The sequence below is a fragment of the Oncorhynchus nerka genome, linkage group LG1 (genome assembly GCF_034236695.1).
Source record: "Oncorhynchus nerka isolate Pitt River linkage group LG1, Oner_Uvic_2.0, whole genome shotgun sequence".
Taxonomy (NCBI): Eukaryota; Metazoa; Chordata; class Actinopteri; order Salmoniformes; family Salmonidae; genus Oncorhynchus; species Oncorhynchus nerka.
Window position 1 is genome coordinate 15,363,561 of NC_088396.1, and position 72,089 is coordinate 15,435,649.

The window sequence follows — 72,089 nt, forward strand, 5'->3', positions numbered from 1 at the left end:
TCCTCAACACGGGGCCCCACAAGGGTGCGTTCTGAGCCCTCTCCTGTACTCCCTGTTCACCCACGACTGCGTGGCCACACACGCCTCCAACTCAATCATCAAGTTTGCGGACGACACAACAGTGGTAGGCTTGATTACCAACAACGACGAGACGGCCTACAGGGAGGAGGTGAGGGCCCTCGGAGTGTGGTGTCAGGAAAATAACCTCACACTCAACGTCAACAAAACTAAGGAGATGATTGTGGACTTCAGGAAACAGCAGAGGGAACACCCCCCTATCCACATCGATGGAACAGTAGTGGAGAGGGTAGCAAGTTTTAAGTTCCTCGGCATACACATCACAGACAAACTGAATTGGTCCACTCACACAGACAGCGTCGTGAAGAAGGCGCAGCAGCGCCTCTTCAACCTCAGGAGGCTGAAGAAATTCGGCTTGTCACCAAAAGCACTCACAAACTTCTACAGATGCACAATCGAGAGCATCCTGGCGGGCTGTATCACCGCCTGGTACGGCAAATGCTCCGCCCTCAACCGTAAGGCTCTCCAGAGGGTAGTGAGGTCTGCACAACGCATCCCCGGGGGCAAACTACCTGCCCTCCAGGACACCTACACCACCCGATGTTACAGGAAGGCCATAAAGATCATCAAGGACATCAACCACCCGAGCCACTGCCTGTTCACCCCGCTATCATCCAGAAGGCGAGGTCAGTACAGGTGCATCAAAGCTGGGACCGAGAGACTGAAAAACAGCTTCTATCTCAAGGCCATCAGACTGTTAAACAGCCACCACTAACATTGAGTGGCTGCTGCCAACACACTGACATTGACGCTGACCCAACTCCAGCCACTTTAATAATGGGAATTGATGGGAAATTATGTAAATATATCACTAGCCACTTTAAACAATGCTACCTTATATAATGTTACTTACCCTACATTATTCATCTCATATGCATACGTATATACTGTACTCTATATCATCGACTGCATCCTTATGTAATACATGTATCACTAGCCACTTTAACTATGCCACTTTGTTTACTTTGTCTACATACTCATCTCATATGTATATACTGTACTCGATACCATCTACTGTATGCTGCCCTGTACCATCACTCATTCATATATCCTTATGTACATATTCTTTATCCCCTTACACTGTGTATAAGACAGTAGTTTTGGAATTGTTAGTTAGATTACTTGTTGGTTATTACTGCATTGTCGGAACTAGAAGCACAAGCATTACGCTACACTCGCACTAACATCTGCTAACCATGTGTATGTGACAAATAAAATTTGATTTGAAAAGTCATCAACATTAAAAGGGATTCAACATAAAAGGGATTCCAGGAACGTTTATCTTGTTTTTTCACCCAACTTTTTACCTAAATCCAATGACATGGTTCAAGTTGTAAAACAACGAAGTCAACAACTCAAATGTAAATCAAATCTTGACGTTGAACTGACGTCTATGCCCAGTGGGCGGGCACATCAATGGACTGACCATCTGCCTATCGGTTCCTAGGACACATTCTCTACACTTTAAAATCATGGCTTTTACCCAGAGACACCGATGATTGTGTACATTGTTGCTCGACTGAATACGAGCCAGTTAACTGTAATCTGACAGAATTACGTAAATCGTTTTTTTTTGTGTGTGTGTCCCGAGTGACTTGAATAAAAGATGATGTAATCGAAGATCTGTTCCTGCACATTTGAAACGATGATTCATAGCACACGGCCATAGTTTACGGCAGGGTTGCAAATGCACCTTGTGCTCTTACCCTCAGTTGTTTTCATAGACTATGATTTCCCCAGCGGTCAAACTCCTAGACAGGATATCAACAAGCACTAAGGATGGTGTCCTAGCCAAAAAGGGTATAAGACTAGGTATTATGACCCATACAAGATACTACAGGAAGCATCCCGTGCTTACACCCAGAAAATACCTTCAGTCCTGGATTCATTTTGTCAAAATGTTACATTTGTATTCAGAATTCTGTTATTCTTATAACAATTAACATTGGAAAATAAATTGAAACACATCCTTACTATGTCATAATATGGGTAATCCTGAATTAATCGTGAATAATGAGTGAGAAAGTTAGATGCACAAATATCAGAACCCCAAGACATGCTAACCAAGACTTTCTCGCTCATCATTACTCAGGATTCATGCAGGACTATCCGTAATCATGTATAAGTGTTTAGAAACATATTCTTATTTACAATAATTGACTCAAATGACAATACATGATTCACCATTAATTTCTATTAGGCACAAAAATATTCTTAAACAATCCAAACAAACAGCAAATGCATCCCAAAAATGTATAGAGTCACACACTTGATGTAGTCATTGCGTGCTATGAATATGGGACCAAATACTACACTTTTTACTACTTTAATACACAAGTGAATTTGTCCCAATTACTTTTGGTTCCCTAAAATGGAGGGACAGTCAAAAAGTGCTATAATATCTAAAAGGTTCACCCAATATGGATGAATATACCCTCAAATTGAAGCTGACAGTCTGGACTTTAACCTCAAGTCATTGTATCCTTTTCACATCCAAAGTACTGGAGTAGAGCCAAAACAACAAGTGTCACCGTCCCAATAACTATGGAGCTCACTGTATATGCCAATGAGGAATGAGGGGGACGATTAGGTGGCCATGATGGAAATGGGGCCAGGTTGAGAATTTAGCCAGGACAATGGGGTTAAGACCCCTACTCTAGCAATAAGTGCCAAGTGGGTTTGACCACAGTATTATAGGTCCACTGCAGCAGTTTCTCTCAATTATTTCTGGGTAACAAATGTGATTGTTTGAAATTGGCAACCTCTGGAACAGTAGCTTTTCTAGTAGGACAATATCCATTAGGCCAGGGAACAGCATTCCACACGTTGCCTTCTCCTGTACTATACAAACACAAAGGACAGGGCAAAGTGCGGAATACTGTCCTCTAGCCTAATGGATATGGCTGTTACTTTGGCAGAGGTTAAAAAGCCATTTCTCAATCAAGAATTGTGCTAGGACTGTCTGGGAGTGGTCTGAGTGGGGAGGAGAAAACTAGCTATTATTGGCAGAGAGGTTTGGAGCGTTCTTATTGGTTTATTAACTAATGTATGTCACCAGGCCAAAACAACAAGCTGAGATTTCACTCAGTGTTTTCAAACAGCTCTTACACTAAAAGGAAATTATCACAATATTATTCCAACCTCAGTGTGAAAAAAACACACAAAAAAAACAGAAAATTCACGTTTTTGACTGCACTGGGCCTTTAACAGAGATTTTTTTTTAAAGAAAGAAAAAAAGACAAGACAAGGTTCACTTGTTGAGTGAGAGACTGCACTGAATCAGGTTGAAGCACTGTCCACCTCAGTCGTAGTGAACGCTTTTGAAGTTGAAGCGTTTCCTCTCTGTGAAACCTGTCATCTGGAGAGGAGGAGAGATGGTTTTATGTTTCAGAGCTGATAAAGTAATGGTTTCAAAATGGGAAAACCAGAGCAGTGTTTCATGTTCATTATGGATACATAGACCATCACTTACTTGACTAGGGTCTCTGGTGAAGTATCTCTTCTCTACAACCTAAAATAAAAGACAAGTTATGTTTTTTTGTACATGCTCATGCACTCTCGTATAGAAAGAACAGTATCCAGTGCCTTCGGAAAGTATTCAGACCCCTTGACTTTCCACATTATTAGGTTACAGCCTAATTCTAAAATTAAATAGTCTCCCCCCTCCCCTCAATCTACACAGAATATCCCATAATGACAAAGCAAAAACAGGTTCAGAATATTTAGCTAATTTATTAAAAATAACAGATATCACATTTACATAACTATTCATACCATTTACTCAGTACTTTGTTTTAGCACCTTTGTGGTAGATATTAATGCCTCAAGTCTTCTAGGGTATGACGCTACAAGCTTGGCACACCTGTATTTGGGGAGTTTGTCCCATTTTTCTTTGCAGATCCTCTTAAGCTCTGTCAGGCTGGATGGGGAGCGGAGCGTCGCTGCACAGCTACTTTCAGGTTTCTCCAGAGATGTTGTCCTGTCCTGTTGGAAGGTGAAACTTCACCCTAGTCCTGAGTGCTCTGGAGCAGGTTTTCATCAAGGATTCTGTGTACTTCGCACCATTCATCTTTGCCTCGATCCGGACTAGTCTCCCAGTCCCTGCATCTGAAAAACATCCCCACAGCATGATGTTGCCATCACCATGCTTGACCGTAGAGATGGTGCCAGGTTTCCTCCAGACGGGATGCTTGGCATTCAGGCCAAAGAGTTCAATTTGGGTTTCATCAGACCAGAGAATCTTGTTTCTCATGGTCTGCGAGTCCTTTGTCATGTGCCTTTTACAGAGTGGCTTCCGTCTGGCCACTACCATAAAGGCCTGATTGTCCTTCTGGAAGGTTCTCCCATCTTCACAGAGGAACTCTGGAGCTCTGTCAGAGTGACCATTGGGTCACCTCCTTGACCAAGGCCCTTCTCCCCCGGTTGCTCAGTTTGGCCAGGCAGCCAGCTCTAAGAAGAGTCTTGGTGGTTCCAAACTTCTTCCTTTTAAGAATGATGGAGGACACAGTGTTCTTAGGGACCTTCAATGCTGCAGTCATTTTTGGTACCCTTCCCCAGATCTGTGCCTCGACACAATCCTGTCTCGGAGCTCTACGGAGAATTCCTTCAACCTCATGGCTTGATTGTATTATTTAGACAGGTGTTTGCCTTCCCAAATCATGTCCAATCAATTTAATTTACCACAGGTGGACTCCAATGTTATAGAAACATCTCAAGGATGATCAATGGAAACAGGATGCACCGGAGTTCAATTTTGAGTCTCATAGCAAAGGGTCTGAATATTTACGTAAATAAGGCATCTGTTTTTTATTTGTTATAAATTTACAAAAATGTATAAAAACCTGTTTACTCTGTCATTACAGTCTATTGCGTGTAGATTGCTGAGGATTTTAATTAATTTAATCCATTTTAGAATAAGGCTGTAACGTAACAAAATGTGGAAAAAGTCAAGGGATCTGAATACTTTCTGAAGGCACTGTATTAAGGGGGTTAAAATATGTAAGAAGCATCCGCTTCTGAACATTTCACCTTGTCAAAGAATCTGCTCAACTTCACAGCGTTGGACGTGCCTGCAGCAAAGTATCTTTGGTTGGTGCAATCCTGTCATGAGAATCGAGGAAAAAACATGACCTAAACCCCAAGCCACTACCTGTAGCCTATTCAATAGCTGTTACGATATTAATGATTTGTGCCTACTGCCCATACATTGGGCTTTTATTGTTAGCAAAAGCACATTGCTGCAGCAAATAAGGTTATTTTTGACCGAGTGTTGGGTAGCTCAGAATCTATAGAGGCCTAGAAGGATAGTTGAGGTGAGGCTTCACCTACCAGGTTGATCTCCTCCGCGTTGAAGTCTTCAGACAGGAAAGCTGTCCTGGTGAGAACATCATTCCTCTTGTTCTCTGGGATCTGGTCAAACTTGGTGCCGATCAGGAGCAAAGGCACAGAGCTGTCAGCAAACTGTTCTCTGTCATAATCACTGGAAGTATTCAGGCAAGACATTCAAGATATGACTTTCAAGTAGTATATACACTTTCTCCAAGTGCCTATGCAGGATAGCAACTTCTATTTAACAAGCTTTAAAATGTATTAAATTGAGGTAAGCTATTTGATTCCAGCAGTAGAAGATACTTGCCCATTTGAGACGATTACCCCCGTTGGGGAGGAGTCTTTGTTCAAGGCTTCTAGGGACCAGCGATACAGATTCTGGGAGGATTTCTTGTTCGTTAGGTCGTGAACTAACACAATACCTGTAAGGATACAATTATGTGTCATTACAGATCTATACAGGTTATCGTTTTTCTCATGTGGTGACTGACAGAGCCAGTCAGTGCTGCAGCTTTACCATTGACAGAGTTGTAGAAAACGGCTCTGGTGCTTTTCAGACTGCTGGTACTGCCCACAGAGCCGCCAACATCCCATAATTCAATGTAGTAGGTCTTCTCCTCTGGAGTGCCCTCCTTGTAGTCGTGGACCTGTAAAACCAACTCTTAGAATAACCTTAGAATGTGACTGAGTCAATGTGACCTAGAATGTGACGGAGTCAATTAATGGACTAAAGTAACAAAGAAAAAGCAACGAGTTGAGTTTGAGTTTATTCTTTACAGGGGACAGTGCACATTAATCAACATTTCAGTAAAAGTGCCAGTTTTAGCCAGTTGGCTAATTTTCTACCGCAGTCCTTTCCTACCCGTACATCCACGGAGCAGCCTACAGTCCATGATGGATTTCCCAACACTTGGTTCTGACACAGCAGATGAACGAGTGAAGACTTCCCAACACCTGTCATGACAAAATAATTATAGCTAGTGAGACAAATCCAGTATTTTTTTCAAGCACATAGTTAAGTTCCTTCTCATATCTAGGTATATTTTTAAGTGCATCAAGGGAAGCCATCAGCAGAGATTAGAAAATAAGATTAGATTTAGAAGGTTTTCTAAATAACTACTATATGTCTAGCTTAACCAGCTAACGTTAGTTACCACGGATAGGGACAAGGGGGACATTAATGTTTTAGATAAGCATTATATTTGACCAAACCATGTCGAAAGACAACATTTACAAAAGACAATACGATTAGTGAGACATAAATTAATAGGATACCAACCTGAATCACCCAAAACTAGCACCTTCACTCTGTCAAGAGACGCCATTTAATTTTTGTCCTGGAAGTAAACAGTCAAGTTCCAGCCCAAAGAATAACACTTGTTCTCTGGTTGGTGTAGGAGAACAGTTTCCATTTCTAAATATCCACATTTATAACAACAACATTGGAAATTGTGAACGTCAATCAAAATGGTGTTGTGTTGATTGGCTGTTAAAGTACAGCATGACGTACAGCCAATCGGAGTAGAAAACATTTTTCCAGAGTTCCATGGCGAAAAAATGTAGAGAAAAGTACGAAGCAGATCATCCACAAGCTTTCAAGTTATTGCAAGAGAACACATGCAATTGAGTGAGTGTCGGATTTTCTGTATTTCATACATGTGTTGTAGTTAAGCTAGCTAGCTCGTTTATTCTCAGAGATCAATTGTATTGCGCTAACCCGTGATGTAACTAGCTGTAAACTGAGCTAGCTACTGTTAGCATAGTTGCTAGCTAGCCAGTTTGATTTCTATTCATTCCGTTTCCATTCGCGAGTATTAGCTAACAACAAAAAGTATCGTTTGCTAAATAATATTTTGGCTAACCATACAGGTTCTGCATTTACAGCCGGTTCATCTCTCATTTAGTTTTTTTTTGACTAACTGTTATGACTTACAAGCTAGCTAACCACATTGCCACCCCGTCCACGTTGGATGAACACATGTTCATGTTTTTAACAAAGAGTTCCTTAGTTATATAGTAATCCTACTGATGGATGGTGATGTCTAAGTTTCAATACCAGATTGTATAAACAGTGTTCCTTTGTTGCAGATCCCACCACAGAGAAGGACTCCCTTGACCCCTTGCTGGGGTTTCTCCCCCTCAAGATCCTCTCCTTTCTGCCTGAAGTTTACACACCCTCCTATCCAACCACCCACAGACACTTTTCAGGCTATTTATTGTAGCCTTTACTTATTCTGTAAGCCACTCTCTCTACCAGTCTGCTACCCCATAGGACAGCCATATAGAAGATGTCAGAGCCAGAATTATTAACAGAGGTCCCTGCTTCGCTGAAGCGCCTGGCCAAGCAGGTAGTGCGGGGCTTCTACGGGGTGGAGCATGCCCTGGCTCTGGATGTCCTTATCCGCAACCCCTGCGTCCGCGAGGAGGACATGCTGGAGCTGCTCAAGTTTGACCGAAAGCAGCTGCGCTCGGTGCTCAATACGCTCAAGGGCGATAAGTTCGTCAAGTGCCGCATGCGGGTGGAGACGGCTCCCGACGGCAAGACCACGCGTCACAACTACTACTTCATCAACTACCGCCTGCTGGTCAATGTGGTCAAGTACAAGCTGGATCACATGCGGCGGCGCATCGAGACGGATGAAAGGGACTCCACCAACCGGGCGTCGTTCCGCTGCCCCTGCTGCTTCAGCACCTTCACTGACCTGGAGGCCAATCAACTGTTTGACCCCATGACAGGTGAGGAGAGAGAGGTTTGGGGGGGGGGGGTAGGCGGGATAATAGGGTTGAGGGAGGAGAGGAGGAAGTGAGAGAAAGAGGGAGAATTTTGCAGAAGCATGAGACGTGTAGAGAGGCACTGGCGGACTTCCCATTAGGCAGAAGAGGCATTTGCCTCAGGCGTCACATCATCAAGGGGCTGCATGAGCTAGGCATAATATATAAACCTACAGAAAACTTTAGTGATGCACTGACATGACGTTTTTGGCTGATATCCGATGTTCTTCTTGTCCCCCCCCCAAAAAAACGATACAGATAATCGATATTTAACATTTTTGTGGCCTTTTAAGCATTCTAGTACAGTTAACACAGACATGGACGCAGCGGTCTAAGACACTACAGTCCCTTGTTCGAATCCAGACTCTATCACATCTGGCCGTGATTGGGAGTCCCATAGGGCGGCGCACAATTGGCCCAGCGTCGTCTGGGTTTGAAGGCCGTCATTGTAAATAAGAATTTGTTCTTAACTGACTTGCCTAGTTAAATAAAGGTTACATACACACACACACACCACACTGACCCCAAAAATATTTTGTTGGCATTTACGTATGTCCCCATTACCAGTAAAACATAATTAAAACCTATTTATTTCACTTACTTGCTGTTTTGTTGTTAATTTCTTCAGTTGTTTCATTCTCAACCTGGATTTCTATGGAAAGCCGTTTGGGTCTTTGCGTGTCAAATAATATACACTATTTGGCGTTCATACATTTTTTTAAAAATGTAGTTATTACACATTGATTACACTATCACTTGTATTTCATATGTCACAACGATTCATCGATACGTATGCTGTGATGCTGGTGAAGTTGTCTCGCACACCTACATTGCTGGTCATAAAAAAGGCTAGCTAGCTCATGGATGCAAACAATGTTCTTCCCCAAAAACATAGCAAAATGACAATCTGTTTCAAGAGCTGTAGTTTGCTAGCTAACCATATAGCTAGGTGTCATCCATCTAAACTAACCCTAATTTATAAGTGTAACGTCGTTCGTCTGTTGTTGAAAGAGAGTCGGACCGAAATGCAGCGTGGTGGTTACTCATGTTTCTTTAATGACGGAAAACGGAACGATACATGAAATAACTGAGAATACAAAACAACAAACGGAACGTGAAACTATACAGCCTATCTGGTGAATACACAAAGACAGGAACAATCACCCACGACATACAAAGTGAAACTAAGGCTACCTAAATACGGTTCCCAATCAGAGGCAACGAGAATCACCTGACTCTGATTGAGAATCGCCTCAGGCAGCCAAGCCTAACTAGACACACCCCTATTCAGCCGCGATCCCAAATGCTACAAACCCCAATACTAAAAACAATAACATAAACCCCTGTCACACCCTGGCCTGACCACATATATAACGAAAACACAAAATACAATGACCAAGGCGTGACAATAAGACGGTTCTTATTTCATTAATGGTGGTTGGACCCATCTATGTGAAGCTAGCCACAGTAGTGGACTTTGAAGTTGGCCTTCAAAATAAAAATATGGCATAATTCTAATGTTTGTATTCATTTGCATCATTGTAAATGACATACTTTTATTTTGAAGGCAAACCGCGAATTCCACTATTGTGCCTAATCCTTATTGTGGCTAGCTTCACAAAACATAACCCAGTTCGGTCGAGCCTCACTAGCATGATGAAGGTAGCTGGCAGCTTTTAACGTTAGCTTTGGGCAACGGGGTTAAGTATCTGGCTAGTTATTTATTTTCATGAACTGAAGTTCAATTTCAGTAGGCGAACAACAATTGTCAACCTAGCTAATACTTACTCACAAGGACTCCTGAATCATAATCAATCAATCAATAATGAAAATGACTGCAGTTTCTACTAGTCAATGTTTTCAGGCTGGTTGTAATTGCTGTTAGCTAGGTACCAAGCTAACGCTAGCTACCCCAGAAGTTGCGGTCGAACAAAATATGCTTTATTATCAGTGCGTTATTGGAAACACATTGTTCGTTGTCAGTGTTTGCTTGTTTGCACACTTTTTTGTACAACTTTGACAGTGCGACTATCTTTTTTGACACGCAAAGACCCAAACGGCGTTCCAGCGAATTTATGTCATGAAGATATTAGCAGTGACGCTATTACTGTGTAACTCCGGTAGGGCAACATCTGACAAATGGCGCACTTGGTAGTGTGTACCAGTGCTCGACCAGTCGGCGAAAGCCAACATCACCCACGACAGAGAACAGTTGATTGTCAAAGGCATTGAATTCCTTTATCTTGGCTTTAATGGATTTCTCCTTTGAGTTGTCTCGCTGAAATTTCAAATGACTGCTCGACTTATTGACTGCTTGATCCACACAGCAGACATTGTGGGGTAGTTTAGGGATGATGTGTTGCACGTGTAGCACAATTTTACCTGGCGTCATTACTTCACGTACCTACGTTATATAGATATGCACGTCTGCTTTGACATCGGTTTTTCACATCGGCGTTAAACTAGACATCGGGCCGATACCGATGTTGGCATTTTTAGCTAATATCGTCCGATTCCGTTATGTTCACCGATATTATCGTGCATCCCTAGAAAACGTTATGCTGAAGTACTGAAATTCCCACAGAAGAATGTTGTTTCTTAAAATATATAAATATATATTACACACAGTACCTGTCAAAAGTACCAGGGCTTTTCTTTATTTGTACTACTTTCTACATTGTAGAATAATAGTGAAGACATCAAAACTGTGAAATAACATGTAGTAACCAAAAAAGTGTTAAACAAATCAAAATATATTTTATATTTGAGATTCTTCAAAGTAGCCACCCTTTGCCTTGATGAAAGCTTTGCCACACTCTTGAAATTCTCTCTACTAGCTTCATGAGGTACATTTACATTTAAGTCATTTAGCAGACGCTCTTATCCAGAGCGACTTACAAATTGGTGCATTCACCTTATGACCTCCAGTGGAACAGTAGTGCATCTAAATCTTTTCAGGGGGAGGGGGGGTGAGAGGGATTACTTTATCCTATCCTAGGTATTCCTTAAAGAGGTGGGGTTTCAGGTGTCTCCGGAAGGTGGTGATTGACTCCGGTGTCCTGGCGTCGTGAGGGAGTTTGTTCCACCATTGGGGGGCCAGAGCAGCGAACAGTTTTGACTGGGCTGAGCGGGAACTGTACTTCCTCAGTGGTAGGGAGGCGAGCAGGCCAGAGGTGGATGAACGCAGTGCCCTTGTTTGGGTGTAGGGCCTGATCAGAGCCTGGAGGTACTGAGGTGCCGTTCCCCTCACAGCTCCGTAGGCAAGCACCATGGTCTTGTAGCGGATGCGAGCTTCAACTGGAAGCCAGTGGAGGGAGCGGAGGAGCGGGGTGACGTGAGAGAACTTGGGAAGGTTGAACACCAGACGGGCTGCGGCGTTCTGGATGAGTTGTAGGGGTTTAATGGCACAGGCAGGAGCCCAGCCAACAGCGAGTTGCAGTAATCCAGACGGGAGATGACAAGTGCCTGGATTAGGACCTGCGCCGCTTCCTGTGTGAGGCAGGGTCGTACTCTGCGGATGTTGTAGAGCATGAACCTACAGGAACGGGCCACCGCCTTGATGTTAGTTGAGAACGACAGGGTGTTGTCCAGGATCACGCCAAGGTTCTTAGCGCTCTGGGAGGAGGACACAATGGAGTTGTCAACCGTGACGGCGAGATCATGGAACGGGCAGTCCTTCCCGGGAGGAAGAGCAGCTCCGTCTTGCCGAGTTCAGCTTGAGGTGGTGATCCGTCATCCACACGGATATGTCTGCCAGACATGCAGAGATGCGATTCGCCACCTGGTCATCAGAAGGGGAAAGGAGAAGATTAATTGTGTGTCGTCTGCATAGCAATGATAGGAGAGACCATGTGAGGTTATGACAGAGCCAAGTGACTTGGTGTATAGCGAGAATAGGAGAGGGCCTAGAACAGAGCCCTGGGGACACCAGTGGTGAGAGCACGTGGTGTGGAGACGGATTCTCGCCACGCCACCTGGTAGGAGCGACCTGTCAGGTAGGACGCAATCCAAGCGTGGGCCGCGCCGGAGATGCCCAACTCGGAGAGGGTGGAGAGGAGGATCTGATGGTTCACAGTATCGAAGGCAGCCGATAGGTCTAGAAGGATGAGAGCAGAGGAGAGAGAGAGTTAGCTTTAGCAGTGCGGAGCGCCTCCGTGATACAGAGAAGAGCAGTCTCAGTTGAATGACTAGTCTTGAAACCTGACTGATTTGGATCAAGAAGGTCATTCTGAGAGAGATAGCGGGAGAGCTGGCCAAGGACGGCACGTTCAAGAGTTTTGGAGAGAAAAGAAAGAAGGGATACTGGTCTGTAGTTGTTGACATCGGAGGGATCGAGTGTAGGTTTTTCAGAAGGGGTGCAACTCTCGCTCTCTTGAAGACGGAAGGGACGTAGCCAGCGGTCAGGGATGAGTTGATGAGCGAGGTGAGGTAAGGGAGAAGGTCTCCGGAAATGGTCTGGAGAAGAGAGGAGGGGATAGGGTCAAGCGGGCAGGTTGTTGGGCGGCCGGCCGTCACAAGACGCGAGATTTCATCTGGAGAGAGGGGAGAAAGAGGTCAGAGCACAGGGTAGGGCAGTGTGAGCAGAACCAGCGGTGTCGTTTGACTTAGCAAACGAGGATCGGATGTCGTCAACCTTCTTTTCAAAATGGTTGACGAAGTCATCTGCAGAGAGGGAGGAGGGGGGGAGGGGGAGGAGGATTCAGGAGGGAGGAGAAGGTTGCAAAGAGCTTCCTAGGGTTAGAGGCAGATGCTTGGAATTTAGAGTGGTAGAAAGTGGCTTTAGCAGCAGAGAGAGAAGAGGAAAATGTAGAGAGGAGGGAGTGAAAGGATGTCAGGTCCGCAGGGAGGCGAGTTTTCCTCCATTTCCGCTCGGCTGCCCGGAGCCCTGTTCTGTGAGCTCGCAATGAGTCGTCGAGCCACGGAGCGGGAGGGGAGGACCGAGCCGGCCTGGGGGATAGGGGACATAGAGAGTCAAAGGATGCAGAAAGGGAGGAGAGGAGGGTTGAGGAGGCAGAATCAGGAGATAGGTTGGAGAAGGTTTGAGCAGAGGGAAGAGATGATAGGATGGAAGAGGAGAGAGTAGCGGGGGAGAGAGAGCGAAGGTTGGGACGGCGCGATACCATCCGAGTAGGGGCAGTGTGGGAAGTGTTGGATGAGAGCGAGAGGGAAAAGGATACAAGGTAGTGGTCGGAGACTTGGAGGGGAGTTGCAACGAGGTTAGTGGAAGAACAGCATCTAGTAAAGATGAGGTCGAGCGTATTTCCTGCCTTGTGAGTAGGGGGAAGGTGAGAGGGTGAGGTCAAAAGAGGAGAGGAGTGGAAAGAAGGAGGCAGAGAGGAATGAGTCAAAGGTAGGCGTGGGGAGGTTAAAGTCGCCCAGAACTGTGAGAGGTGAGCCGTCCTCAGGAAAGGAGCTTATCAAGGCATCAAGCTCATTGATGAGCTCTCCGAGGAACCTGGAGGGCGATAAATGATAAGGATGTTAAGCTTGAAAGGGCTGGTAACTGTGACAGCATGGAATTCAAAGGAGGCGATAGACAGATGGGTAAGGGGAGAAAGAGAGAATGACCACTTGGGAGAGATGAGGATCCCGGTGCCACCACCCCGCTGACCAGAAGCTCTCGGGGTGTGCGAGAACACGTGGGCAGACGAAGAGAGCAGTAGGAGTAGCAGTGTTGTCTGTGGTGATCCATGTTTCCGTCAGTGCCAAGAAGTCGAGGGACTGGAGGGAGACATAGGCGGAGATGAACTCTGCCTTGTTGGCCGCAGATCGGCAGTTCCAGAGGCTACCGGAGACCTGGAACTCCACGTGGGTCGTGCGCGCTGGGACCACCAGATTAGGGTGGCCGCGGCCACGCGGTGTGGAGCGTTTGTATGGTCTGTGCAGAGAGGAGAGAACAGGGATAGACAGACACATAGTTGACAGGCTACACAAGAGGCTACGCTAATGCAAAGGAGATTGGAATGACAAGTGGACTACACGTCACGAGTGTTCAGAAAGTTAAGCTTACGTAGCAAGAATCTTATTGACTAAAATGATTAAAATGATACAGTACTGCTGAAGTAGGCTAGTTGGCAGAGGCTGCGTTGTTGACTATGTAGGCTAGCTGGCATTGGCTGCGTTGTTGACACTACACTAATCAAGTCGTTCCGTTGAGTGTAATAGTTTCTACTGTGCTGCTATTCGGGGCTAGCTGGCTAGCTAGCAGTGTTGATTACGTTACGTTGCGTTAAAAGAACGACAATAGCTGGCTAGCTAACCTAGGAAATCGCTCTAGACTACACAATTATCTTTGATACAAAGACGGCTATGTAGCTAACTATGTAGCTAGCTACGATCAAACAAATCGAGCCGTTGTACTGTAATGAAATGAAATGAAAAATGTGATACTACCTGTGGAGCGAAGCGAAATGCGACCGGATTGTTGAGTGCAGAAGTTCTGTTCGGTAGACGTTGGCTAGCTGTTGGCTAGCTAGCAGAGTCTCCTATGTTAAGGACGACATAAAACTACACACTCTAAACTACACAATTATCTTGGGTACGAAGACAGCAAAGACAACTATGTAGCTAGCTAACACTACACTAATCAAGTCGTTCAGTTGAGTGTAATAGTTGTGCTGCTAATCGGTAGACGGTGGACTAGCTAACGGTGGACGTTAGCTAGCTGGCTAGCTGCAGGGCAGTGTAGACTGCGTTAAGACGACGAAATACGATAATTACGCAATTATCTATGATACAAAGACGGCTATGTAGCTAGCTAAGAAGAAATTGCTAAGATTAGACAAATCAAACCGTTGTACTATAATGAAATGTAATGAAATGTAATGAAATGTAATACTACCTGCGGACCGAGTGCAGATGCGACCGCTCGCTCCAACCCGGAAGTTACAGGTACTCACCTTAAATGCATTTCAATGAACAGGTGTGCCTTGTTAAAAGTTAATTTCTGGAATTTATTTCAGCCAGTCAGTTGTGTTGGGACAATGTTAGGGTGGTATACAGACGATAGCCCTATTTTTGTTAAAGACGAAGTCCATATTATGGCAAGAACAGCTCAAATAAGCAGAAAGAAACAATAATCCATCATTACTTTAAGACATGGTCAGTCGATCTGGAAAATTTCAGGAACCTTGAATGTTTCTTCAAGTGCAGTCGTAAAAACCATCAAATGCTATGCTGAAACTGGTTCTCATGAGGACCGCCACAGGAATAGAAGACCCAGAGAATAAGTTAGAGTTACCAGCCCCAGAAATTGCAGCCTAAATAAATGCTTCAGAGTTCAAGTAACAGACACATCTTAACATCAACTGTTCAGAGGGGACTGTGTGAATCAGGCCTTTGTGGTCGAATTGCTGCAAAGAAACCACTACTAAAGGACACCAATAAGAAGAAGACTTGCTTAGGCCAAGAAACACGAGCAATGGACATTAGACCGGTAGAAATCTGTCCTTCAGTCTGAGTCCAAATTTGAGATTTTTGGTTCCAACCGCCACATCGTTGTGAGATACAGAGTAGGTGAATGGATGATCTCTGCATGTGGGGTTCTCACCATGAAGCATGGAGGAGGTGGTGAGTGGGTGCTTTGCTGGTGACACTGTCTGTGATTTATTTAGAATTCAAGGCACACTTAACCAGCATGGCTACCGCAGCGATATGCCATTCCATTTTAGTGGGACGATAATCTTTTTTTTCAACAGGACAATGAGCCAACACACCTCCAGGCTGTGTAAGGGCCATTTGACCAAGAAGGGAAGTGATGGAGTGCTGCGTCAGATGACCCGACCTCAATGCAATTCAGATAGTTTGGGATACGTTGGACCACAAAGTGAAGGAAACAAGTGCTTATGTGACAATGTGCGTTTAAGTGGTAGCTGTAGGAGTCAGGCGCAGGAGAGCAGGGAATGTCTGAAGCATATTTTTTAAAATAGAAAGTCCACCAACACAGGAATGGCACAACCAAAAGGTACAACGCCCTCGACCACAGAGAACCTGTGCAAACGCACGGAGGAACAAACAATGTTCCGACACTAATTAAACTTCAGAACCCGTGAAAACAAATAACGGGAATACCGAACCAAGCACCTCACAATAGAAGACTAGTCCCGCACAAACTAAGCAGACAACAGGTTACCATATTATACACACAGAAATGAACTCGAATGAAACCAGGTGTGAAAGAAAAAAAACGACAAAACAAACAGAACAGGAAAACGGGATCGGTGGTGGCTAGTGGCCCGGCTACGCCGACCAAACAGGGAGAGGAGTTACCCTCGGTAGAAGTCGTGACTGCTTAGCATATGTGTGAATTTTTACTAGACTGTTAGAAAAGCATTCCTCATGAAGCTGGTTGAGAGAATGCCAAGTGTGTCATCAAGGCAAAGGGTGGCTACTTTGAAGAATGTAAAATATATTTAGATTTGTTTAACACTTTTTTGGTTACTACATGATTCCATAAGTGTCATTTCATAGTTTTGATGTCTTCACTATTCTACAATCTAGAAAAAAATATATATATATATATATACAAATGTAAAAATAATAGTAGCGAGGCTATACAGGGGGTACCGGTACAGAGTGAATGTGCTGGGGAACAATGTAGGTAGAGGTAAAGTGACTATGCATAGATAATAGAGAGTAACAGCAGCATCAAAATGTGTGTGTGTGTGTGTGTGTGGTGGGGGGGGGACAATTTGATTATTAGCTGTTTTGGAGTTTTATGGCTTGGGGGTTGAAGCTGTTAAGAATCCTTTTGGACCTAGACTTGGCGCTCTGGTACTGCTTGCTGTGCGGTAGCAGAGATGACAGTTTATGACCAGAGTGGCTGGAGTCTTTGGCAATTTTAAGGCCTTTTCTCTGATGCCTGATATAGAGGTACTGGATTGCAGGAAGCCAGGCCCCAGTGATATAATGAGCCGTATGCACTATTCTCTGTAGTAGAGGTCGACCGATTATGATTTTTCAACGCTGATACCGATTATTGGAGGACCAAAAAGGCCGATACCGATTAATCAGCCAATTTTTTTAATTATTTTTTATTTGTAATAATGACAATTACAACAATACTGAATGAACACTTATTTTAACTTAATATAATACATCAATAAAATCAATTTAGCCTCAAATAAATAATGAAACACGTTCAATTTGGTTTAAATAATGCAAAAACAAAGTGTTGGAGAAGAAAGTAAAAGTGTAATATGTGCCATGTAAGAAACCTAACGTTTCAGTTCCTTGCTCAGAACATGAGAACATATGAAAGTTGGTGGTTCCTTTTAACATGAGTCTTCAATATTCCCAGGAAATAAGTTTTAGGTTGTAGTATTTATAGGAATTATAGGACTATTTCTCTCTATACCGTTTGTATTTCACATACCTCTGACTATTGGATGTTCTTATAGGCACTTTAGTATTGCCAGTGTAATAGTATAGCTTCCGTCCCTCTCCTCGCCCCTACCTGGGCTCGAAGCTGCGTTACCCATGCAGAGCAAGGGGAATAACTACTCCAAGTCTCAGAGCGAGTGATGTTTGAAACGCTATTAGCGCGCACCCCAAAAAATACCGATTTCCGATTGTTATGAAAACTTGAAATCAGCCCTAATTAATTGGCCATTCCGATTAATCGGTCGACCTCTACTCTGTAGTGCCTTGCGGTCGGAGGCCGAGCAGTTGCCGTACCAGGCGGTGATGCAACCAGTCAGGATGCTCTCGGTGGGACAGCTGTAAAACCTTTTGAGGATCTGAGGACCCATGCCAAATCTTTTCAGTCTCCTGAGGAGGAATAGGCTTTGTTGTGTTCGGTCCTCCTTTTCCTGTAGTCCACAATCATCTCCTTTGTCTTGATCACATTGAGGGAGAGGTTGTTGTCCTTGTACCACACAGTCAGGTCTTTGACCACCTCCCTATAGGCTGTCTCATCGTTGGTCATCCCAGATGAGGGAAAAACACAGTTTCAATGCGTAGTCCATGTAATCGCTGGGTGTTACACAGGATTTAGATTTAGTTAAAATGATGTGTAACTTGAGGGGTACTTACTTGTACTTAAAGTGTGCTTTATATAGTTCATTACCCATCCTGACAACCTGGCCCTCCTTTTAAAGATTCTGGAAGTTTCACTTCATTTCAGTACCTTATTGTGAAATGAAACTTCCGGAAGCTTTAAAACGAGGACCAGTTTGTTATGATGGGTAATGTACTATTTAAGCCCACATTTAGTTACAAGTATTCTTAATTTTAATGAGCCAAATCCTGTGTAACAACTAGTTATTACATTGTACTAGGCAACCATTACATGTACTACGCTTTGAAATGGTGTATTTTTCCACATCTGGTATGCCACTCATATTAGATCCCAGTCAGTGAGGTTGATCTACAGATCTTCTTTTTTTTTTTTTACCAGCTCAACAAAGTTAACCCAAATGGTACACTTTTAATTTTATTTTGGGGGCCATTGCTAGCAACATCACTGAGTGGAGACATAGTTTGAACAGTGCACATTCGAGGGTAAGTAATTAGAGCCTATTTAGCATAGACACCCAGCATATCCACGAGGGATCACAACCTTTTGTGACAGCTGTAACTGTATGCAGCTGAGTAGAAGCGAGACATTAAGTTGGTGAATTTAGTGGAAACATGCCCATTTGTAACCAGCATGGTAACAAGCATTAATTGTTATACCTCTGTAATTACATACTTCAATTACGACCAGTTACATGTTGTTACAGTTAACTAAAATACTTGTTAGTGTAATCGCATGAACTTGCCATGAACTTCTCCAGGCTTTCCCGTATTAGGGATGCCTGGTTTTTGATGAGGCTAGCTTGGAGGGGGTTCTCACACTGGGCTCTGCCTGGGGCCTTCAAATCACTAAATCTGCCCCTGCAGAGAGGGGGGTTGGGGAGAGGGGGAGATATTTTGGCAGTTATAGCTGCAATATGTAACTTTTTAGGCGTTCTGACCAAATTCACATAGAAATATCTGTCATTCTCATTGAAAGCAAGTCTATGTGGTATATCTGTTCTATGTGCTCTATTTCTATACCTCGCAGAAACTAAATTTAAGATGGCATCTTTTGCTTTCATTTTTGTATACCAGCTTCAAACAGCTGAAATACAATATTTTTGGTTAGATGGTACAATGATTCTATACACTATACATGCTTGTTTTGTAACAAACTAAAAATAGGCAAACTATTAGATTTTTATCAACCAGGAAATGGAGGAGCGATTCATGCATAGTGCACCAACCTTCCAGGCTTTTCTTCTGCTGATGGGTGTATTCCATTGTCCCCGATATTAATTTTAGGGACATGTGGTCATTCATGGGTTCTTCCACTAGATGGCAGTAAATGCTAATCAAATGTGGATATTCTGGCTCCACGCTCAGTTTGCACTCCATGCACCACTGTCTGTCTGGGCCTTCTCTAGAGTTGGACCTCTACCCAGCATGCAATCCAGTATGTTCTTCTCAGGGTTCTAGACTAACTTCGAACTCTAACCCTTTTTCAGTTGATGACATCACTTTTTGGTGACCTGACCAAAATGTGCCTGCATTCCATACAGAACTAGGCTAATAATGTCTAGCCATCATTTAAATGTTACTTTTTTTTAAATGTTGCGGTCTGAGCAAGTATCCTATAGTCTATAATGACCTATCCTCCATACACAAATAATTACATTTTAACTTGATAATATTATTTACATGGATTGTTTGGAGGGAAAAAATAAAACCTTTTGCGCAATGTCAAAAAGGAACGGGAAAGGGGTTGTTCTTGTTAGCTATGTTCTATAGTTGTAAGGACCTGTAATCTATCTTTTGGTAAATTCTGTTTTTCCAGGTTTCTTAGTTTATCTTTTTTTTTCAGGTTTTCATGCTCAAAATCAAACTTTTAAAAATATTTTTTTATATAAAATAAATTGGATATATGTACACAACAATTCTTAAACCACGTCAGTAGACCACTTTTGAGGCCTGGGAACAAAAACAACCAAAGAAAGAGAAGACAATATATGCGCGAGACTCATGCGCATATTTACATGGTTCTGCGCATGCTTCAGGTGATAGGAATCTGAACGCACTACCAGAGCTTTGAAAAGTTGATGTAATTATACTTTCCTGTGGATATGTCTCACATTCCTACTGCCAAAAGGACCAACCGCAAGGACAACCGGTAAAGTATGTTAAAATATAATTTTATTCAACCTTCTGGCTTGTAGAGGATACTTTCCTGATTTTAAACACTAATTTCTGCCCGATGTAGACTTCGTGTTTCCAGGCAAAGGAGAAGGCAACTCAATTCTGCCACGAGTCGATGTTTGTCGGAGTGGATTGTCAGTGGACTGGAACAACATTATAATAATTTGTTCACTGGAAATTGACCACAACTAAGCCCAGAAATAGATTTGTATTTGAATATAACAATGATTTCTTACCTTGATTACATTAAGACACGATCGCGTCTCTTTTTTTATTCGTGGGAATACTTGAGATCAGATCTCCTAAATTAAATTCATTTTTAGCTCATATTCCTGGTAATTTCAGTCTTTTCTGACCAAAAATTAAAAACTCCCCTCTGTCTTCTCCGTACGTACGCTGTGTAATAGGCTCCCCTTACGGGGGGAAAAACACATTTTACATGTCAAATCGAATTAAAAAAAATGTGGTTTGGAAGACTGATTTTTCACATGAAGTTTCACATGTGGATCATTTTCACGAGATTGCATCCCTGCAAACAAAAATGAGTCGTAAGGATGTCCCCGTCAGTCAGTGTTTTCAACTTACATGTTATAAAAATACTTTGACATACATGACTACATTGTGTATGTTAATTTATTATTTATAATTGAACATGTCCTCACCTGGGATCTGAACTCTCAACCTCGTGGTTCATTGCATTCTGATCATCCCGCTACGCCATCACGTCTGTCAGTAACTGATTTAATCTGTATTCCTATGCTTTGGACTTCAAAGTAAATCTCAGCTTTGTTAAAAATACACTTGAGAAAATGGATTATCGTGATTCGTGAGTAACATTTAGGACTGTGGCTGTCATGACATATTGTCAGCCGGTTATTGTCATACAAATGACTGCCGGTCTTACAGTAATTGACAGCTAATTAACAAACACATTTAGCATCTCCTGGTTTCCTCGCATACAAGCCGCATAGAAGCCTCTGACGGCTTTGGAAAACATCTGCAATTAATCCATTTATTTTAGGCAGGTTTAAAGAAACATGACGTATAGAGAAAATGTATTTCAGAAGAACACTACGAGTTGGTCTACTGTATGTTATCTGGTTGTGCGCCATTCTGTAGGTTTGTTCATTTAACAGACGAGCTGTGCTTATAGGTACTGTACCATTTATTTTGTGTTATATGATTTTATAGTAAGAAGAATACAATAGAACTTAGCTGAATAAAATAGAATTGTTGAGCTTAAAAGTGACCATTTTGAAACGGGTCCTATATGCTAGATTTTGAGTTATTTGTCCATTTTAGTTGTGAATGATACAAACCTTAGAATGTCTTAGAAATCAAAACATATGTGGGCTGCATGATGCGACTATAGGCTATCAATAAAAAAGCTTGCGCTCTGCTCCTTGCCTCAGGATGCATACGCTGTTCTCTCATTATGTGATGATATTTTTGCCCATCAGACTATTCTCAATTCAATCTTGTCTTTACTAATATGTCAAATTATACTGAACAAAAATATAAACGTAACATGTCAAAGATTTTACTGAGTTACAGTTCGTATAAGAAAATCAGTCAATGTAAATATGTTAATTAGGCCCTAATTTCACATGATTGTGCAGGGGGTGCAGGTACATCCAATCAGAATTAGCCCCCCCCCCCCCCCCCCAAAGGGCTTTATTAGATGATCCCGTAGGTGAAGGCGGCTGTGGAGGTCCTGGGCTGGCCTGGTTACTTACACATTGTTTGCGGTTGTGAGGCCAGTTGGACATACTGCCACATTTTCTAAGATGACATTGGAGGCAGCTTATGGTAGAGAAATTAACATTAAATTATCTGGAAACGTCTCTGGTGGACATTCCTGCAGTCAGTATGCCAATCGCACACTATCTCTACTTGAGACATCTGTGGCATTGTGCTGTGTGCCAAAACTGCACATTTTAGTGGCCTTTTATTGTCCCCAGCACAAGATGCACCTGTGTAATGATCATGCTTTTTAATCAGCTTTTGATATGCCACACCTGTCAGGTGGATGGATTATCTGTGCAAATGAGAAATGCTCACTAATAGGGATGTAAAGAAATTTGTGCACAACATTTTAGAGAAATTCGCTTTTTGTGTGTAAAGTTCAGCGATTTTGGTAAAGAAAGAAGCTCATAAAATATGGGACCAACACTTTACATGTTGTGTTTTTATATTATTGTTCAGTGTAGTTTCCTGTTATCAAATGGGCAGGAACAGGGGCAGAGGGATAACGACATGTCATCCATATTCACTCGAATAGCGAATTAAGGCCACTTTCATTCCAGGTTGTATTTCACTCATGCCAGGTAGACTACTCCGATTATTTCACTCCACACATCAACCACTGTTTGAGGAGCATGCAGTCTCTCGCTGCGCGACTTGTCATATTCCACCCAAACTCTGTATGCCATGGGCTCTCTAACCCTGTTTCTGCAGCTACCAAATGCTTAATTTGGGAAACCAAGTGAAATCTGTTCGGGAACATCGATGCTAACATGTTTTCACAAAGAAACATATTTAATTAAACTGTTGCCAACCCTTATCTTTGCTCGCTCGAGAAAGGAATGAAGGAGAGAGAGGAGATGGAAACACAGTGGTGAGATATTCTGTAGCTATAGATAATGTCAGCCTATTAATTATGGAAAAAAAATCAAATAAATCCCTTTTTACTAGACTATTCAAATACAAATTAACTATAATTGTAGGACGCCCTGCACAATCTATGAACCAACAGCATCGCCTAGGCCTATACGTTCTCTCCTAGACTGCATAATAATACAGTCCACACTAAAAGGCGATTACTAGAATTTGATTAATTTTGGAGTGTAGGCTAGACCAGGTGTCACCAACCTTTTCTGAGTCAAGATCACTTTCTGAGTCCTACTCTTATCTATTTGTTTTTTTACATTTAATTTTTTTTAACTAGGCAAGTCGGTTAAGAACAAATTCTTATTTACAATGACGGCCTACCGGGGAACAGAGGGTTAACTGCCTTGTTCGGGCCAGAATGACAGATTTGTTCCTTGTCAGCTCGGGGATTCAATCCAGAAACCTTTCGGTTACTGGCCCAACGCTCTAACCACTAGGCAACCTGCCACTTTAATAACTCTGCCCACATGTATATATATTACCTTGACTAACTGGTGCCCCCACGCATTGACCCTGTACCGGTTACTTTATTTCTTATATTGTTAGGTATTTTTCTTAACTGCATTGTTGGTTAAGGGCATGTCAAGTAAGCATTTCACTGTAAAGTCTACCTACACCTGTTGTATCTGGCGCATGTGACATAACATTTGATTTGATTTTTGATTTGATCAACTTTGCTGTGCGCTCTAGGCTTATTTTTTTTGTTTTTACATTCTATGGCTCGAGGAAACTGTTCAGACACGGTGATCTGAGCTATCTGATTGGTCAGCGGTAGGCCTATAGGTGCACTTGATTAGCTATTTGGTCCTGCCTGGTATGCGGAGTACTACTTTCCGATACATGAAATGGTTCAAAATGGAAACAATTTGCCTTCCCGGCGCTAGGCCTGCTGAATCAAGTGCACCTACTGCCAACAGTGTTAAACCCCAAAAAATCGGAAAGCAAGGCTTTATCGTTGTTGAATTAAAAAAAAATGTTTGGTGATTGACAACTTGGTGCGTAATATGCAGTAGGGTAAGGGCACAATCATTATTTTAATTCATTTGTTCCCATTTTTAAAAAAAAAATGTTAAGCTTGGGCTCAAATACAGAGCCTTCAGAAAGTGTTCACCCCTGGACTTATTCCACATTTTGTTATTACAGCCTTAATTCAAAATGGATTCAATCATTTTTTCCCCCCACCCATCTACATACAATACCCGACAATGACAAAGTACATTTAAATACATTTTAAAATGTTATTATTGGAGATGAAATTCAGAAATATCTAATTTTCATAAGTATTCACACTCCTGAGTCGATACATGTTCAAATCACTTTGTCAGCGATAATAGGTGTGACTCTTTCTGGGTATGTCTCTGAGAGATTTGCACACCTGGATTGTGCCCATTTTTTATTTTAAAAAAATAATTTTTTTTTAATTCTTCAAGCTCTGTCAAATTGGTCGTTGATCATTGCTAGACAGCCATTTTCATGTCTTGCCATAGACTTTCACTCACTTAGAACATCTTGGTAGGCAACTCCAGTGTAGATTTGGCCTTGTGTTTTTAGGTTGACCTGCTGAAAGGGGAACCAGGTTTTCCTCTAGGATTTTGCATGTGCTTAGCTCCATTCCGATAAAAAAAAATATTCTGAAAAACTGTCCTTAACGATTACAAGAATACCCATAACATGATGAAGCCACCACTATACTTGAAAATATGGACAGTGGCACTCAGTAATGTGTTGTATTGGATTTGCCCCAAACATAACACTTTGTATTCAGAACAAAAAGGGAATTGCTTTGCCACAAGAATCCATCATCACCTTAGAAACGCTGTCCGTTTCATTTGTATTAGGCTTTGAAACAACATCCACAACGTCCATATTTTCCCACTCAGTTTCAACCTGTTGTTGAACCAACGCATGTCCAGAGTGAATAAGAGATGACTTTGACTAAATGGACACGCGTCATGACCTCAATAAAATTCCATATGACTGCCGGTGTAGCGGTAAAGATTAATATGATTAATATGCCTCACCGACATTAGAAAACTACACAAAGCCCTTAAATTGCTGAAATATGTCAATGAAATCAATTCTGAGAGAATAGTTAGATTAACTGATTAACTAAATTAGCAGTGCTGATGGCCTGGTTTTCCTAAATTCAGAATCTGTAGGGGATTTCTGAGAATGCTACAGACTTCATGGCACAGCAGAAAGATCAGTGTTTCCCGACTCCAGCGGAGTTCAAATCCCAGGTGGGGTCATATTGAAAGTCATCACTAAGTGATCATGTCAAATGTAATCATACTGATTTAAAGATGTTTACACTATTTAACTGTACAGCATACCACTTACCTTTTAAAACCCCCAAACCATTTATTTACTTCCCTTACAAAAAAAACATGTGAAATCGCATTTTGGCTGTTTTCACACGTTGAACAATGAGCAGAAATTATCACGTGAAAGAAAGACACGTGAGGTCAGTTGTTCATATGTGAAACCGTATGTTCACATGTATTACAGTTCACATTTTTAACACCCTTTTCACATGTGAGGAGAATAACATGTTTTCACCTCTATGTGAAATCTGCAGTTTCACGTGTGAAAAACATCCAAATGTTGTCACTTGTAGTTTAGTGGTATCATGTTGAAATGTTGCATCCCCATGTTGTATTTCACATGAGATCATGTTTTCACATGTTCAAATGTTTTCATTTGTGCAGTTTCATGTTGTCACGTGGTTTTTCCATAACGGTACCCTGACTGTGTGCAGTGAGGATCCAGTTTGCCTTTCAGCGCTCTCTGCCATGTATAATTCATCCGACCTGCAGTTTAGTACTGCGTCCCCCCCCCCCCCCCATTTCCCCCAGAATTATTTACTAAGAGTGGAGAGGGGGAGTAAAGGAGCGAGAGAGCGACTGAAGGCAAATCCACACGCGCGGTAGTCACACCACAGCTCCTTAGCGTGAGTTATAACTCAGCCTGCCTGGCTGGTTGGTAGCGGGGGACGTTGTCGTAGATTTGAAGACTGTCTAAATACTCCGGGGTATTTCACACGAACCCAAACGCACACAAATCAGCTATGAAGTCTGGCTGCCTGCCCCTAGCTCTCTCTAGGGCATCCATTTTCCAACAGGACAGCTGGAGATATAGCTGTAGCAGGGCCCAGGCCTACCAGCACAGTCAGGGAGCCCTGCCCCGAGGTAGGCACAGATCCTGCTGACTGCACAGTGCACACTCTGGGGAGTGGAACCCTTTTTGGGGGGGTTGGGGGGGGGGGGGCTCGAAGCTCGCTCTAAAAACTCATTTTATTTAAGCAAAGTTAAAATGCTGATAGAGCGCCCTCCTTTCCATATTGGGTCTATTCTTTTCCATAACAATTGAGCAAATTGTTTAAACAGTCTTCCATAGCACTTAAAGACGATTTTTCAGTCACAGAAATCCCAGGGTAAGAAAATTCTCGTCTATTGAAAACCTTGATTGCTTATGTAGATAACCCTTCATTTTCAAACCGCAATATCTATTGTCATTAGAAAATGAATAATTCAACCAGCATTTACACTTACATTTTGTGCACTTGTATAGTGTATGAGTCATCGTGGCATGGTTTGTATTAGGCTTGGGCAGTATACCGTATAGTACAGGGGTCACCAACCTTTTCTGAGTCAAGATCACTTTCGCAGTCAAAAAGAAAGCTGAGATCTACTGCTCAGATATATATATATATATATATTTCTTTTTTACATTAACCTCACACAAACAATGTTGTAGGAATGAGGTTTGGGCAGTAGGCCTAATAGATTATCACAGCATATTGGCTATATGATTGGCCTGCCAATATTGTTAATCAGACCATGTTATATTTCTAACTCGAGCATTGATAACAAAATAGAGCAGTTGGTTTAGCACTTGTGAGCCACTGTGGAGCATGAATTGAAATAATTAGCTTTTTTATTTTACTGGACTGATGGTACCTGCATCTGATGTTCAACGAGGTCAAATCACGACGTCAAAGTCGGAGCTCTAGAAAGATGCCCGAGTTTCCGACTTGGAATTTCAAGTTGGATGACCGTTCAAAACCATTTTTCCCAACCGCCTCTCGCGGTCTCTGCTCTCTCCTTCCTTTCCTCTGCTGAGACTGACCAGAGAGAGGGGGCAGTCTTCCACCTGCTCTCTCCTTCCTTTCCTCCGCTGAGACTGACCAGAGAGAGGGGACACAGTCTTCCACCTGCTCTCTCCTTCCTTTCCTCCGCTGAGACTGACCAGAGAGAGGGGACACAGTCTTCCACCTGCTCTCTCCTTCCTTTCCTCCGCTGAGACTGACCAGAGAGAGGGGACACAGTCTTCCACCTGCTCTCTCCTTCCTTTCCTCCACTGAGACTGACCAGAGAGAGGGGACACAGTCTTCCACCTGCTCTCTCCTTCCTTTCCTCCACTGAGACTGACCAGAGAGAGGGGGCAGTCTTCCACCTGCTCTCTCCTTCCTTTCCTCCGCAGTCTTCCACCTGCTCTCTCCTTCCTTTCCTCCACTGAGACTGACCAGAGAGAGGGGACACAGTCTTCCACCTGCTCTCTCCTTCCTTTCCTCCGCTGAGACTGACCAGAGAGAGGGGACACAGTCTTCCACCTGCTCATCTCCTTCCTTTCCTCCACTGAGACTGAAATATTCCTTCATATTAAAATTGACACTCCGAGCTGCTAATAATAATGAAATGCAGGGTTTTTGATACTTGGCTACTTGTTCATTGCAGCTGCAGCCCGAGCGGAAGTACGGAGAAGTGTTGAATAAAAACAGTGACAGTGCTGAATATCAACGTAAACATGAACTCACTCATCAAAACAGCAGCTCTTTGCTGTATTCGTTAACAGTCCCTCTGTGGTCATGGTTTTAAGTTATTAAATCTTAAGCAGGCGAGTAGCCTATTAAACTTGTCTGTGGCCAGGGTCATGGAAGCTCTGTAGCCACGGTAATTTGAGCTATCTGATTGGGCAGCCCAGTAGGTGCACTCTATTTAGTCACAGATATGCCGGTCCGCCGGGTGGGCGGAGTTTGTCTCATAGGAACACTTTGCTTACCCGGTGCGCAGGACTTTTGAATCAAGTGTACCTACCGGCAACGACTCAATAGTTTTAAAAATGGAGCGAAAGCCTTTATCGTTCGTTGGCTTTTCTACAGAAATATTTGGTGATCGACTAGGAATGCCTTGACCGGTTGGCGACCACTGGTATAGTATTTACCATATAATTGGGTGTTTTGAAATACTGACAGTAAGATTTTCAAACCCTCCCCCCAAAAATGCATATATCCCCAAAAGCACATGCCCATACAGTGCATTTAAAAAACGATTCACACCCCATTACTTTTTCTGCATTTTGTTGTTAGACTGAATTTTTTTTGTCACTTACCTATACACCTTATCCCATAATGTCAGTGGAATTATGTTTTTTGAAATATGTGTCTTGTCTTGAGTGAAGTATTCAACCCCTTTCTTATGGCAAGCCTAACAAGTTCAGGAGTAAAAATCTGCTTAACAAGTCACAACATAAGTTGCATGGACTCTGTGTGCGATAATAGTGTCTAACATGGTTTTTGAATGAATAACTTTACTTAACTTAATAACTGTACTCCAAACATACATGTATCTGTAAGGTCCCTCAGTCGAGCAGGGAATTTCAAACAGCGAGACCAAGGAGGTTTTCCAATGCCTCGCAAAGAAGGGCTCCTATTGGTAGATGGGCATGGCCGCGGGAAGATGTTTTGGGTTGGGTGTGCTGTCGCCAGGAATGATAAAGTTCTAGTACACTCATTTAGTTGAAAAAGCACACTGATCCGAGTAATAAAGGCCTAGTTAACTAAATGTATTCAAATATAGAGGCCTCCCGGGTGGCGCAGTGGTCTAGGGCACTGCATCGCAGCGCTAGCTGTGCCACCAGAGACTCTGGGTTCGCGCCCAGACTCTGTCGTATCCGGCCGCGACCGGGAGGTCCGTGGGGCGACGCACAATTGGCCTAGCGTCGTCCGGGTTAGGGAGGGTTTGGCCGGTAGGGATATCCTTGTCTCATCGCGCACCAGCGACTCCTGTGGCGGGCCGGGTGCAGTGCACGCTAATCAAGGTCGCCAGGTGCACGGTGTTTCCTCCAACACATTGGTGCGACTGGCTTCCGGGTTGGATGAGCGCTGTGTTAAGAAGCAGTGCGGCTTGATTGGGTTGTGTATCGGAGGGCGCATGACTTTCATGCGATGAGACAAGATAGTAATTCCTAACAATTGGACACCACGAAATTGGGGAGAAGAGGGGGTACAGTTTTGCCTTAAATCTATGTCAAGACCTGAAAATAGTTGTCTAGCTCAACAACCAATTGACAGGGCTTAATGAATTTTGAAAAGAATAATGGACAAATGTTAAACATTCCAGGTGTGGAAAGCTCTTAGAGACTTACCCAGAAAGACTCAAAGCTGTAATCACTGCCAAAGGTGCTTCCACAAAGTATTGACTCAGTGGTGTCCCCTGAATGCTTATGTAAATTATATTTCTGTATTTCATTTTCAAAAATGATGGTCATTATAATGATGTCATTATGGGGTATTGTGTGTAGATGGGTGAGAAAATTCAGGGTGTAAGTCGAGGGGTATGAACACTTTCTGGACACACACGTGCGCACCTGCGCAAACACACACCCGCGCAAACACACACCCTAAAGCTCGGAAACCTTTCCTATATTCTCTTTGCTCTCTCGTTTTTCAAATTTTCTGCTCACTGGATAGAAAATTGGGAGCTAATTTGAGGAAATTGGCTGCCTCTTGTACGCTTTTAGGCGATTTGAATGAAGCCGAGTTGGTTGGTAAAGTGCACAAAGGCCTCATTTCCACTTAGGCCTAGCTGATGACAATTGCCTCCCAGGTGAAGCAGGAACTAGGCTAATTGCTCCCGTATCTATGATTACTGAATAACTAAGTTGTTTCAGAACACAGCTACTGTAACGTGCCATGTCCCCAGCACCACTTTATACAACACAGTTGCTCTGATAGTTAGTGCTAGAAAAACAGGAAGCACGGCACACATTTGTCAACAGTAAGAGGGTAACTCTTTCCTCCATTTCCTCGCCGTGCGAATCACAGCTGCCAAGAAAGTCCATTTGTGTAACGACAACATGCTAACAGCCTAATTGAGAAACGTGGCTCAGAAAGCTTAGCCCAATGCTGCAGAATCCTACACAACACCCCGTGCTGAATCCTTTGTGTCCATACGGCCTGAGGTCATCCTCGGTGCCGACACATTGACTGAGGTTCAGTGACGGGCGAGAGGGAGAAAGCTAATTCATCTGTCCCATGTTTATTCATCTCTTCTCTCTTTCCTACACTATCCTGGAGGACTGGCACCTGTCCAGGGTGCACTGCTGCAAAATGGATGACATCACAGCCTTCCCACTGCTGCAGTGGGAGCCACACATTACACACTCCCTCTCTTCTGTGTGTGTGCATATGTCTGTGTGGTATGACTGGTACACTGCTTAGCATAGTCTACATTCAACTTTGTCTGGAACTACGTCAAAGTTCTGTTCTACTGTTGGATAATAGCTAAATACATGTGTTCATCATTCCTTTAGCGGTCTTGATTGTTCCTTCGTCAAGGTGAGGCTCCATGATATCACTCTGCCTCAAAACAGACATCAGAGAACCAGAGCTGTTGCTAGGATACGCACGACAGTCAGTGAAGGGGTAGTACACAAGTCAGCCTGTGTACGAATCCAGTTAAAAACCGAGCTGTTTGTTGAAGGAACACCACTGGTCATGCAGGAAAGGGGAGTATCCAAACTTGTGTAGCTAAACGATACTCTCCAGGCCTACTCCACACTCTGAAAGACTGTCAGCTTTGTGAAAGTGAGCCTAACCGAAAGTTTTCATTTCTTACAAGAGTCAATATGTTAAAAGTCTTGAATCCTTTGCATCCTTTTTTAGATGCTAAACACAACAAACCATAAAGCCATTGAGTGGTTGACTGTGATGCCCAACTCAGCCCACTGCAGAGTCACTAAACGTGACCTTGGTCTTTGCATGACTCGCTGTCAAAATAAAGGTTGAGTGAAATACAGTTGAGCCTTCTAGCCCACTCATGTGTTGCCAAACCTTCCAGGCCTAGTGATTAGCTCCAGTGAGACTCCTGTCAGTCTCCTGGAATAAAGCGCAGAGAGGGACAATGTTGCTCGACCAGCATCGATTCCAAATGTGAAGTTGGTCACAGTAGGTTAGTGGTGTCATCTCCATCGGTTTGAGGAAAAGAGCCGGAGACAGACGGTAGAGCTTGAAGGACCGCGTGAATCACTCTTCCTCTGCGTCGTCCCCATATCGTCTATGATTGGAGAAGGGAATATCCAAACCTTTTGTAGATAAACGATACTCTCCAGTTATTAGGGCTACTCTGTGTTTTATAATGAAAAATAAAGATCTATATCATGATTGGCTGTTTGTCCTGGGCAGATAAGCTGATCTTTGGTTTGATTGGCTGTGTGTCTCGGGCAGATAAGATCTTCTTTGGCTGTCGAAGTCGCATTCAAACATAAAATTTAGCCGAGGCTCCTATAGTGTTAACATTTCATTGTCTTTACAACCCACACTGTTTTGGGCCCTTAAGTGCCAATTTATCAAAATATAAATAATTGTATTTAAATCAACATTTTCTGAATAAATGGCTGGGCCTACATAAAGCTGTCCCAATAGCAGAGCTTTCTTTTCAGCACCATGGAGTGAATCCTTACCACTGCTAGACCTGGCTGTCAGCAGAGCCTTGTCTGGCAGCAAAACAGATTATAACAGCTTCACTTACTGCCTTTAAAAAAAACATTGCTGATATGGCTGACTTGCGTAAACAAATGTTGTTTCTACTGACAATTGAGATGTACAAACTATGGCATAACGGGACAACAAGAGGATGAGGCAATCCACAATTTTGATTAAGACAATGAGTGAGCTAGGATGGACGTAGTCAATATAACTATTTGTTCAGCACTTTTGAAATGTACAGCGACATAATTCAGAACATGGGCCGTTCTTACAGTATTCTCCCTGTACACAAAGTCAGAACCGTAGGATAAATAAAGGGGGCATATAAGCAGACAATGAAAGGTCTTACAATATTCAATAATTACTTTAGTCTAAAACAGGCTATAGGCTACATGTGCACTACCAAGTCCGAACAGTAGGCTAAATTATGAGGAGGAAAGGGACCAAATTATTAGGGTGAGGCACATGGGCTACTAACAGCTTAACACACTTAGTATTACTTTCTTAGCTACAGTATACATGTCTCCCTGGCATATTACATCATTTATGCAGCTGCATACAAGGAACCACCTTGTTCTGCTGTGCTCACTTGAACAGGAAGTTGGTGTGGCGGTCCTTGTGGGCAAATTTTGTCATCAAAGTCTGCCATTCCCTGGATTTAAGGTGCTTTCAAGACAGCAGGAAACTCTGGGGGAAAAAACAAGGTTGAATTATGACATCAGTGATCTTCAGATCAGAGTTCTAGAAAGAGGCCCGAGTTCCCGACTTGGAATTCCAAATTGGATGACCATTCAAAATGTATTTTCCCAGTTGGGGAGAGTTTTTATTTTTTTATATATTTTTTACGAGTTCCCAGTTGTCTTGAACGCACTGAAGTCTGAGATTTCAGAGTTTCGAGTTGTTTTGAATGCGGCAGAAGTCAAGCTGGATTGTAATGCCCATGGTGTTGAATGTTTATCCTTTTAAGCTTGGAAAAAAGACCCTTAAACCCAGACTTGGACCACACACCCACTCCACTGAATGGCAGGCTATGGATTTATTTGCAACACTTGCAGTTATCCACTGATTCCTTCCAAACCACTAATTTGTTGAATTTGCGATTTCAAACTTGTGTAATGTTTATCCAATGGCTGATGAGCACCGATACATTTTATCTATCATTTCTCTTCATATGACAACGATTGAAAAAGCTATGCAAGTAGATTGTCGGCTTGATTCATGATGATGACTGCTAGCTAAGATTTTGAAAGAATAATGTTGCCATGCTCAATCAAAGCTATGGTAGATATAACATGATTTGACATCATTTTATCTGTGGCCAATGACCTTGAGCCTTCTTGGATAGGCACTTCTAATGTAACACTATGGCAGCACCCGAGGGAATTTTCGAGCTCTACCCGTAGATTCTGCGGTGACGTAGTGGTCTCATGAGTGACAGAACACTGAGCCAATCCCGGCGCAACTAGAGAATATTACCAACCCCTACACTTCGTATTTTCCGCTAGCTGCCCCACCACCACAGAAAGCACTGAGCTAGGCTGAAACACCTGCATTTTGGAGCTGCCTTACTCAAGAAAGCAAAAAGGAGACGATGTTTGTGTGCGACTTTATTAACTCAATGATGACTTTTTTCCTCCATTGTTTGCAAACTGATATGTGACACAAATTAATGCCAAAATAACATGCAAAACAGGCAACAAAAAAAGTATAGCTTTTTTAAATTTTTTTATTGCTAAATAGGTGAGGCTCTGCCCCACTTGCTCTGAATGATGGGTTACCAGTGCTGTTGCCAAATCTTGCCCTACTGTTAAAAAAAATAATTTGGAAGCATTTTGCTTACGGCTCTCAATTGTTTCCCTCGCCATTAACCCTTTACACTTGACACAAGACTGAATCCAAACCTTACACTGTTGATTTTATGTGCATTTTACTGTACTTTTTGCTGCATTTGTTGATAACGAAATCTGAAAATACTCTGGATACATTCAGTAACATGATATTTTTGGGGACGGTAGAACATAAGACAAATAAAAGGGTTTGAGTGAGAGGACTAACTGGACACACTTCCAAAGTGCACAGATCCTACGTAATTTCAATGCTTTTTTAGGACTCAAAGAAGAGTCAACTATAAGGCTTTTTAAAATTTTTGCTCTCCTAGCTGTGCCGTTGAGGAACTAGAGCAAGCACACTTAGGTTGTGTTGCAAGCAAAGCAACCATGTCTCAGACAAACTGATCGTAAGTCGTGAGTGCATTCAGGTGAGTGTTCCGCGGGCAAAGTTTCTTCACAATACAAAAACAAGCTCATTCTGTTCAGAACAACCCAAGAGTATGACACCATGTTCATATTGATCATGTTGACACTGTATATGACATGGGTTTTATGTGCAGAGCTTGCTTGTATGACATCAAGTAGTATTTATTATAATCCTCAATGTCTCATCTTTCAAAATACATAAAGTCCTCTTAATTCACAGCATTTCCCTCACTCAGATTACAAAAAATGAGCAAAAGTTGCCCAATTACCGGGAGGGATGGGGGCAACTTGTCGTGTGCTGTGCTCCGGTTCAGAACGGATGTCAGTCAAAACCCACACAGCACTGTGAGCGCAGAGCCAGAGCTCTGACGTCATGTATAGTATGTTACTGTACAGCCACTATGTTCCAATTTTAGTGCCCAAATCTGCCATTTTCAACCCGTATACATACGGGTATGAGTGTAAAGGGCTACTTCACCGTCCATCTCTCCAGAGCACTGAGCACCTGTTTTCCTGTCGTCCATATCGAATGGTGCCGCTGTGGCAGTAACAGTACCCCATACCAGAGAGACAGCTAGGCCTGCCTGCAGAGATTGACAGGGAGAGAGCACGGGGTTCACTGTTACCAATCTGTTTAGCTGTTTCTGCTGGCCCAGCAACACTCAACACCACATCACAGGGAATAACAGATGACAATGGAAGTGTTTCCACCCTTCCTAAAGCACAGCTCTGGACTTTCACAGCTACACTTGGAATGTGATCGAGGGGGTGTACTTGTACAACAAGCTGCCTCGCGCTACAGAAACAGGAGATGGGCTCCTGCTGCAATGAGCCATTTTGGCCTGCGTAAGGCAAGGCTACTTATTTACCATCAGAATAGATCGGAGTCATATTAACTCCTGCAGAAGTAAGCAGCTTTTACAGTAAAACTATTCACCAAGTTTACATTTTGACTGGAACAGGAGTGGAGAAATGTGATTTATTTCTCTCAGCATCTTGAGTGTCACGTATGCTCTCTCTCCCGGCGCTCGAGGTCTGCAGTCTGCTCATTATTACGCACACCTGTCACCGTCGTGATGCGCACCAGCGCCTCATCAGGCTCACCTGGACTCCATCACCCTCCTGATTACCTTCCCTATAACCGTCACTCCCTTTGGTTCTTTCATCAGGCATTGTTTCTGTTCCTATCTCATGTCTGTACGCTACTCGTGTTTCTTGTTTTGTTTCATTTATTTATTAAATTCACTCCCTGTACTTGCTTCACGTTTTTTAGTGTGCATGTTACAGGGAGAATGGATGTGCGGTTAGGGACCGTCTATAAAGGTGCTATATCTTTATCAGCATCATAGAAGCTAATAGTATTTCAAACACACAAAATATGCATCCAAGCCGAACTGAAATCTTATCAGGTACATGTTGGGTCGATTTCACGTCTTTTAATTCCCTTAAAACCGGTCAAACTGATGTCGTTTGTAAATTTTGCCCAGAAAATATTTTTTGTTTGTTTTTGTTATTACATTATCTCCCCGGTCCCTAAACGTCTTTGGTCTGTGTGTGTGTGAGAGAAGCCGAGAGAAAAGATTACTTTACCGACGTCAACTACACCAAACTATAAACACAACATGTAAAAAATGTCAAAGATTTTACTGAGTTACAGTTTATATAAGGAAATCAGTCAATTTAAATAAATGAATTAGGCCCTAATCTATGGATTTCACATGACTGGGAATACAGATATGCATCTGTTGGTCACAGATACTTTTTAAAATTATTTTTTTAAGTAGGGGTGTGGATCAGAAGACCAGTAAGTATATGGTGTAGATCTCCTTCGCATAGAGTTGATCAGGCTGTTGATTGTGGCTTGTGGAATTTTTCCCACTCCCCTTCAATGGCTGTGTGAAGTTGCTGGGTATTGGTGGGAACTGGAACACATACATTGTACATGTTGATCCAGAACACCCCAAACATGCTCGATGGGTGACATGTTTGGTGGGTATGCAGGCCATTTTGAAGAACTGGGACATTTTTCAGCTTCCAGGAATTGTGTACAGATCCTTGTGCCATGGACCTTGCATTATCATGTTGAAGCGTTAGGTGACGGCGGCAGATAAATGGCACAACAATGGGCCTCAGGATCTCGTAAAGAGATCTCTGCATTCTAATTGCCATCGTTTGTAGCTCATGCCTGCCCATACCATAACCCCATCGCCACCAAGCAGGCACTCTGTTCACAACGTTGACATTAGCAAACCGCTCACCCACACGACGCCATACACGCTGTCTGCCATCTACCTGATACATTGGAAACTGGGATTCATCCATGAGGAGCACACTTCTCCAGATTGCCAGTGGCCATCAAAGGTGAGCATTTCCCCGCTGAAGTCGGTTACGACACCTAACTGCAGTCAGGTTAAGACTCTGGTGTGGATGACGAGCACACAGAAGAGCTTCCCTGAGACAGATGTGCAAACTCTGTTTCATCAGCTGTCCGGGTGGCTGGTCTCAGACGATCCCGAAGGTGAAGAAGCCGTATGTGGAGGTCCTGGGCTGGCGTGGTTACGTGCTGTTGTGAGGCCGGTAGGACATACTGACAAATTCTATAAAACAACGTTGGAGGCGGCTTATGGTAGAGAAATTAACAATTTCTCTGCAACAGCTCTGGTGGACATTCCTGCATTCAGCCTGCCAATTGCACGCTCCCCCAACTTGAGACATTTGTGGCATTGTGTTGTGTGTTATGGCACATTTTAGTAGCCTTTTTATTGTCCCCAGCACAAGGTGCACCTGTGTAATGATCATGCTGTTTACTCACCTTGATATGCCACACCTGTCAGGTAGATGGATTATCTTGGCAAAGGAGAAATGCTCACTAAAAGTATTTTAAAGAAATTTGTGCACAACATTTTAAAGAAATAAGCTGGGATCTTGTATTTCAGCTCACAAAACATGGGACCAACACTTTACATGTTGTGTTTTATATTTTTGTTCAGTGTAGCATTCATTCTATTGATTTTATGACCATTTCTGGTATGAAAGGTTTTATTTAGTCTTCCAGGGCAACAAGTGATGGCACGAGAAGCTGCATGTATCTAATTATAGACAAGTTGACCAAGAAATAGCCCACCAAAATGTTGTTGATTATACACATGTTTCTGCTTATCTAAATTGGGCAAATAGTAATAATAACACTGCACCCCCTGTCAAAAATCCTTCCTGCATCTCTGACTGTAGGCTGCAGTGCATTTTCTAAATTAATTTTATTTAACCTATTTTAACAGGGAGTCACATTGCGACCCAGTTCTCGTTTTACAAATGAGACCTCTGACTGTAGAATACAGAAATAGACTCATCAAATACGAAGTGCAATCAATAAATAGGGAGGGGGGGAACGATCATAAAATTAAAAAAAAAAACATTCCACAGTAAAGAGGTCTTCAACCAACACTCTGAATTGCCCGAATGGCACCAATGCGTCCAACTGTAGGTTATTCTGAACACTGTTCCATAAATGAGATGTGAAATAACCAGCTACTCCGACTGTACAGTACTAGCAACTAGGTAACCCAATGGTAATACTGTAGACTTTCCTTTTTCCTGGTAAGACTGAATTCACTTCCTTCAAGTCTTTATGATTAACTTTGAACTCAACCCATGGGTCAACCCAGCTCCAACTCCCCAGCTCCAACTCCAACACATTTATTTAGTCACCAGCCTCCCAATTTAAACCACCTTCTCCACTACAGACCTCGAGTCTTTGTTCTCTACTAAAGACGTATCACCACCCAACTCTCTACGGCGGAGTCCTTATCATTTTTTGCCCAACGTATTAATATTTGATAAGCATTGAAGGGGAATCTGCGTGCCAACTTTTTCCCCACCCAAATAAGCTGTGAGCAGAACTGTAATTAGGATCCCACTTCCAGATACATTCTGTTCTCAGTTTGAGACAAAAGCCTCCCCAAGCCTCATTGTCTCTGTCACCCGGCTAATTGTCACGGGCTTTGATGAGAAAAAGGGCCCGCTAACGTTGTCTAGGCTCGCCAGCCAGCACTCTGTTTTTAGCCTGTGATTACGTGTAAATTGCAAAGGCCTGTCTTTAGTCAAATCAAAGACTGATTTCCTTTTTTTTCTCTATTTTCTTTCCGAGAGGGGATGGAGTGTTGGGGAGTGGTTATTTTCTGGCGAGTCGGCCTTCACTGTCAGGAACACGGCAGTGTATTCTGGAGGGATGTGCTACTCGCATAGCAACATACACTTAATCTCTGGCCTCACTCACTGGTCTCTCAATTCAGTAGACTAAATGACGTACATTGGCAAAGAATACTTATAACAAAAGAATGGCGGGACCAACGGCAATAATGATAGTAGTAATGGAAAGGGGATTACCATTAACAGCCTCGCTCTCTGGTCCCGATTTTTAGATATTACCAAAAGAGCGTAGTGGTCCACCATTTCAGTATATACAGTACAATGCAACGAGGATAATGAAATACGGTTAATTTCAGTAGTAATAATAATACGCTACATTATTCCTCCTCCACCAAACTTTACATTTTGTGCTATGCATTAGGGCAGGTAGCGTTTCTCCTGGCATCTGCCAAACCCAGATTTGTCCCCCGGACTGCCAGATGGTGAAGGGTGATTAATCACTCCAGTGAACGCGTTTCAACTGCTCCAGAGTCCAATGGCGGCAAACTTTACACCACTCCAGCCGACGTTTGGCATTGCGCATAGTGATCAAATCAAATTTTATTTGTCACATACACATGGTTAGCAGATGTTAATGCGAGTGTAGCGAAATGCTTGTGCTTCTAGTTCCGACAATGCAGTAATAACCAATGAGAAATCTAGCTAACAATTCCAAAACTACTACCTTATAGACACAAATGTAAAGAATAAAGAATATGTACATAAAGATATATGAATGAGTGATGGTACAGAGCGGCATAGGCAAGTATATACATATGAGATGAGTATGTAAACAAAGTGGCATAGTTAAAGTGGCTAGTGATACATGTATTACATAAAGAGGCAGTAGACTGGTGATCTTAGGCTTGTGTGCGGCTGTTCGGCCATGGAAACCCATTTCGTGAAGCTCCCAACGAACAGTTCTTGTGTTGACGTTGCTTCCAGACGCAGTTTGAAACTCAGTAGTGAGTGTTGCAACCGAGGATAGACGTGGCCTGAGCTTGGGGCTGAGCCTTTGTTGCTCCTAGATGTTTCCGCTTCACAATAACAGCACTTACAGTTGACCGGGGAAGCTGTAGCAGGGCAGAAATGTATAGAACTGACTTGTTGGAAAGGTGCCGTACTATGGCGGAGCCGCATTGGAAGTCACTGGGCTCTTCAGTAAGGCCATTCTACTGCCAATGTTTGTCTATGGAGATTGCATGGCTGTGTGCTCAATTTTATACACCTGTCAGCAACAGGTGTGGCGAAAATAGCTGAATCCACGAACTTGAGTAGAATAATAGTGAAGACATAAACTATGAAATAACACATGGAATCATGTAGTAACCAAAAAAAGTGTTAAACAAATAAAAATATATTTTATAAAGTAGCCACCCTTTGCCTTGATGACAGCTTTGTGCACACTTGGTATTCTCTCAACCAGCTTCATGAGGTAGTCACCTGGAATGCATTTCAATTAACAGGTGTGCCTTAAGTTCATTTGTGGATTTCTTTCCTTCTTAATATGTTTAGTCCAATCAGTTGTGTTGAGACAAGGTAGGGGTGGTATACAGATGATAGCCCTATTTGGTAAAAAAACAAAAAACAAGACTATATTATGGCAAGAACGGCTCAAATAAGCAAAGAGAAATTACAGACATGAAGGTCTGACATGAAGATCAGTCAATCCGGAAAATGTCAAGAACTTTGAAAGTGAAGTTGCAAAAATCATCAAGCGCTATGGTGAAACTGTCTCTCATGAGGAACGCCACAGGAAAAGAAGACCCAGAGTTACCTCTGCTGCAGAGGATAAGTTCATTAGTTACCAGCCTCAGAAATTGCAGCCCAAATAAATGCTTCACAGAGTTCAAGTAAGACGCATCTCAACATCAACTGTTCAGTGGAGACTGTGTGAATCAGACCTTCATGGTCGAATTGCTGCAAAGAAACCACTACTAAAGGACACCAATAAGAGGGAGATACTTACTTGGGACAAGAAACACGAGCAATGGACATTAGGAAATGATTAGTCCAAATTGAAGCTTTTTGGTTCCAACCATTGTCTTTGTGAGACCCTACGTCTCACAGGTGAACGGAAGATTTCTGCATGTGTTGTTCCCACCGTGAAGCATGGAGGAGGAGGTGTGGTGGTGTTGGACCGCAGAGTGAAGGAAAAGCAGCCAACAAGTGCTCAGCAAATGTGGGAATTCCTTCAAGACTGCTGGAAAAACATTCCAGGCGAAGCTGGTTGAGAGAATGCCAAGAGTGTCTAAAGCTGTCATCAAGGCAACGGGTAGCTACTTTGAAGAATCTCAAATGTATATTAAATATATTTTGATTTTGTTGAACAGTTTCTTTTGGTTACTACATGATTCCATTTGTGTTATTTCTTTGTTTTGATGTCTTCACGATTATTCTACAATGTAGAAAATAGTCAAAAGAAAAACCCTTCAATGATTAGGTGTGTCCAGACTTTTGACTGATACTATATTTGGTGTGTGATCGTGTATACAGGTAGAACACAGCTGTTGTATTGTGTAATCTTTGGTCGACACATTGAATTAAATTAAAAGAAATGGCTAAAAGATAAACAACAAAAATGTACATGGATGATGGTTACACCATGTATTTCTTGTTAGTTATATACAATGTAAATACTTCAAGGAATGAATGGTCATGGGATGTCCCCCAGGCTCTGGCAATCATATACATATCTGGCAGTAATATTTGCTGTTTCTCCCTCACCCAGAATAATTCCCAGCTTTATGTTGTTAGTAAATGCACAAAAGTTGGGAATTGATTGAGATATTTCCTTGAAAAATGATCTTATTTGGAAGTTTTTCCTCATAGTGAAGGAAAAAGTGCATCTCTGTCTCTTCCTCCCGTGTCATGCAGTGACCACATAGACACTCCTCTTTGGGTCTCTTTTTGTGTGTCCCTTTTTTGGTGTCCTTTTCTTTACATTTACAATTAAAGGGAATGGTCCGAGTTCCGCTCGGCATGCATTATTTGGTACTTTCTTTTGATATGTTGGATAATTCTGAGGAATTCTCTATGCAGAATTTCTATTAGATTTTTCTCCCAATGCTTATAATCGTGAAAACAGGTTGGACCCCCGAACCTCAATTCTCTGGTCTCTCTCTGTTTTTTTTTCTCTCTCTATGGTCTTTGTTTTCTCTCTCTATGGTCTTTCTGTTTTTTTCTCTCTCTGTGGTCTCTGTGGTCTCTCTCTTTCTATATGGTCTCTCTATGTTTTCTGTCTCTATGGTCTCTCTCTTAGAGGTTGACCGATTTTATGATTTTTCAATACCGATTATTGGAGGACCCAAAAAAAGCCGATACCGATTTAAACGGCTTTAAAAAACTATTATACTTAAAACAAAAAAACAAAACAAAAATATATATATATATGTGTGTGTGTGTGTGTGTAATAAATGACAATTACAGCAATACTGAATGAAGCATGAACACTTATTTTATTTTATAATACATAAATAAAATCAATTTAGTCCCAAATAAATAATCAAACATGTTCAATTTGGTTTCAATAATGCAAAAACAAAGTGTTGGAGAAGAAAGTAAAAGTGCAATATGTGCCATGTAATAAAGCTAACATTTAAGTTCCTTGCTCAGAACATGAGAACATATGAAAGTTGGTGGTTCCTTTTAACATGAGTCTTCAATATTCCCAGGTAAGGTGTTTATAGGACTATTTCTCTCTATACCATTTTATATTTCATATACCTTTGACTATTGGATGTTCTTATTGGCATTTTAGTATTGCCAGCCTAATCTCGGGAGTTGATAGGCGTGAAGTCATAAACAACACTGTGAATCAAGTATTGCTACGAGCTGCTGTTTGAATGAATGCTTACGAGCCTGATGCTGCCTACCACCACTGTCAGACTGCTCTATCAAATATCAAATCCTAGACTTAATAATATAATAAACCCATAGAAATACGAGCCTTTGGTCATTAATATGGTCAAATCCGGAAACTATAATTTCAAACGCACAACGGTGTAATACGGAACCGTTCTGTATTTTATCTAACTGGTAGCAACACTAAGTCTAAATATTGCTGTTACATTGCACAATCTTCAATGTTATGTCATAATTATGTACAATTCTGGCAAATTAATTACGGTTTTTGTTAGGAATAAATGGCCTTTCAACAGTTCGCAACGAGCCAGGCGGCCCAAACTGCTGCATATACCCTGACTCCTAGTCTGCTAGCACTGAATGCAAGAGAAGTGACACAATTTCCCTATTGCCTGCTAACATAAGTTTCTTTGAACTATATATGGAGGTTTAAAAAGATATACTTGTGTATTGATTTTAAGAAAGGCATTGATGTTTATGGTTAGGTACATTATTGCAACGATTGGGCTTTTTTTCCCACGCATGTGCTTTTGTTAATTAATTGCGCGTTTGGCGAAGTTGAAGTAGGCTGTGATTCGTTGATAAATTAACAGGCACCACTTTGATTATATGCAACGCAGGACAAGCTAGTTAAACTAGTAATATCATCAACCATGTGTAGTTAACTAGTGATTATGTGAAGATTGATTGTTTTTTATAAGTTAAATTTAATGCTAGCTAGCAACTTACCTTCTTGGCTCCTTGCAGCCACAAGGTCCTTTTGATGCTGCATTCGCGTAACAGGTGGTCAGCCTGCCACGCAGTCTCCTCGTGGATTGCAATGTAATCGTCCATAATCGGTGTCCAAAAAGGCAGATTACCGATTGTTATAAACTTGAAATCAGCCCTAATTAATTGGTCGACCTCTACTCTCTCTATATGTCTGTTTTCTGTCTCTATGGGCTCACTCTGGTCTTTCTCTGCTCTCTCTCTATGGGCTCTACAGTCTCTCTCTTTCTATATGGTCTCTGTCTATGGTGTCTCTCTCTCTTTGGTCTCGCTCTGGTCTCTACGGTGGTCTCTCTCTGGTCTCTACGGTGGTCTGTCTCTGGTCTCTCTCTTGTCTCATTCTCTGGTCTCTCACTCTGTGGTCTCTCTCACACTCTGGTCTCTCTCTCTCTGGTCTTGCTCTCTCTGGTGTGTCTCTCTGGTCTTTCTCTGCTCTCTCTCTATGGTCTCTACAGTCTCTCTTTCTATATGGTCTCTGTCTGGTCTCACTCGCTCTCTCTTTGGTCTCTCTCTGGTCTCTACGGTGGTCTCTCTCTGGTCTCTACGGTAGTCTCTCTCTAGTCTCTCACTCGCTGGTCTTTACGGTGGTCTCTCTCTCTCTGGTCTCTCTCTCTCTCTGGTCTCTCTCTGGTCTCTCTCTCTCTCTGGTCTCTCTCTCTCTTTGCTCTCTCTCTGGTCTCTCGCTCTGGTCTCTCTCTCTGGTCTCTCTCTCTCTCTTTGGTCTCTCCCTGGTCTCTCTCTCTCTCTCTCTCTGGTCTTTACGGTGGTCTCTCTCTCTCTCTGGTCTCTCGCTACGATCTCTGTCTGGTTTCTCTCAGGTCTCTCTCGCTGATCTCTCGTCTCCCTTCTGTTACAGACTAGCATGGGCTCCCTCTGAGGCTTGCTCTCGCTGTATGGGTCTGAGCTCCCCCCATTGTCCTTGGCATTAATGGGGAGGTTCCATGTATTTGAACTAGTACATCTGTTTCTACTTTTAAATGAATTATCAAGCCCTCGATTAGGTAAATGAATTAGCTAGTTCAGGGCTACAACAAACTTGTGAAACGTTTGGGGGTCCACTGGGCAGTGTTGTACCACTCTATTTTCTATAACTGTCTGGCTGGCTTTTGAAGGCTCATCTGTGGTATCTGACTTTTCCTCATTGCAGTTTGTGCTAAGGAGTTATTTTAAGCTTTTCAATATAGATTTTCTTGTTGCAGGGAGTATTTTGTTCTTCAGTTCGTCAGCCAGAGTTGAGTCATGTCACCTCCCTCTCTCCTGCGGCGGTAATGACACCTCAGTCCATGTCAGTCGCTATTCCTCTGTGGAGAGGTGTCACTCTCGACAAGCGTGCCCTCACTTTCCACCTTGTCACCAATCAGAAAGCCGGAGGCCATTTTCTGTCACACACACACACAGTGTGAATCGGCTGTTGGTCCTCTCTGTTCACCTGGTGCAGCCGGTACTAGCTCCTGTGCATTGTGGTGGCCAGACGCACACACAGAGAGAGAGATATCACACTCTTCTTGCTTGTCGATACATTCCCCTGTCAAGGGACAAAATTGCTATGATTTCACCCGTAGCTATTTTTCTTATCTTCGTTTGTCAGATTTTAATTTTTTCCTTATTTTAGTCTGTCACATTGGAAACAGGAAAAGCAGACCGAAACGGACTGTGTGATTTTTGTTTCTTGTTATTTTGAGTTGTTGGCGATGAGCCAGTGGATCTTTCAAACTGTTGACAGGCGTTAATTTGAGAGACACACACACACACACACAGGGCGGGTGGTTGAGGGTCTGTAGTCATGCGGGTGCCGCTCCCATCGAAGGGACTGAAAATAGCCTATGGAGGAGATGGCTCAGTTTTGAACTGATGCGTAGCCAGTGAGCCAGGACACTTCGATTGTAACTAACCTCAAAAGAAAATGATGTATACTCTCTTGTACTTTCATGTCGCTAGGCTATTTTGTTTTGTTCACATCAGATTATTTATTTTTTGTGCGCTGTTATTCATCTGTGTTGCCGCTCTCGTGGTCGGCAAATGCGAGTGCATTTTCTTTTCTCCCCGATGTGGGAAAATATTTATGCTATTAGCAATTGCTTGATATTAGAAGCACAGTAATATTTCGGGCAGTGTTGTCAAACTCAGATTATCCCCCTTTTTTTAAGGGAATAACTTCTCTACCGCATCCCAGGGTTGTGATTGGGAGAAAAGAGCCGTAGACCTAAACTGTTTCACCTGTAGCCAACATGGTAAATCATGGCTGGCGTTGGTCACAATATGCCGCAATAGCAATGTGTCAGCTATATGAAGCGATAGTAGGTCTAGTTGAACCAGGCTAGTTAGAGGTAAATAATATGAAATACACTGAACAAAAATATCAACGCAACCGTCAAAAATGTCAAAGATTTAGTTCATATAAATGATTCAGTCAATTTAAATAAATAAATTAGATCCTAATCTACACATATACCTTTTATTAAAAGGTGGATAAGAAAGCCAGTCAGTATCTGGTGTGACCACCGTTTGCCTCATGCAGCGTGACACATCTCCTTCCTCATAGAGTTGATCAGGCTGTTGATTGTGGAATGTTCTCCCGCTCCTCTACGGTGGCTGTGCGAAGTTGCTTTATATTGGCGGGAACTGAAACACGCTGTCGTACACGTCGATCTAGAGCAGGCCTGGGTAACTCCAGTCCTCGGGGCCCTGATTTGGTGTCACACTTTTGCCTCAGTCCCAGCTAACACACCTGACTCCAATAATCAACTAATCATGATCTTCAGTTTAGAATGCAATTAGTTTAAATCAGCTGTGTTTGCTAGGGATGGGGGGGGGAGTGTGACTACCAATCAACCCAGCTGTGTTTGCTAGGGATGGGGGGGGGGGGGGGGGAGTGTGACTACCAATCAACCCAGCTGTGTTTGCTAGGGATGGGGGGGGGGAGTGTGTGACACCAATCAACCCCCCGAAAACTGGAATTGCCCAGGCCTGATCTAGAGCATCCCAAAACATGCTCAATGGGTGATCTGTCTGAGTACGCAGGCTATGGAAGAACTGGGACATTTCCAGCTTCCAGGAACTGTGTACAGATCCTTGCGACATGGGACTGTCCATTATCACGCTGAAACATGAGGTGATGGCAGCGGATGAATGGAACGACAATGGGCCTCAGGATCTCATCACGGTGTCTCTGTGCATTCAAATAACCATCGATAAAATTCTATTTTTGTTTGTTGTCCATTGCTTATGTCAGGTGGATGGATTATCTTGGCAAAGGAGAAATGCTCACTAATGGGGATGTAAACACATTTATGCACAAAATTGGAGAGAAATAAGCTTTTTGTGTGTATGGAACATTTCTGGGATCTTTTATTTCAGCTCATGAATCATGGGACCAACACTTTACATGTTGCATTTATATTTTTGTTCTGTATATAAGAGAAAAAGACATGTAATATAGCTGACAAAAATGAACGTGTGTGTGTGTGTGTCCATCATGTTCCAATGCTCTAATCAAGACCTCTTAGCAGGGGGCACCGTGTTTGTTTGATGGCGTAAATGACTGCATGTGTGTATCTGTGTGTTTGTTTGTGCGTTCCATGGGCCACATTGGGTCTCCCATGGTGTGTGGGATGAGATACTGTAACTGTCCCCCTCAGAGGACCAGAGGGGAGAAGTCTGTGTATGATGACACACACTCGGGTGGGTTTCCGTCACACAGCCGGTCTCCTCCAGGGGGATTGAGTAACTATAGAGGAACGAGACAGACAGACACCTCCACATCCGTGTTCATTTTTCTGGTCTATCTGCTCCGTCACTGCATTGCTCCTGCCTGTGGTCTGAACCGTCTAACCCAACCAACTTTACCAGCGTCACACTTAAGCAATAAGGCCTTAGGAGGTGTGGTATATGGCCAATATACCCACGGCTAAGGGCTGTTCTTAAGCAACACGGAGTGCCTGGATACAGCCCTTAGCCGTGGTATATTGGCCATATACCACAAACCCCCAAGGTGCCTTATTGCTATTATAAACTGGTTACCAATGTATGACAAAACATTTTTTTTATTTTTACTGGTATACGTTCTGATGTACCACGGCTGTCAGCCAATCAGCATTCAGTGCTCGAACCACCCAGTTTATAATCGCAAATATACCAGTGAAATCTCTGTGATATATGATTTACGAGTGGTAGTGTAATCACTTCGTAGAAAAATTATGTACGTGTTCAATTATTAAGTGAAGTGCAGTGCTATTCAAGTCCAGATTGGTCAATTACTCTTATTTGACGCATCAGATGACGAGTACTGACCAAAACGGCGTTCGATACCTACTAAGCTACCGTAGGTTGCCTTCGTTTTTTTCCGTGGTAGGGGTGGGGGGGAGGGTGTGTGTGTGTAATCAGCTAGCCAGCGGGGGTGAGAAATGGGGAGGGAGAGCGCAAGAGAAATGCACATTTTCAAGTTTTTTATCTGTTCTCTGGAGCTACACCACCACCGCCGCCATGCATTATTCATCAACCATGTTCATGCAAGCCTTAAACTGCACCAGCCCTGGAGACCTAGAACTCATGCTGCACTCTCTCTCCCTCTCTCTCCTCTCTCTATCTCCTCCCTATCGCTCTCTATCTCTCTCTCCTCCCTATCTCTCTATCTCTCAGGGACGTTTCGCTGTACGTTCTGTCAGACGGAGGTAGAGGAGGACGAGTCTGCGGTGCCCAAGAAGGATGCCAGGACCCTGGTGGCCCGTTTCAACGAACAAATCGAGCCCATATACGTGCTGCTGCGTGAGACCGAGGACGTCCACCTATCAAACGACCTGCTGGAGCCCGAACCTGCCGAGATCCCCGCCCTCAAACAGAGGTCGGCCCCCACCCCTTTTCACCTCCAACATCCAATCAGTGTTCACGTTTTTTTCCCGAGTCCTGCTGTAAATGTGTTCCTGTCACCGCTCGGCTAGTCCTGTACACCAGAGCGTTATATTTAGTTAGGACATTGAGGTTTCTGCCTTTATGATACATTTTACATGACACTACAATGTTCTATGGCAGCCATGTCATCACCACATTAACATTACATGGGCGGTATTTAAAGAATGCTATGTCACAATGTCTAGAATTAGAACGGTATTTAAAATGCAAAAAGTTGGCCCAACTTCCTAAACATGTGGCTCTCCTGTAAACTGACCTGTGACATCTCTGCTTAACCTGCAATCTGTGACTTATTCACCGAGGAAGTCCCTGTGTCTGCTATTAGTGGAATGCAATGTCGTTTACGGCTCTCGGGCTTCTCATGAACAGATCACACCGTGAACTACTGTCCCGTGCGACGGTGCTAAGTTGTCGCGCTCTCTCCTCTCTGTCCCGCCCTGTAGCCGGGACCGTGCGGCGGCGGCAGCGGGTGCAGCTGCCGGCGGTCCCCACCGCGAGGCCTGGTCCACCAAGGGCTCGTCCTACGCCGACCTGTACACCCAGAATGTGGAGATCAGCATGGGGGAGCAGGAGGAGCAGCAGCAGCGCCGGCAAGCCAGCGAGGGGAAGGCACCCAGGGAGAGACCCGTGTGGCTGACGGAGAGCACTGTGCATGGAGGAACGTACAGCGAGCCAGACCCACTCAAGAACTGTGAGTTACCGAGTGCTGCTGTGGCGCAAGTACAGACTCTGCTGCTTCTCTCTCTCTCCCTCTGTCTTGTCTGTTTGTGTCTCTCTCTCTTTGTCTGTCTAGGCTTTGCTCTGTGTCTCTCTCTCTTTGTCTGTCTAGGCTTTCCTCTGTGTCTCTCTCTCTTTGTCTGTCTAGGCTTTCCTCTGTGTACTTGTTCTCCAAATCGTTTATTGAAGCGACTTCAGTGCCAACAGTGTTTTCATTTGTATTAGGATATTGAATTTAATATTTTTGCATTTGTAATGCATAATTGTGATCATTGAATTCATGAATCAAACTTATTTCATGATTTGAAATTGAATGAATATCACAATGTATTATTCAATATGTATATATTCAGTTTCAATATGGTAGCTATTGCATTCATTGTCTATCAAGTTTAGAAAACCTGCCATTTCAAGTTGATCAATGTTTCGTATTCAACTTCCCCAATGGATTCAGATGTCAGAGACAACATCCTGGTACTTTGCCAGAGAGGAAAGACTGAGGAGAACAGTTTCTGAATCCAATGTGGCATGTTGAATTTATTTTCTTTCCCATGGAATTTGGCTCTAGCATTTGAACCAATTTGGCTACGAGCTCTTATGAATGCTAAGATTCTGACTCTGGAGCGTGGACACGAGCTCTTATGAACGCTAAGACTCTGGAGCGTGGACGTGCCTTCTGTTCCACTTTATGATGATCACAGGCCGCGTTAGAAGGGAGCGTCACTCAAACCGCAAGACTACCCCAAACAGAATATAGCTAAATAGCCATGTCAGAGCCCTTCTAAGGGATAGTCTTTCCACTCCCTGTTTCCTCTTGCTCTTGTGACTGACTGGGTTCGAACCGGGTCTCCTGCATGTCACAATACTGTGTTAGCCCACTTGGAGAAAGCCCACAGGGATGAGTTCAGGAAGCTGACGCAAGTCTCCAGCAAGTTTCATCGAAACCTGCCTCGGTTCACATTTCACACCCCCTTTGACCTCGTACTCCGAGATCACGGCACCAATCTAACTGACTGGGTTCGAAATCAGGCCTTTACCGCTCAACAACAACAACAACAACACTTTCTGTGGCAAACGGAATGCTCTGTGCACCCCATTTAATGAAAGGTGGATTGGTGAGCCATCCATGTGATGAGTCGTCTTGCTATTACCTGACTGATTCCCGCTTGTAGCGAACCCTTCATGTAAGCTCGCGGGGTCAGGACCAGGTGCGAGGAGGCTGATGATGGACAACCTTGGCTGCAGATGTGTTCGTTTAACTGATGGGGCTCTAACCCAGGTCTCTTGTGCACCAGACAATGCCGCTTTTCAGGTCTCAGACAAGTTTCTCTCAAACGAGCCTGGTCACCGAACCACCTGTGTTACACTTCATTCCCCTTTGACCTCCTCCTTAAAGAGACCCGTCCAAGACACGGGACCGATGCCTGGGCTTTAGCTCAACAGGCTAACACAGTCTTAACCCAGTCAGTCACGTTAACCTTATAAAGGCTGCCCTTGCCGGGGACTTGAAAATAAGGTGCAGACTAGGACCGAAAATCGTCCCTGGCATTTCTAACACACCGGCCCCTTCTTTCCCCTGAGGCACCCACAATGGCCCATTCTTTTCCTAGAGGCCCCCATTATTAGCCAGAGAATGATCATTTTGAGCTAGAAAAACCAAAGTTTAAAATGGACGAGCCCATCTGGCATTAGCTCGAAATGCCAGATAACCAGTCCGCCCCTGCTTAAAAAAAATGTCTAAACAGGTCTCAGGCAAGGTTCTCATCACGTAATCATGGATCACCAAACCAGGCGAGTAACTTTGCTGGATCTTCGAAGCCTTGTGTTGTTGCAGCAGATGGGGAAATGTAACACTCACTCACACAGACTGAAGTGTAGCCCCTTGCGCAATTGTAGAAGGCCTCTTTTCTTTTCTAAATAGCACGATGGGTTCGTGTTAAGACCCGTGTTTGAGTCTCTATGAGCTGGATCAGGGGAAGCGTAACTCGCTAAGCAGGCAGCGTGACTTCTTTTAAAGCGGTGCCACTGGACCTACAGTTGCTGTGGATCAACTGCCGGGGTCACTGTGGAGTGATTTTGAAGGGGGGGTGAATGAAGCAGATGAAGCTCTTTTTTTTTTAAAACTCACTCATCAGCGTGAAGCGTTGCTCCTCGCGCAATTTGAGAAAGGCTTTTTTCTCTCAATAGCGGAGTGGGCTGGAATGCTTCAGGTGTCAGCGGTCATGTGTGTTCGCGAGGCAAAGGTTCCGAGTTGGAGTCTCTGGATGAGCTGAATCAGGGGAAAGCGGTACTCGTTAAGCAAGCAGCAGAGTGTCGTCCTTTTACGGGAACTCGCTGCACTTATCCCTGTATTGAAACTGAATATGTACATATTGAACTTGAATATTCAATTAAATCATTGAATACAACTTTGATTTATGAATTCAACGTTACAATTTTCAAATAAAAAAACTAATTCTATATCCTAATACAAATTCAAAATTATGAAATGTGAATACAATTTCGGTTGGCACGGAAGTCGCTCAGTGTCCTCTGTTAAGGCCTTACATTTTTTTACCATCTCCCACTAAAGGCTGATGTCTGAATGGGAGTAATCTGTGTGTGTGTGTGTGTGTGTGTGTGTGTGTGTGTGTGGCTGAGGTTAGACTGCTCATTAAAGGCCGAGTGCAGGATTTTGGCATTGAAGCCCTTTATCTACTTACCCAGAGTCAGATCTCATGGATACCATTTTCATTGGCTCGCGAATCTACCTCGTAACTTCCTCCATACTGGATGCAGAGACATTCAAATGGTATTAATGAGTTCATCGGACTCTGGGGAAGTAGACAGATAAAACCTTGCACTTATCCCTTTAAGAAAAACCTGTCTGATTCATGACCTTTCAGTCCTTTATTGGAGGCATTTGTCTTTGTAATGACCTCCTTGACCATTGGACCGAGTCACTTTAAAAGAAGACATTTAATCTCTGTGATGAATTTGCACATCTAGTCTTTTAGTTTGCTTGTATTTGCATAGCCATATGTACTGTTGTTTTTCTAATGATTTATTATCAGCCGTTTCTGATTGACTTGTGATGTTCTCTCTGCAGCCGGAGACGACGCGGGAGGAGCCCAGGTGGGCGTGGTCGGGCTCGGCGGCGGCCAATCGGATGAGAACGAGGAAGTGATGCGCGCCCTGCTCATCCATGAGAAGAGGAGCGGTGCCGGGCCGGCAGGAGGTGGAGCCGTAGCGGCAGGAGGCGGAGCCATAGCGGCAGCCAGGGGCAGCGACTCGGAGAGTGACACCAGCGAATCAGACGAGGACTCTCCCACGGCTCCGCCGCCTGTGGCAGCGGCCCAGCGGCGGCCGACGGGCATGGAGATGGAGGAGGAGGAGGATGATGACGAGTTTGAGGAGGTGGGGGCCGATGAGTCCATGGTGATGGTGGGGGGGCGGTCGTTCTCCTATCGGGAGGTGAGCCAGAGGCCAGAGCTAGTGGAGAAGATGAGCTCTCAGGAGAAAGAGGCCTACATCGAGATGGGACAGAACATCTTCCAAGAGATGTACTTCTGACTGAAAACACACAGACACTCACGTACACAGCCTCTCTCTGTCTGTCTCTCTCTCTCTCTCTCTCGCTCTCTGTCGTGTGTTCTTCACCCTCTCGTCAAGATGTCACTCTAGTTCCAATTCTGTTCTAGAGACCAGACTGCCTATTGCCATGACAGGTGTATTAGCGGTGTGTTCGTCTGGCAAGTCAGTCAGACTCTGCTCCACCAGTCAGTGTTTTCTCCCAGTATTAGAGAAGCTGAATGTTACAGCACACTCCTCTAGTGTTGCTCTGTAACCACAGCATGATGCCTAGTGAAGACACACACACTGCCTCCCCTCTCATCCTGTCTCTACCTCCTGTACCCATTACTAAACAGGAACAGAGTTGAAGATCTGGGAACCTGTCCAGGAAAACAAGTTACACGCACTCACGCACACACAGTTGCCAACCAGTTCATTAGACCACAGTAGACCACGCCGCACCTTTTCTCTCCCAGTGCTCCTCCAACCTTATGGCTCTCGGTCTCCACACTCTGTGAATTCTTTACTGTTCTCAGGGCGAGCTGTTTATTCTTCATTTCTCTTCTCCTCGCCCCTCTCTCTCGTTTTCAGTCTACCCACACACACACACGCTCCCTCTTTATTTTCATCCGATTGAGATGCTTTTTTTGGGGTGGGGGGCTTCCTCCACAAGGAAAGAGACAACTCTGGAGCGAATAATACTGGCTTTGATGTTACCGCGGTAACCCCCGGGATGGGGTGACCTGCTCAAACGCGGAGGCACCCCCCATAGCGAGGCCTTTAGCGGTGGCGTGGGGATGACATTTGCAGAGCATGTGGCTTTTTCCCTCCAAAATGTGACCGTATATGACAGTGTCTCTGTCGCTGTGTGAGACACAGTACCACTCCAACCTTCAACTCTCTGCTTCTGATGAATTTTTCACTGTTTTTTTTTTTAACAGAGCAGTATTTACCTGTTAGGGAAGAACTACCATATACTGTGTAAAGAGATTGAGAAGAAAACAATGGTAATTCAATGTTTTCTTTTAAAGAGAGGGTATCCTTATTGAATTCTATGCTGGCAAAGGGGCCAAGAGTGTCTAATTTTCATTTTTTTGGCTAAACATGAACATGGACAATGTTAAATTTCTCTTTGCTTTTCTTTACTATGGTTTTGACCTTTGCCCTTTTGAGTTGTACCACCTCCCCACCACTAGGCTCCGCCACATCTTTAGTTGAGCCTGCCAATGAAGAGCCACTTGCCTAACGTTTTAAGTTCATTGATTTGTAAAGGTACAACATTAAAGCAGATGATACTTTTGAGGATTCCAGTGAAGTATTTCTTTGTCATTATTGGTCTATTTGATCTTGCTTGGATACATTCCATTACAGGTTTGGTTGTCTTCTTATTTCTCCTCGTAGAGACATTGCCGCTACCTCATCAACAGAGTAGTTTCTCTTCAGCTTTCAAAAGTGAGCTTGCTTATGGGGCTGTCGAACCTGGCCAAATGGCTTAGGGAGAAGCTGCCAGTTCGCATTAGTTCAAATGTCGACGGTGGAGTTTAGACAAGGTGAAGTGCTATCCCCGAGGACTGGCGAAGAGACGGGCGCGCACGCACGCACGCAAACACACACACACACACACACACACACACACACACACACACACTTCCCTTGCATCTTCAGGCCAATTAAATTAGTAGAAAAACAAGCGGAGCTTCTCAGGGGCTTCCATAGCGTATAGCAGCGTAGCTTTAACCTGTCCTATCAGATCTGTGGTCCTGAAGCAGGCCAGGAGAGGAAGCTATTTAAAAGGGCACATTCTGTTTGTCATGCTGCTAATTGCTCATGCTAACTCCTGAAATGCTTTAGAGAAATATGTTTCATCTAGATCAACTGTATCCAACCTTACCTACAGGAATGTATGTATCCAACCTTCTCGGACCTTCAGAAGAGCAGAGTAAGGATGTACCATACTGTTGACTTTTTACATAAACCTACGGTAGAGAGGCCTCTGGGTAAAGAGGGAGATGAGAGGATGGCCACCCACAGTGCACCGCCTCAAAGGTCAGGATGAAACACGACCCCTAGCTCATTAAACTCACCTGGCCTCCATGCAGCCCTTTGGAAGTCTCAATTAAAACCAACGGCATAGCCACACACAGACCATTGATCTGTCATGGAGGGGGGTGGGTTGGGGAGTGTGGCTGTCGTGGAGAGGGGTGGGGTGAGGGGCAAACCAGCCCCTTTACAGGGTCTCTTCTCAGATCTGCCACATCCCAGTGTATTGTGGGGGCTTGGTCTGGAGCTGGGGGTCCCTGTTGGTGCAGTAGAGAGGGAATTATTGAACAGGTAAGGGATTAAGGTTGGCACCCCTGGTTGACTGGGGAGGAAGCTCATGGGGTTATGGTGGGGGTGTAGAGTCTCTGGTGTGGTTCGTAATGATTGATGCTCAGGATGGATGCCGGGGGAGATTACATGCAAGTTGACGTTTATCGTCGTGAGTCTTGTCCTGGAGACAGAGCTGAATGATTTCCCTTTGGGGCTATATTGTAAAAAATCAAATAGCTTTTTGGCCTTGATTTAAGGTTAGGGTTAGGATATGGGTTAAGCAGTGTGGTTAGGCTTAATCTCCAGTTTTTCTGACTTGGTGGCTGTGCCAGCTAGTGACCTCTGTAGAGCTGCCTCCAGAACAAGATTCATGACGAATAACGTTAACCTGCAGATTACATAGTGATTGATTTGAAGGTTCTGTCATCATTTATCTGATGATCTGGTCTCGAAGAAGATTCATGTTCAACCCTGTCTGTGCCCGTCTGTCTGTCTCTGCGTACCTAACAGTCTGTCTGTCTGTCTGCCTCCTTGCCCTCCATCTTCTTCTTATGGCTCATCAGCCTGGTAAGTACTGTAGTCTGGTAAGACCTAGCAGTGTCTCAACCCCATGGGACGCTGGAGGTTGGTTGCACTGCAGATCGGCTTTCCAGTCCAGTTAGTGGACAGTGAATTAGTCAATTCTGAAGTACGGAGCCAAGATGCAATAGCGAAACAGCCAAAGTTCATATTTTATTGCATGCTTATGCATGTCAGTAGGCTATATGGCAACAGAAGCCTCGCATACATATTGAAATAGTCAATGATGAAGTTCTCTGAATGTTCTGAGGAAGTTTAGTGTTGGCTTTGATGCATTGTGTGACAATGCAAGGAAGCATAGCAGGTAGCGTACCGCGTTTATTGAGGCGAGTGAATGAACCTTAGCGGTTCCTTTCTGAATCTAGTCTGACATTCAGTCGGATGCGGGCTCATTCGACAGTGACTAAATACATTGAGTAGTTGAAATACAAAGCCCTGGCATTTGAAATGAGTACAGGCTGTATAGCAATTGAATTTCTGAAATCAGATCACCGTGTTTTAATCTTAAATTGACTTCTGTGCATATTTTCTATTCTGATCTGTTACCTTTCCACTCACTCATCTCCTGTTGCCTTCTCCATCTCTCTCAATCTATCGTACCCTTCCCTTTTCCTCCATCCCTCTCTCTTCCTTTTCTCTGATTGACAGAGGGTTTGCGGTGAGAGAAAGCAGATGGAGGGAGGTTTGAGTGAGAGCAGCTGCACTCCTCTATCCACTCTCTACCCACTAATTTCTCATCTCCTTCTCTGAGAGCTCATCTATCTCATGGCAGATGTTGGTCATAATGAGAACGGGGCTGTGTGAATGAGATCGTTTTCTCCTCTCAGATCTCCATCCAAACTAGCAGATGCAGCGGGCCTCTCACTTAGGCACAGGTAATGGGAGGGGAGAGCAACACAGATGTGGACCACCTATTTCCTTTTCCCCCTGATCCCTCATTCATTTACCTTTTTTATAAATAATACTGTTTGCTTGTTTGTCCCTTCATCATTGCCTCCCATTATCCTGTCTTCTTCCTCTCTTCGTGTCACTCTTTCCCTCTTTCATATGCCTTCACTTTTTTCTGCATCCTCCTATCAACAGTGTCAGCGCGCATCTTTCTCTCTACTTTTAGTGCCAGCGTCTCTCTCTCTTTTCTCCTCGCCTCTCTTTCACGGCAGAGCTCAACTTTCCCACAGGGCACGATCCCTGACTGCCAATCAAATGTCAGATTTCAACGTTTGACCTTCATAGCCCCTCCCCCGCCCCCAGCATGCCATTGTGCCCATCGATTCCTCAAGACCTCTCGGCAGAGAGAGAGAGGAGAACCTGCTACGATGGGGGCGCTCGATATCAATTGTGACCCTCCCATATTTGTTTTTGTACCAGAAGCAATGTGGTCTATACCTGTCCCAACAAACACACGCTAAGCTATCTCCAATCAAGACGTTCCACACATAACATCTGTCCTCATTTCAAAACCATTAACCTTCTCAGAATGTGGACCCCTGGACACGCACGCACACACACACACACACACACACGCTAGGGAGATTGATCTCTATTTCTGTTGACGTGGACAAAGGTTAGAGATGGATCTCCTTAACTCAGGGGTAACAAAGGCACTTTGTCCCTCCCAGGGATCATTTTCTGTAAAAGGCAATTGTAAAGACTGCTGCTGCTCCTTGGCGAGACTACAACAAAGGTCACCCCTGATTACGTATGTTTGCACAGTGTGAAGCCTTTCACCTCCGATTCACACGGGCGCACTCGCTTCTATCCCAGTGTAGGCCGCCTTTTCAAACGAAGCAACCGGAGCTGTTTTTTGCCTTTTATCACGACTGAACTGTTTCTTTTCATGATCTTACCACTTAGCACCTTTTTTTAAATTTCTGTTATTTTGGGTGATTTTTTTTTCCCCCCCTGACTTTCCTATGTGAGAGAGCTCTGACCAAGATGTTTGTGTTACTTTTATTACCTGCAAATGAATTGCACTGAGCAAAAATGTCAAAGATTTTACTGAGGTGCAGTTCATATCAGGAAATCAGGAAATGTAAATCAATTAATCAGGCCCTAATCTGTTAATATCACATGACTGGGAATACAGATATGCATCTTGTTAGTCACTGATTCCTTAATTTATTTTTATTTTTAAGTAGGGGCGTAGATCAGAAAACCAGTCAGTATCTGGTGTGACCACCATTTCCCTAATGCAGCTCAACACTTCTCCTTTGCATTGAGTTAATCAGGCTGTTGATTATGGCCTGGGGTATGTTGTCCCACTCCTCTTCAATGGCTGAGCGAAGCTGCTGGATATTGGCGGACACTGGAACACGTCGATCCAGAGCATCCCAAACATGCTCAATGGGTGACATGTCTGGTGAGTATGCAGGCCATGGAAGAACTGGGACATTGGAGTACAGATCCTTGCGATATCGAGCCTTGCATTATCATGCTGAAACAACATGAGGTGATGGCAGCGGATGAATGGAACGGCAATGGACCTCCAGGATCTGGTCACGTCTCTGTGAATTCAAATTGCCATCGGTAAAATGCAATTGTGTTCGTTGTCCGTAGCTCATGCCTGCCCATACTTTAACCCCACTGCCACCATGGGGCACTCTGCACTCCGGGATTCGTCCGTGAAGAGCACACTTTTCCAGCGTGCAAGTGGCCATTGAAAGTGACCATTTGCCCACTGAAGTCAGTTATAACGCCGAACTGCAGTCCGGTCAAGACCCTGGACGACGAGCATGCAGATAAACTTACCTGAGATGTTTTCCCTCAGGTGAAGCAGCCCGGATGTGGAGGTCCTGGGCTGGATGGTTACATGTGGTCTGCTGTTGTGAGACCGTTTGGACATACTGACAAATTGTCTTAAACAATTGAAGGAGGCTTATGGTAGAGAAATGAACATTACATTCTCTGGCAATAGCTCTGGTGGACATTCCTGCAGTCAGCATGCCAATTGCACGCTGCCTCAAAACCTGAGACATCTGTGGCATTGTGTCGTGCGACAAAACTGCTCATTTTAGTGGCCTTTTATTGTCCCCAACACAAGGTGCGCACCTGTGTAATGACCATCAGCTTCTTGATATGCCACACCTGTCACACCTGTCAGGTGGATGGATTATCTTGGTAAATGAGAAATGTTCACTATCAGGGATATAAACAGATTTGTGCACATTTTCTGGGATCTTTTATTTCAGCTCATGAAACATAGGACCAACACTTGTTGCGTTTTATATTTTTGTTCAGTGTACTTGAAAATACACACACACACACACCATAGAGATTGTGTGTGTGTGTGTATCTCCTGCCTCACTTTGTTTTGAAGGAGAGATGGATGCAGCTGCTGAAATGAAGGGAGCTCCAGTGGAGATGAGTGCTGCCTTCCTTAACTCTTTCACTGGTATTGATAGCTCACTTTCAAGCGTTTGATGTACAAAGTGTGTGTTTGTGCATGTGGGTGTGTGTTTACGTGTGTGTGATCCCAGTTTCTTTGTGTGTGTGTGTGTGTGTGTGTGTTTCTATCTATGTAACCACAGAAGCACTGTTTCACACCTCTTATGGTGTATAGTACAAGTTAATAGATTGTGAGTATTTAAAAAAGTGTGTGTGTACTTTCGAGGGTGTAAACTGTGTGTATGTTGTGTTCACACATGTCTACGTGTGTGTCGAGCCTGGATCTTCTGTGGCGGTCACAGTGACACGGTGTCCCCTCCTCTCCGTTCCCCCTCATCTCCCCTCCCTTTCTCTGAAAGTCCATGTTACTGCCTGGCTGTCTGAAGTACACTGCTGTTGTGCTGGTGACTCATGGCCTCTCTGCCGACTGACACACATGGCGAGGAGGCTGTCTGCTTATATGGATGCTACAGACATCCATATATGATTAACTGGGGATCATTTTAGTCCAGGGAGCACGTTACATCAGCCTTAACCTAAGGATACAAAGTCCAGTAGACCCACTGTGCAGATGTGTGATATTAGCCACAGGTTCATACACAATGTGTCTATCATTTAAATGTCTTCTATATATATATATATATATGCCAGTGGAGGTTAGTGGTTTTGAAGAACCACTCTACTACCTCATCTCAACTCTAGTAGGGTACCTGGATGTCAGGACTACCTGACCACCGGCCTATGCCCTCCCTACCATACCCTCCTGTCCTGTGGAAGGGGGATTAGGATGCATGATGAATCCAGAAGTATCCACACCCCAGCAGGTGAGTCTGTCACTGGGATGGACACCAGGGTGAATGCTTACGGTCTTTAGAGTAAGATCCAGCCTCGAACTGATACAAGACGGATGTGTTGACAGATAATTTTTGTACAGACGTGAATGGCTAAAGCATTCAATCAATCAATAAAATGTATTTTACACCAGAAGTTGTCACAAAGTGCTTTACAGATACCCATCCTAAAACATCAAAGAGCAAGACATGCAGATGCACAGTGGCTCCTTGTAAAGCAGGAACCTAGGAAGAAACCAGGTATTTGTAGATGTTCTTGCTTTCCCCTTTCTGTTTTTCTTTTTCATTAGTCAACCAAGGATAAGTTGGTATTCTCCTATTAGGGAAGTATTGCAGAATTTTCCAAAATGTTTTGAAAAAGTTGAGCCAAAAGTAATATTTTGGCTGACATTCTTTCAGAATTCCATGGTGACTCAAATGTGTCTCTTGAATTGAATGTCTTATTTGTACTTTTTCACCAGTCCTTCATATGTTACTTGACTTGGAGTCACTCACAGCTGCTGCCCCTCAAGTGGAAACACGAGGGAGAGAGGTATTGGCATGAAGGCTGTAGACTAGAGGTGACCTACGGTTTTACATTTAGTCATTTAGCAGACTCTCTTATCCAGAGCAACTAGGGTTAAGTGCCTTGCTCAAGGGCGCATTGACAGATTTCACCTAGTCAGATCGGGGATTCAAACCAGCGATCCATCCTATCCCGCTAGGAATTGGGGTGTCGGTAGATTTCCGACATGACAGATGAGCTGCCAAGTGATACTCTTCCAGGCATTGGATTTCCAGGTCACGTTCTATCGGAGGGATACAATCAGGGCAGCTCTATACAAGACAGTTTTATCTGCAACGTTCAGAAGGTCACGCCATCCTGAAAGCGACCCCCGTTGGATCAGAGCGCAAGGGAAGGAAATGCTTTGTTAATTAACTCTCCATATCCCAATAAGGTATGCAACAAAGTGCTCAACTCAGGTCAAGCTTAGCCCTTTCTCATTTCATCATGAAACCATGTACAATGCCATCATTAAAAAAGCCTATCCTAATGAAAGACTGAAATAAATCTAGACGGTCTATGTCCATGGATCATGAACCACCAGACAGACTTCTGTCTACACCTGTTAATGAAACTGAAGATAGGATCTCTAACCCTCCCCGTGTCTGTCTGTCTGAACTTGTCTCAGGACCTCTGCCTGCCTTGAACCTTGACAGAGAGAGAGACGCTATATTTAGCTCACAGTCGAGTTCTTCTTTGACAGCCTGCCTTGATATGTTACAAGGCATGGCGAATTCAACTCTCAGACGAAAAAGAACAAAAGTATAGGGGAGAAAAGAGAGCCATGCATTCCAGGATAAGAGGAAGATGATGGATGGATAGATAGGTAATGATTGAGGAGAGAGCTGTTATTGCCAAGCAGTGGAGGCTCCTCAGAGGAGGAAGGGGAGGACCATCCACCTCAGTGAATTTCATAAAAATAGTGAAACTACTAAATATATTCTATTCACGTCACCAAATAATTGATTAAAACACACTGTTTTGCAATGAAGGTCTACAGTAGCCTCAACAGCACTCTGTAGGGTAGCACCATGGTGTAGCCTTCTTCTGGATACATTGACTTCAATATAAAACCCAGGAGGCTCGTGGTTCTCACCCCCTTCCATAGACTTACACAGTAATTATGACAACTTCCGGTGGATGTCCTCCAACCTATTTGAGCTCTTGCAGCATGAACTGACATGTTGTCCCACCAATCAAAGGATCAGAGAATGAATCTAGTACTGAACGCATAAGCTACAGCTGGCTCGCACAAAATGTGTTGGACTAGTGATTTACACCCTAGATCAGCTAGATGCAGGCAAGACGGTGCAAGGCGTTATTGAATGTGTCAAGGTCTGTCACCTTGATTACTCAAAATTCTCTCTACCTGTGCACCTACGTTGTAAATTTACATTCATAGGCTAGGTTGTAGCAACCTCATGACGGGTATAGGGAAAATATCAATGTTACATTGGGCTGGGTGAATGGAATATGAGTGACAGTCATCCAATATGCTATAATAGAAATAAGACCATGCTCATAAAAAAATAAACATTCTCCCTCGTTTTAAACGGCACTGACCGCCATTGTTGTCAAGGTGTAATAATCTACAAGCCTCTGTGTGATGTTTGTTGTTTTATCTGTACTGGGCTTAACCATTTAAACTTCTTCCACCAACAAAAATACTTTGACAGCTAATCTTGAAATTTCCAATGAGTCTGTGTGGTTGACGTAGGGTCTTGTTTGTTTGTACCTTGCCAGACACGCAACGTGGAGCCTGCCTGCCACTGTCTCCTGGCCAAATGAGCACAGGGCCTCATCAGAAAACTAACAATTAATTTGTGTCTGACTCAGTCATTTTCCTAGTGTTTCTCATTAGGATAGCAGATATCTCGATGGCTGCATTTACACAGGCAGCCCAATTCTTTTTTTTTTTCTTCCCCTAATTGGTCTTTTGACCAATCAGATCAGGTCTGAAAAAGAGCTGATGTGAAAGATCTGATGTGATTGGTCAATAGACCAATTACATTTACATTTAAGTCATTTAGCAGACGCTCTTATCCAGAGCGACTTACAAATTGGTGCGTTCACCTTAAGACATCCAGTGGAACAGCCACTTTACAATAGTGCATCTAAATCTTTTAAGGGGGGGGGGGGGTGAGAAGGATTACTTTATCCTATCCTAGGTATTCCTGAAAGAGGTGGGGTTTAGTAGTGTAATAATATCGGAATTGTGTGAACGCATCCATATAGCTTTGTTGCATTAGCCACAGGGTATTTTGTTTCTGGCTGTTATAGTCAAAGACCAATCGTTGTATGATTGCGCTGTGAACACAGTTTCATCTTCACAGCCTAAACAATATAAGAGGTTAGTGTTTGAGCATGTCCTTGGCATGGTCCTCTGATGAAGTCTTGTTTTGAAGGTGTGAGCTTTTATCATTCCTTCCTCGTTAAGCTAAATCGATGTCCTGTTGATGTCAATTAGGGGTTTGTGGCTAGAAAAAGTAACACGTAATTAGTTTTGAAGTTTGACTGAATCTCAGTCTCTACAAGTTCCTGTATACTTTATGATGCACCATGCATCCAAATAACTACAACAGCTACATCTAACATGAAGTCTTGTAGCTTGCGTTGCACCGGAGTCTAGGTCCAAAAGGCTCCTTAACAGCTTCTACCCCCCAAGCCATAAGACTGCTGAACAGTTAATCAAATGGCTTTTATTTGAACCGCACACCCTTATCTTTATAGCAATACCTCACATGAATCCATACACAGTTAGGGGTGACATTCACATGAACCCATAAACACATTCACCTATACCATGCTTCTCCCTTCTCCTATCCCCTCTACAGGTCCCCTCTCTGGGCGAGGGCTGCGCAGCTCCTCCCTGCTTATCTGTGGATGACTGGAGCCAAAGTCAGACTGGTGGGAAATGACAGGAGACCGGCTGGAGACCCTTCCCAGGGGCTCTGCCACATGGCTGCTCCCTGGGACCCCAGGGACAGAACACTGCTGGCAGGAACACCACCATCCGCCCACTACGAAGGCAGACATGGCAATTAGCAGATCTCATCATCATTACCAGGAGTAGTAATGTAGGGTCAAGGTTCAGTATGTAAAACTGAGGTGGGAAAAAAACAACAACACTTTGTTAAAAAGCAGTTTCAACGCTAACTAGCACATTAAAAGAAATTATATAAATGATTTTAATTTTTGGTTCGATATACAATGTGAGTGATTGAGGTCTGAGTAGCTAAACAGCCAATAAAGTTACGATGAATTAGATGTGGAAATTAGGAGTATTGGATTTGATTGGCTAGGTGTCGTATGTAATCAATCAATTAAATCACCAGCTACCCATCCAGAACGATCAATGAAAAGATCAATGAATCAAGACCCTGTATCAACATCAAACAAGATAAATAATGTTTAAATACTCGTACTATGAAGTAACTGTATGTTTGAGAAACAGAAGACATTCAACTGTAGCAGATCTTATCTCACCCCCCCAAAAATCATTTTTTTGTTGTTACTTTGAGCCCTTTTCCGTGGTATCCAATTGGTAGTTACAGTCTTGCCTCATCGCTGCAACTCCTGTACGGACTCTGGAGAGGCGTACATCCTCCGAAACACAACCAAGATTGCACTGCTTCTTGACACAATGGCCACTTAACCTGGAAACCAGCCGCACCAATGGGTCAGAGGAAACACTGTGCACCTGGCGACCGTGTCAGCATGCACTGCGCCCAGTCCACCACAGGAATCGTTCGTGCACGATGGAACAAGTACATCCCTGCCAACCAAGCGTTCCCCTAACCCGGACGACGCTGGGCCAGTTGTGCGCCGCCCCGTGGGTCTCCTGGTCACGGCCAGCTGCGACAGAGCCTGGACTCGAACCCAGAATCTCTAGTGGCACAGCGAGCACTGCCTTAGACTGCTGCGCCACTCGGGAGGTCCTTTATCACACCATTCTAACCTGAAGGGACTAGTGGGATCTAGTGGTAAGCAGACGTTGATTAAGAGTGAGGTTGAAAGTTAAGAGGTTAAACCGTAGTTAAATGATGTCAGTCCAGGACCGACGGGGGACAGGCAATACCAAACGGACAAGTCAGGGTCTCTCTCTACCCCTCGTCACTGATCACCTCCATCACATGCGTGTGTATCACGTCACATCAGACTTATGAAACGGATGTGCATCTCGACATGCGCGCTGAGGATAGACTGTATCCTGATTTATGACATGCGTGTGTATGATGACACGGTCATCATACATCATGGCTGAACGGTCACGGCAGGATATTACCTTTTGTCACTGACCTCCAGTTGACATGAGGTCAAGGACAGCCCATGTTGTGGTAAGGTGCAGGGTGAGGGTAGTGCTTTCATCCCACTCAGATATCATTATGATGTGGATACTTGGTTAGCTCATAGAGGCCAAGGAAGTTGAATGTTTACTCGTGTTAATAGTGGTAGGTGTTATAATATACTGTATAATACGCCATTTTGCAGGCATGTCTATTGAAAATAAATTTAGTCATTCTTTTTACATGTGGGTGGCCCTAGCAGGAATTGAACCCACAGCATTTGCTATTGCAAGTGCCATGCACTACAGACTGAGCCACACAGGACCAGTAGGGTAGAGTTTGGTAAATTGAGCCAAAAGGTTAGTTGAGACACCCCTTATTTCTAGGAAACAATACACAAAATGAATCATGTGACTAAATATTTAGGAAGAGGTCTGTGAAGGAAGATACCACATGGAAAAAAGTGGTAAGCAAGTCAAATTCATTTATTGCGTTATTGGTTTTATGACGCTTGTATCTAGACCAAAGTAAATAGTGTTAAGATTGTTTTATACATCAGTTGGGATTTCTATAAGCTACACAATGAGGTCCTAAACTTAGCATGAAATTGCATCCTTGTAGCTGTTTGGGCTAATATAGTCAAAATGTCAACTTACCCCATACAAATGATGATGCAATTATGTCTGTTTTACGCACAGTATTTTTGCAATGTGCCATGCATATGAACTCCAGACATCATCATGCCCCGTGGATACAAACGGAGCCCCCCTTGAAGTTCTTGAGAGAGCAGCCAAGGAAGTGAGAGAAGGGATGAAAAAATGTACTGAATGACACTGAAGAGGTCATTTGATGAAAAAGAATGTACAGTTGAAGTCGGAAGTTTACATACACCTTAGCCAAATACATTTAAACTCAGTTTTTCACAATTCCTCACATTTAATCTTAGGAAAAATCCCTGTCTTAGGTCAGTTAGGATCACCACTTTATTTTAAGAATGTGAAATGTCAGAATAATAGTAGAGAGAATGATTTATTTCAGCTTTTATTTCTTTCATCACATTCCCAGGGGATCAGAAGTTTACATACACTCAATTAGTATTTGTTAGCATTGCCTTTAAATTGTTTATCTTGTGTCATATGTTTCGGTAGCCTTCCACAAGCTTCCCACAATAAGTTGGGTGAATTTTGGCCCATTCCTCCTGACAGAGCTGGTGTAACTGAGTCAGGTTTGTAGGCCTCCTTGCTTGCACATGCTTTTTCAGTTCTGCCCACAAATGTTCTATAGGATGGTGGTCGGGCTTTGTGAAAGCCACTCCAATACCTTGACTTTGTTGTCCTTAAGCCATTTGCCACAACTTCGAAGTATGCTTGGGGTCATTGTCCATTTTTGGAAGACCATTTGCGACCAAGCTTCAACTTCCTTACTGATGTCTTGAGATGTTGCTTCAATATTTCCACAACGTTATCCTGCCTCATGATGTCATCTATTTTGTGAAATGCACCAGTCCCTCCTGCAGCAAAGCACCCCCACAACATGATGCTGCCATCCCTTTGCTTCACGGTTGGGATGGTGTTCTTCGGCTTGCAAACCTCCCCCTTTTTACTCCAAACATAACAATGGTCATAATGGCCAAACAGTTCTATTTTTGTGTCATCAGACCAGAGGACATTTCTCCAAAAAGTACGATCTTTGTCCCCATGTGCAGTTGCAAACCGTAGTCTGGCTTTTTTATGGTGGTTTTGGAGCAGTGGCTTCTTCCTTGCTGAGCGGCCTTTCAGGTTATGTCGAAATAGGTATTGTTTTATTGTGGTTAGAGATACTTTTGTACCTGTTTCCTCCAGCATCTTCACAAGGTCCTTTGCTGTTGTTCTGAGATTGATTTGCACTTTCGCACCAAAGTACGTTCATCTCTAGGAGACAGAATGCGTCTCCTTCCTGAGCGGTATGATGGCTGAGTGGTCCAATGGTGTTTATACCTGCGTACTATTGTTTGTACAGATGAACGTGGTACCTTCAGTCATTTGGAAATTGCTCCCAAGGATGAACCAGACTTGTGGAGGTCTACAATATTTTCTTCTGAGATCTTGGCTGATTTATTTTGATTTCCCCATGATGTCAAGCAAAGAGGCACTGAGTTTGAAGGTAGGACTTGAAATACATCCACAGGTATACCTCCAATTGACTCAGGCTAATTGACATAATTTATCAGAAGCTTCTAAAGCCATGACATAATTTTCTGGAATTTTCCAAACTGTTTAAAGGTATGGTCAACTTAATGTACGTAAACTTCTGACCCACTGGAATTGTGATACAGTGAATTATAAGTGAAATAATCTGTCTGTAAACATTTGTTGGAAAAATTACTTGTAGTGCACAACGTAGATGTCCTAACCGACTTGCCAAAACTATAGTTTGTTAACAAGAAATTTGTGGAGTGGTTGAAAAACGAGTTTTAATGACTCCAACCTAAATGTATGTAAACTTCCGACTTCAACTTGTACCAGTGAGAAAGAGAGGCTATGATGGAGTAGCAGAGACACACAAGGTCCTATCTGATGACATGGAGTCTGAGCTCGCTAAACATAACAAGAATCTTTCTGACCAGTCTCATGGACTTAGTAACTTCAAATGCAGAGAACTAGCCTATGAATTGGCACATTAAATCAACATCCCTGCCTAAGTGATATTGAACAGAGATCTATATGTAAATGTTGGCATACATTTAAAAGATACACAATATTCTACACCCCCGTTCCATGAATTTAACTTTGACCTACCAGCACCAGCACCCACTGTCACAGGACACCAGCACCCACTTACCCCAAAGCTGCTCAATTTACCCCATACCCGGGCCGGGGTAAGTTGTGTCAAGCGACAAAGTTATGTTTTCAACATTGTAATGTTTAGATGAATTCTGATTATTTTCAGGGACAACATTCTGAGATATATGTAGATGTCTTTGTTAGTAAGAATACCACATTTCCCTTGACAGAATGATGCTGATTGTATAACAAATGCCTCAACTCACCCCGCTCTCCCCTAGAGGTGATCAAGCATGGTTGGATAAGTATGCTAAGAGGGTATTACTCGTCATGGGTGAGCTGATACTACCTGGACAGTTTGTTAGCTGTACAGATTACATGCCTGGGAGGGGATCGTTTGCTGGGGTCAAACATTAAACTATGTGGGATCCCATGTGTGGCTCATGGCATTATGATGAATGACTCTTTAAATGTGTAGAGTGTTTTCTTTTTCCTTGGGAAGTGAGAGCACAACAGGGGCTAAAATATGCTGATAGCATGTTGACATACAGGTTGAAAATAGGACACGTTAGTGTGCAGGCTGCTGAAGTTGATCAATTATACAGCACATTATCGGCGCTAGAGAATGAAGTGACATAGACGGACGTAACCAACTGCCTCAAACCAAATATAGCCACAAAACTGTGTTGGCCCGCTGAGCTAAAGTCTAAGATCAGGGAAATGATGCAATTCTTCTGTTCTCAGGCAGGGTTACTCATCACTAGGTTTCAAAATTCTGGTAATTTTCCCAAAGCACTTATGGATAACTTGGGAATTTGGGGGAAAGATACCAGAATTTTGCAAACCCTACTCATCATGTGAGCATGTTTCATAAAACCTCCATTACTCTGGCAGGATATACTGTGTGTTTTATTATATTAGCTTGTGATTGTGGACTATGGTGATTACATGCTGTATGCCTAACTCCAACCTGGACTCAAGAGTAGATGTAACATAGTAAATTAAAATCCTGGATGATATGGTTAGTATGGTATGTATTAATTTGTGGATGCCGATAATCCATCTTGTATGATAATCCGTATAATATGTTACGAATGACAATCTTTATATGTTACGAATGTGCAATTTGTTGTGGCTAAAGTTAGCTAGGTGGCTAACACGAATGTTAGCTAGGTGGCTAACACTAACGTTAGCTAGGTGGCTAACACTAATGTTGGCTAGGTGGCTAATGTTTGCTAGGCTAGGGGTTTTGGTTAAGGTTCGGAGTTAGCTTAAAGTGTTAATGTTAGGGGAAGGGTTAGCTAACATGCTAAGTAGTTTCAAAGTAGCTAAAAAGTAGTAAGTACATGCATGTTTTCTAAAATGCTAAAGTTGTCCGTGATGAGATTTGAACACATAACCTGTGGGGTGTTAGGAGATTATATTACACCCTCCTTTCCCTTTTGCCTTAATGTAATCTTCTGTTTTATGTACCAAACGTTACATGTCATACTCATTTGAGTGTCCCGGATTTTAGTTGACTATGTTACATCTGGTCTATGAGACCAGGCTGGTAACTCAGCCAGAAGGGTTAAACAGATTTATTTTGATTGCTAAATATATTTTTCTCCATGAAAATCAGTCATACCATGAGACAAACAGTATACCTCTAGGCAGAGGGAAGATAAACAGGAGTGGGAGTATCCCATCTTTTAGTGAATAAAAAGCATGAAGGAAAGAATGAGGGTTGATGTAATACAGACAGATGATTATGTCAAACACGACAAAATGTAAATATAGAGGACAACAACAGGGACTGCTACAGTACATTGGTCTTATAGGGGCTATATGCAGTTCACACAATAACAAAGCTGACTCCGCCACTGTTTTGATAAAAAGCTGAGGGATGGGGCTGGAAATGTACCCACTGGACTAAAACTGTTTGAATCAATGTTGAAATAAACTATGTGCACAGTGGGTAACCACTCTCAAATTCATAGACAGCGCTATGGATGCAAGGACTGACCATCCGTGATATCAAAATTATAGTTTTAGCCATGTTTGAAGCCTATGTAGTGTTTATTTACAATGACGTTGTTTAATAAACACTGGAGTAAAACAATATATTTTGGGTTCTGATGGGGTATGACAGTTTAACTAAAATACTGAGGGCTCAGTATGTTTGTCTTTACCGAACCAAGTCTACAATATACAGTATGTGCACAAAACATTAAGAACACCTTCCTAATATTGAGTTGCACCCTTCCCCCCCCCTTGCCCTCAGAACAGCCTCAATTCATCGGGGCATGGATTCTACAAGGTGTTGAAAGCGTTCCACAGGGATGGTGGCCCATGTTGACGCCAATGCTTCCCACAGTTGTGTCAAGTTGGCTGGATGTCCTTTGGGTGGTGGACCATTCTTGATACACACGGGAAACTGTTAAGTGTGAAAAACCCAGCAGCGTTGCAGTTCTTGACACACTCAAACCCGTGCATTTGGCACCTACTACCATACCCTGTTCAAAGGCACTTCAATATTTTGTCTTGCCCATCCACCTTCTGGATGGCACACATTCACAATCCATGTCTCAAAAATACTTCTTTAGCCTCTCTTCTCTTTCCTACACTGATTGAAGAAGTGACATCAGTAAGGGATCATAGCTTTCACCTGGATAATCTGTCATGTTTTGTACACAATGTATATGGGGATTTTTTATTTTAACTACACAAGTCAGTTCAGAACAAATTCTTGTTTTCAATGACGACCTAGGAGCAGTGGGTTAACTGCCTTGTTCAGGGGCAGAACAACAGATTTTTACTTTGGCAGCTCGGGGATTCAATCTAGCAACCTTTCGGGTTTTTGGCCCAACGCTCTAACTTCTAGGCTACCTGCCGCCCCAGGTGCGTGAAAGGATATGAATCAGAGACCAACAGAAAAGAAAAGATGTGTCTGTCAAGCATCACAAGTGACTTAAAAAAAAATGTGACCGACCGGCTTGACTCGGTCTTATGTAGCAAAATTTGAAATGGTGTTTTTTTACGTTGGATAAAAGTAGAGACAGAGCTAGACAATTGTATATCATACACTACAGGGACAAATGGAAAGTCATTCTGCTTTGAAAGTTGATCAACTTGTATCCTCATTTTTGAGAAAATGGCCTTTGAATGTTTTGGTACCTACACCCATTCAGCATCGTTTCCACCCTCTCTTAAACTTTAGCGTCCTGTCCTTTAGTGTTCTGTCCTAACAACAGAAGTCAAGCACCCAAGTTAACTGGCTAACATTGGCTAGCTTACTAGCTACTTCCAGACACAAATGAGAGAACAGCTCACTGACCATTTTACTGGCCCTGGCAGAGCTGGTTAGGCTGTTTTTATGTTACCGTTGGTGACTGCAACTGTGCTCCTGGCAACAATTTACACTTTTTTTGCCAACGTTTACTGACACCGGCCATTTTCAACGGGTGTTGAGCGTTTGTAAATTCGGCAATTTACTAGCTACGTCTATCAACAGTGTTATAGTGACATTCTATTGAAATGGTTTCTTGCATAGTGGAATCTTTTGTTAAGACACAGCTAGTTAGCTAGGTAAACAATGAACAATAATTCCAACTCATGACATTACTACATGAAACTGCAGGTAGCTAACCAACCAGATTCATTGTTAGCTAGCTAACATTAGGCTATAATTAGCTAAGCAAATGGCTCTGAGATACAAATAATATTAATACACAGATCATACACGTAATGCTAGCTAGCAAGCCAGCCAGCTAATGTTAGCTAGCTAACTAACAGTACACTTTAACTTGAAATGAAAATGACTTTCTGTCAAAATTAGAAATGTGAAAATGTAGTTAGCTAGACTATCTTACCCATATACATGGAATGGTTGCTTCTCCCTGTCATGGATGCCATGGTTGACCTTACTTAGTTTGAAGATGAAATCCGGAAACCAATGGATTCTCCATCTTCTTAGCTATCAGACTCTAATTCCACTGATTTCAAAACCCGGTCCCCCAGAAAGTGGAGAGCAACACTTATGTAGTTCTACTACGTGGTATATATATATATATATATATTAAAGCCATGTTAGACAGGATTCCCTACACATACTGACCAGCTCAAATAGACAGAAGCGTGCTACAATGGCAGACCAATCCGAAACCATCTCTCGGCATGTCCAGCCCACTCATTATCTCAGACATTCATGGCTAGCGGGAAGGTTGCTGACGTTTTCTGTGGATAAACCAACTAGGCTCGTCATTTAATAATTTTATTCGTATTTACAGATGGCATGCAAGTTTGTTATTAAGGCACATGAAAGTTCACATTTTCCAGAAGGCATTTCTGCAACAAACAAAAAACATAAAAAAAAACCTTTACATTCAAATGGCTCGCGTGTTTCCTGAAACTAGTCACACATTGTGCTCTTTAAAAATATATATATATATATTTTTTTTTTAAATTTTCCACTGGCTCTTATGTGATGAGAATAGCTTGAGCAAAACAAACAAAGCACCAGTCTGCTCTGAGTGCACTGAAGCCCGTCACTTTGAGTCTGCCACAGTAGAAATCAATGGCCATTCAGACTGGAATTATACTGAACAAAAAATATAAATGTAAATGGTTGGTTTCATGGGAAATAAAAGATGGCAGAAATTGTCCATATGCACAAAAAGCTTATTTCTCTCAAATTTGTGCACACGTTTGTTTACATTCTTGTTAGTGAGCGTTTCTCCCTTGCCAAGATAATCCATCTACCTGACAGGGGTGGCATATCAGCAAGTTGATTAAACAGCATGGTCATTACACAGGTGCACTTTCTGCTGGGGACAATAAAAGGCCACTCTAAAATGAGCAGTTTTGTCACACAACACAATGCCACAGATGTCTCAAGTTATGAGGGAGTGTGCAATTGGTGACTAACTGCAGGAATGTCCACCAAAGAATTTCATTTCAACGTCATTTTAGAGAATTTGGCAGTACGTCCAACCGGCTTCACAACCGCAGACCACGTGTAACCACGCTAGCCCAGGACATCCACATCCGGCTTCTTCACCTGCGGGATCATTTGAGACCGGCCACCCGGACAGTTGATGAAACGAAAGAGTATTTCTGTCTGTCATAAAGCCTTTTTGTGGGGAAAAACTCATTCTGATTTGCTGGGCCTGGCTCCCCAGTGGGTTGGCCTATGCACTCCCAGGTCCACCCATGGCTGCACCCCTACCCAGCTTCACTGGTTGGTCGATCCATCGGTTGGTCAGTCCATTTTTAGTCGTGATCCTCACAAGGCCATCGCTCATATAATGCTGTAACCTTGATGCTGAGCAACCAG

The 72,089-nt window shown here is 43.3% G+C and overlaps 2 protein-coding genes across 3 annotated transcripts; one reads left to right on the forward strand and one right to left on the reverse strand.

The window, feature by feature from the left end:
• Positions 1-1,962: 1,962 nt before the first annotated feature.
• rabl3 (RAB, member of RAS oncogene family-like 3) lies at positions 1,963-6,792 on the reverse strand. 2 transcript variants are annotated; one of them, XM_029625812.2, is made up of 8 exons: positions 6,686-6,792; positions 6,275-6,360; positions 5,924-6,053; positions 5,714-5,828; positions 5,407-5,557; positions 5,107-5,178; positions 3,551-3,589; positions 1,963-3,436 (listed from the first exon to the last, which is right to left on the reverse strand). In XM_029625812.2, exons 1-8 carry the CDS (start codon positions 6,729-6,731, stop codon positions 3,380-3,382), a joined length of 696 nt encoding a protein of 231 aa, XP_029481672.1. In that variant the 5' UTR covers positions 6,732-6,792; the 3' UTR covers positions 1,963-3,379. The 2 variants fall into 2 exon arrangements, with proteins under 2 accessions (XP_029481672.1, XP_029481597.1); XM_029625737.2 differs by having other exon boundaries at positions 6,269-6,360.
• A 126-nt stretch (positions 6,793-6,918) lies between these two features.
• Positions 6,919-53,369, forward strand: gtf2e1 (general transcription factor IIE, polypeptide 1, alpha). Its single transcript, XM_029625612.2, has 5 exons — positions 6,919-7,033; positions 7,495-8,142; positions 47,521-47,722; positions 48,234-48,481; positions 51,596-53,369. The coding sequence occupies exons 2-5, from the start codon at positions 7,695-7,697 to the stop codon at positions 52,057-52,059; spliced, it is 1,362 nt and encodes a 453-aa protein (XP_029481472.1). The 5' UTR covers positions 6,919-7,033; positions 7,495-7,694; the 3' UTR covers positions 52,060-53,369.
• Positions 53,370-72,089: the final 18,720 nt, after the last annotated feature.

What these genes read in the sequence shown, in the direction of transcription:
- rabl3 (XM_029625737.2), bottom strand. Translation starts at nt 6,731, where the DNA reads ATGGCGTCTCTTGACAGAGTGAAGGTGCTAGTTTTGGGTGATTCAG. An exon ending in ACGCGGAGGAGATCAACCTG is followed by an intron (nt 5,179 to 5,406) that starts GTAGGTGAAGCC and finishes TTCTCATGACAG; the next exon opens with GATTGCACCAACCAAAGATA. An exon ending in TGAGCAGATTCTTTGACAAG is followed by an intron (nt 3,590 to 5,106) that starts GTGAAATGTTCA and finishes CTTTTATTTTAG; the next exon opens with GTTGTAGAGAAGAGATACTT.
- gtf2e1 (XM_029625612.2), top strand. Translation starts at nt 7,695, where the DNA reads ATGTCAGAGCCAGAATTATTAACAGAGGTCCCTGCTTCGCTGAAGCGC. An exon ending in ATCCCCGCCCTCAAACAGAG is followed by an intron (nt 47,723 to 48,233) that starts GTCGGCCCCCAC and finishes CCCGCCCTGTAG; the next exon opens with CCGGGACCGTGCGGCGGCGG. An exon ending in GCCAGACCCACTCAAGAACT is followed by an intron (nt 48,482 to 51,595) that starts GTGAGTTACCGA and finishes TTCTCTCTGCAG; the next exon opens with CCGGAGACGACGCGGGAGGA.